The 60,948-nt window shown below is 36.7% G+C and overlaps 3 protein-coding genes and 1 pseudogene across 3 annotated transcripts; 2 read left to right on the top strand and 2 right to left on the bottom strand.

The window, feature by feature from the left end:
• Positions 1 to 695: 695 nt before the first annotated feature.
• On the bottom strand, positions 696 to 5,444 carry LOC111783812 (gibberellin 2-beta-dioxygenase 8). The gene is made up of 3 exons (XM_023664653.2): positions 4,931 to 5,444; positions 2,259 to 2,580; positions 696 to 1,092 (listed from the first exon to the last, which is right to left on the bottom strand). Exons 1-3 carry the CDS (start codon positions 5,398 to 5,400, stop codon positions 835 to 837), a joined length of 1,050 nt encoding a protein of 349 aa, XP_023520421.2. The 5' UTR covers positions 5,401 to 5,444; the 3' UTR covers positions 696 to 834.
• Positions 5,445 to 11,963: 6,519 nt separating this feature from the next.
• LOC147789424 (uncharacterized) lies at positions 11,964 to 12,753 on the top strand. Its single transcript, XM_087117590.1, has 2 exons — positions 11,964 to 12,019; positions 12,102 to 12,753. Exons 1-2 carry the CDS (start codon positions 11,964 to 11,966, stop codon positions 12,751 to 12,753), a joined length of 708 nt encoding a protein of 235 aa, XP_086973716.1.
• A 6,258-nt stretch (positions 12,754 to 19,011) lies between these two features.
• LOC111783832 (calcium-binding protein KRP1 pseudogene) lies at positions 19,012 to 19,541 on the bottom strand (annotated as a pseudogene).
• A 12,253-nt stretch (positions 19,542 to 31,794) lies between these two features.
• Positions 31,795 to 35,867, top strand: LOC111783843 (NAD(P)H dehydrogenase (quinone) FQR1). The gene is made up of 4 exons (XM_023664687.2): positions 31,795 to 31,959; positions 34,681 to 34,774; positions 35,063 to 35,325; positions 35,437 to 35,867. Exons 1-4 carry the CDS (start codon positions 31,937 to 31,939, stop codon positions 35,666 to 35,668), a joined length of 612 nt encoding a protein of 203 aa, XP_023520455.1. The 5' UTR covers positions 31,795 to 31,936; the 3' UTR covers positions 35,669 to 35,867.
• Positions 35,868 to 60,948: the final 25,081 nt, after the last annotated feature.

Genomic DNA, 60,948 nt, shown 5'->3' with positions numbered 1-60,948 from the left:
TGATTTTGAGTATATAATCATCAACAAAACTCACATCAACTTAACCTTTTTGTTTTGGTCTATCAGGTTTTTCCCTTTTCAAATCAGCCACAAGCTGTTAGAAACAGCATCAGTCGGTGAATCCTATGATATACTTGTTCCTATCATCTAAGATCACGTGTAAGCAGTTCAATTATTTGGCCATTCGTATGATTTACAAAGTATAACGACTAAATTGTGTTAGATTCTGGAACTTAATATTTACTTACGAGTTCAGTTTGTTAGAATTACTCAACAACACATACATTCGATCAAAATGAACGCAAAGAACAGACAGATAAAATTAAATGAGAAATATTGGTTAAAAGTTTGATGACTTATTCGAGTAGGAATGAAGAAAAAAAAATATCCACTCATTATATATGGTTTCAATTAAATATAGCTTTCAAAGATTTAAATCAAATATTTACCAAATATCTATTGTACTAAATATCTACGAGAGGCCTCATATCCAAACACAGTTTATTTCAGAGTTAGAGAAAATTTAATAGTTACATAATTTTTTTTTTATCTATTTTTCTACGTAATTTTTAGAATGAATAATCTTATCGGTAACTATACGAAACTATTAATATATAAATCCTTAGTTGTGGAGTTTTCCATCTTGGTATTACCACGTATATATCTGCTTACATTAATGGACAGAGATTTTCAAGTAGACAACAACATTATAATACAGGATAAGCTTGAAACGATATATTCGATACAAAACACACCCAAATATAAGCCTCCTACTTGGATTATTTTTGTATGATGGCTAGGTAGAGCCCCTAGAATAGACATTAGACACTTAAGTCATTGACCCAAATGAGGCAACATGTTGTGCAAGAAGAACCTTGGAAGCCCTACTTTGTTGCCTGTTTTCTCTACATCTTTTTCTATTTGTTGTCTGTACTCTCTGTAGCTGAATTGCCTGTAAATGCTTGGCTTTGTGCAACTCTCAATCATCACATCATCAGATGGGCTATAGAAATATGCGAATGAAAATCTTTCTACTGCTTCAGAAGCAACCACTCTGTGTTTGAGGCTCCTAAATGCATCATTGCTCACAACCTGCATCACGTTTTCAGCAAAGATGACTCTCCTAAGAAAGGTTGGTGCTGTGTTTATGTTGTTTCTTTTCCTATATTCTTGAGAGGAATCAATGTTCAAATTTGGATCTTATAACCTTACAATTTGGTTGATTGAAATCATATATGAAGCGTATAGAAGATCTTATTCTAGACTGGACAAGTACGTAGAGATTCTCAAGGGAGTTAAGAACATCTCCATTGGTATGAAACCTTTTCGGGAAACTAAAAATAAAAGCAAGGAGAGTTTTTGCTCAAAGTGGATAATATCATGCTATTGTGGATGGTCATGGTTCCTAACATGATATCAGAGTCATGCCCTTAACTTAGCAATGTTAATAGAATCCTCATATGTCGAACAAAGAATTTATAAGTCTCGAACGTGGCTAATGACTTAAGTGTCAAACAAATGGAATATTTTGTTTGAGGGCTCTAGAGAAGGAGTTGAGTCTCGATAAAGTACAGATTGTTCGAGAGCTCCAAAAATATCAGGGGAAGGGAGGATGGCTAAAAATTATTGGGAGGAGTAGTTTCATATTGACTAATTAAGAGAAAAATGGTAGATTTATAAGTAAGGAACACAAATTCTATTAGTACGAGACATTTTGAAGAAACAAAAAACAAACAAATCTATGAGAACTTTTAATCAAAGTAGATAATATGATACTATTGTGGATAATCATGATTCTTAATACAATAAACATCCCCAAACAAGACATAAGTGTAGGGCTTAAAATCATTACAAATCTATCTTTAAATGATTTTGTTACTTTATAGTCTTTTCTTTCTTAAAACCAAGTATGTTTTCCTAACAATTTGTTCTTTTGGCTTTTAAAAAGCTCAACAACTCTTTCAAAGCTATCAATCAACTCGAGTATAATTCAAATGATTTGTGATATTAACTACAAATAGATCTCTTTAATCGTACATTTTGAATTTAAATGTTTCACTTAAAAAAACCTAACCACTGAAATCATTTCGAACAATTAAACTACTACTAAACCGAAATAATGGATCCATTTAATGTTATATATATATTTTTAACACTCTAAAAACCTTCTAATTTCCTATCTATGAACAGCATCCAAACCCAAAATCTCAGAAAAGTTGAGATGAAAAAAAAGGGGGAAGAGAGAGAAAAGTGAGGACCTGAAATAAGTCACCGATGTTGACAAGCAAAGCTTTTGGGTTTGGTTTAACAGCAAACCATTTTCCATCTTTCATGAGCTGCAGCCCACTGACTTGAGCTTGGTAGAGTATTGTGAGATAATCGCTATCTGTGTGAGGAATGAGGCCATAGACTTGAGATGCAAATGGGCAAGGTGGGTATCTATTCAATCGAAAGCTGCTCCTTCCTTTCTCACACCTTTCCTTGAAATAGCTCGCTTTTATGCCCAAACTTTGCCCTAAAATCTCCGCTATGCTCTCTGCTAACCTCCCAAACTTCTTCACCACTGCTTCCATTGTGGGTCTGTCAAGTAATGTGAAGCACACAAAAAGATGAGGAAAAATGGGAACTCTTTCTTTTTGTCATGTTATTGCCAAACAAACCATATCTTCTGAGGAGCAATAATGGAAGAAAAGAAGAGGAGTAAGAGCCAAAAAAATGAATGTTTTGAGCTCCAAAATGAAGATAAGATAAGGGAGGGAGGGTGTGCCCCCACGGGGCTAACAAACGTGTTCATGTGATGCTCATGTGATGGGGTGATGTCAAACTAAGAGTATTCATGCACTCCCTGGTGCTGTGGAAGCACCCCTCGCAGGTACTTCACATGCCCTTTCAGCCCATGTGGGGTACCCTACAAACATATTATCTATGTGTGTATATGCTTCTTCACCTCCCCACACTGACCCATCTCATCCACCCAATAAACCTCTACTCGTGCGTAATTGAAGAGAGAGAAAAACAAGTACTACACAAATATTTCAAATTTCGTTCCTTTTTAGTTACTCTAATAAACCATCCAATTTGCAAATCTCTAAATCACTTAATACCAACAAATTTGGTAAGGACCCAGATCCACGGCTAGCGGGTTTTCCTTTTCGGACTTCCCCTCTAGGCTTTAAAACGCGTCTTCTAGGGGAAGGTTTTCACTTGCTTATAAAGAGTGTTTTGTTCTCCTCCCCAACCAATGTGGGACATCACAATCCACCCCTCTTCGGGCCCAGTGACCTTACTAGCACACCGCCTCGTGTCTACCCCTTTGGAGAATAGCGAGAAGGCTGGCACATCGTCCGGTGTCTGGCTCTGATACCATTTGTAACAACCCAGATCCACCGCTAGCAGATATTGTCCTCTTTAGGCTTTCCCTTTCGGGCTCCCTCTCAAGGTTTTAAAACGCGTCTCCTAAGGGAAGGTTTCCACTCGCTTATAAAGGGTGTTTTATTCTCCTCCCCCAACCAATGTGAGACATCACACATTTATAGTTATATTTTAACAAATTTAGTGAATAACTTGTCATGCTCAAATTTCGATTGAATTGAGGAACGAAAATAGTCAATTTTAAAAGTATAGGGACCTATAATTTACATTTTGAAACTACAAACAAAAACAAATCCATGTCGAAGATTTATGAACAAAAACAAAAGTTGAAAGTATAGAGACTAAAACATATTTAAACGAAAATTTATTTCAGTACAAGGTGTTTTGATTTGTTATCTTAAACAGCGTATAGGAGTTCAAACGTATTACTTTTAAAGATCAGTTCAAACTTATCGAATAAAAAGACAAGAACAATAATGAAAACTTTTCAAATCCAAAACCAAAAATAAAAAAATAAAAAAATACATTTTGTAATTAATGTTTTTGTAATTCAAAATGAGCTGTATGGAGGTACTTTTCTTGTGTTGGTACTTGCATGAAGACATTGAATTCAAAACCAGGGAAGCAAGTGAAAAAGGTGAAAAACAATGAGAACACACAGATATTTATTTACTTTTTTTGAAGTAAAAGTAGTCTCTTCTCTGATAATATACCACAAGTAAAAGCCATCCAAAGACTTTGAGGCATTCATTTTCTAATACTCACTTTTGAGATTGGACACATTCTCATCTTTTAGGGTTTACATTAACCCTGGTTTTGTAGAACATTCAAGAGTTTATAAGACATTTGGTCCCTAATCTCTTTATGGGTTAATTTCAATACAAAATCTAAAGCATTAACGCTAAACTCTTACATTTTAAAAGTTTATAAGACTAAATTATTACAAATCTAACTACAAACAAAATTTTAGAGACTAAATTTTCGATTTAACGAAGGTTTAGAGACCAAATTTTTTTTTTTTTCACCCAAACAATACTCAAAATTTACCTAGAATACTCATATTAACAAATATACAACACATTTATAGGCTTTTTCTCCCAATTGTTTGTGTGTACCCACATACTTCTTCATGATGCCAATAACTTGATATTGTATTACTACAGAATCTTGTGCTTTTAGCCACATATTTTTTCTTCTTCATAATGCCCTATTCTATATATATATATATATATATATATATATATATATATATATATATATATATATATATATTATAGAATCTTGTACTTGAACTTAGATTAAAGAGTTAAGAGCCCTTAATTGTGTAATTTAACTTAATGATTAAGCCTAATCTAACTCTTCTTCTTTGTGGCACAAGAGGAGGAGATTTCCAAGCTAACTTTCACACTTAATTAAGAAAAACCCTAATCTTAGATTGATTATGCGTTTGTTTTTAATGATATAAACAAGAAAAAATTTGAAAATTAAAAAATTTAGAAGAAGAAGAATCCATAATGAAAGTAGAAAGGTAAAATTGAAAGAATTAGGATGGTTATACCTGAGGGTGACATGCTCCTCCAAGTTTGAAACCTCCAAAACAGCCATTTGAAAAGCTTCAGACCAAGAGATTTGACTTGGAGACATGGCCACTGGGTTACCCCATCGGTAAGTTCCAGCCAAATTAAGAACATTGCTCAAACTTTTCTTTGCAAATGGTTGATTGAACACTTTTTTTTGCTCGTACATCATGCCCTTCAATACCCTCTCTGGAACCCCATGATTGAGCACTTGAAAAAAACCCCAATTCCTAGCAGCTTCAACCATCTCACTTATGCACTTCTCCCTCTCTGAATTCCCCATTTTTAGAAGCCCTAAATCAATCACTGGTAGCTCTTCTTCTTCCTCACATTCCTCCACTACTTCCCTCTCTTCTTCTTCCCCTACCCATCTCCCATTTTTACTCTCACTTTCCTCCTTCATCAGCGCATAGTACCTTACTTGTAATGGTGGTTCAATTTCCATACTCATATTTCTCACCTCCTCTTTTAACCAAGGATGGAATACAAGGCATTGGTTCCAACCAAATGATCTCTTTTATAAAGCCCATCAAGTTTGGAGCCATTATTATATTATTATGCTGTGAATCTAAATTTGTGTAAAGGGTGGAATCATAAATTTAGATTTTGTGATTGAAAATTCTATGGCTGAGTGAAGAACACGCGTTTGAGTGTGTCATCAGAGAAAAAAAAAAAAAAAAATTGTGCAAGAGAGAAGAACGTACTTCAAATGGTTAGACAAATTATGAACAGATATATGTTTGTCAAAAAAGAGCCAATCTCGCCATATCCGAACTCGGGTTTTCTTTTAATTTTGTTCACCAAAATGTACGGCCTAACCAAACTTGATACCAATTTGCAAGACATAATGCAAATTACAAGACCAAAATGACTATTGGGATACCCAAAGGCCTTTTACTCGTACACCCCTCACGATATAAAAACGATATGAGATGACAAGTTCGAGAATGTATTTGACATTTAATTTATGATTGATATTTGGTTAAATGTTTGGATGGAAAATTGAGGCATTAAGGTTGAAATGTAGAAGTCGGCAATGAATTATGCACTATTCCATCGATATTTTAGTGGAAATCTGATTGTGTGGAAGTCGGCACATTTAAGTTTGATGTGAAGTGAGAATATGCATGGATACATAGGTAGGCCTCAACCGACCCTAAAAGAAAACAAATGATAATAATAACAATGTTTGTGAAAAGGTACCCATCTTTTTCCAATGTCCATCATCTCAAAAAGTTATCGAAATTCTTCCCAACTGTGGAATGCCCATGTCGGCTTCCAAATAAAACAAAACAAAATAAATTTCCTCTTTAATTGCTAAAGATAAGACAACAGTAAACAAATCAATCATGGTAAAAAATCGAAACGAAAACAATACAAAACATATATTTTTCAAGTTATCTGCAAACAAAGAACTGGAACGAGATACAAAAGTGTATAAATTACAACCCATAAAAATATAGACTATATTGATGTCTCAGGTCGACACCCCTCTATGATAGTGTAGCTCTCAATCACCTCAAAGAGAAAGGAATGAGTATCAAATTCCTAATAGATTTTCATGAGGTTTTTTCTCTAATCTTTAGGAAGTTTGGTCTTAATCCTCGGGAACTTATGCGTAGGTGTTGAAGTTCCTAAAACAACCATCATGATGAGTCAATACCTGTGTAGTCCCATTTTTACTCACAGTAAAAGTACTCACCCTAACATCTAGGTGTATAGCAATACCAGTGTAACTAAAAAAAGAAAAAGGAAAAAAAATAAATAAATAAATAAAATAATAAGTAAATAATAATTAGAAAAAAAAAAAATGATGGATTCTCTCTCCACCTTTCCCAAATATCTCCTCAACACTTTCTACAACAGCAAATGATCTGCAAAAACAAAGAAACAAAACAGAAACAAAAAAAAATGGCGATTTTGGGAAGGAAAAATTAGGAGAAAGAAACAAAGGAAAGATAGCAGATTTTGGGAGAGAAAAATTGGAAATGACCTTCACTACAACCAGATTTAATATGAAGGGAAAAAGATAGAAAAATTATTAGTAATTTAGATCTCTCCTTCTTTTATTGCAAGAGATAGAAAAGTTATCTTACCTCTCTTTTTCAATTATTTAGATTTTTAGATATCTCATGTAAAATCAAAATTGATTGAAAATGGCTTTTGTCGCATCTAAATTGGATCATCATTTTAGGAGAGAGAAAAAATCATAATTGATTGATGGATAGACATTTTTACTAAAGAAAATTAGAATAGATTGAAAATGACTTCCCTAATTGGATAGTCATTTAGGAAAGAGAAGAAAACTGAATAGATTTAAAAGAGCTTCGATGATAGTCATTTTTAGGAAAGAGAACAAAACAGAATAAATTGAAAATTGTTATGTTAATTGGATAGTCATGTTAGGAAAGACAGAATAAATTGAAAATTGTTATGTTAATTGGATAGTCATGTTAGGAAAGAGAGGAAAACAAAATTGATTGAAAATTGTTTTATAATTGCATAGTCATTTGTAGGAAAGAAACAAAAATACAAAGAGAAGAGAAACAAAGTGGTACACAGAGAGAAAGAAAATGGAATATGTGAGAAATTATTATTATTTGTACCTAGAGAATATTATATTATAACAAACTATAGTTGGATTGAATGATTCAAGCAGCCTGAAATAATATTGACATATTTTCAATTTAAGTTTTACTATCCAACAAAAATTTAGAAACAATGAAAACGTAGAATTCAATTTTTACTAAGACCGTTTTAGAGCCGTACTTTTCATTGTTAGTTGGATTATTAATTAAAATGTGAAATACTAACGAAAGGTGACAAACGGTGCGATATGAAGCGAACTCCAACAAACTTTGGAGCAGCTCTCGAGGAACGGGAGCTTACGTTAATTAAATTAGGGAATACTTCGGCTAAGGCCAACAAGGTAAGTGACCTTACTATTGGATAGGCTAAAGATTGTTTGAATTATAATGATGTATGAGTATGACGTTGTGTTGTGATGTATGTTAAATGTACGTTATTTATGTTTGATGCATGACGTACATGTTATATTTGATGCACTTAATGGCTTCTATGATGAGTATGATGTATGCATGACGATGTTATTAACATGATGATATTTTCCATGTTGAACATGCCTTATGATGTTGTTTGCCATATTGCATCATGTCATTAGATCGACATAGGACACAAACCTAAGAGTATGAAAATGATATTAATGTAAATATCCACGAGCACGTGTTACATAGTGTAACCAAGAGATGAGGCTAGTGGGTTGTGTCAGAAGAGATGTATATTTGGACTTAGAGAGACCTCATGCATATTGTATGTTCATAAGCATGGGCTACTTCCCCTAGAGATGATGAGTGCGGACGCGCACCGTATGATGAGCTCGAATGCGCACAGGTGCGAATGCACACAGATGAGGGTGTTCATGAGGCGCATGACACTATGGGGTTCCGCTGACCTCCGGACGTCGCTACAGATTAACTTGACCAGAGGGTCCAGGGGGTGTGCGAGCGCCCTGGGGATTCACACTCGCACGTGTGAGTCGTGTGTAGGGAAGTACTACACATCCAATTTATCAGAGATTGGAGGCCACCCTTAAAGATGATTAGAGATAGGTCCCTAATTCATGATTGCATGTGTTTGCATTAGTATGGCCCCTATAGTGGGGTCACTTAATGAGGCCGTGTGCCATATTGTTTTTCAGGTAAAGACAAGGCGCATATGTACGGTTCATGGCGGCATCGTGATCAGAGACTGTGGTGCGTGCATAGAATAGTTGCATATTTAAATTCCTAGTCTTAGTTAGGATAGGATGGTCCACAATACATCTAGATCCGTCAACAAATGGTGCACAATACATCAATGCAAATAGCTCCACATTCTGCAGGTTAAATTTCTAAATCAAAGACTCCTTAAAATAAGGCCAGTCGAGATGAAGGAGTAGTGGTAGGAGCAGTGGTAGGAGATGTTGGACAGGGGTTCTTACAACCTAGCATCTCGTGGAGAGTCACTATACTCTTTATCAAGAAGAAGGATGGTTCTGTGAGATTGTGTATAGACTACTGAAAGTTGAAAGTTGAATAGGGTAACCATCAAGATTAAGTATCTACGATTTGTTTCAGCAGTTGCAAGAAGGTAGTTGAAACTAGTTAAAGATTATAACATTGGGATTCTTTACCATCTAGGTAAAGTAAATGTAACGGTCAATGTCTTGATGCTATGAAACTCTTGGGATTTGATCTAAAAACTTTGTTGGAAAACAAGACGTTTAGATTTAAATTATCTAAGAATCAAGAATGGATTACCTTGAAGATCAAAATCAAGAGTAAGGAAAATTCTTTTATGAATTTGTGATTCGAATCATTTTACGAGAGGTTTGATCAACATCACTCGAATAATTCCATATTAAAATGGTTAGATAATGATAGAATATAGTAACCTATGTGAGTACAATATATCTTTAACCCTTATTAAAATTAACAAAAATTAAAATTAAAATTAAAATAATGCAATAAAATGTAGTCGAGTCTATGGACTAAGTTCCATAAATTGAACTATCTCCTCCACCCTCTTCTAAATAACCCTAAGCATAGTAGTCATGGTTGTATTAATAACCTCAGTTTAACCATCCATTTATTGATGGCAAGTAGTTGAGTATTTAGTTCTAAAATTATCTCACAGAATACGCCAAAAAGATCGTTTAAAGATTTAACTTCCCATTCACAAACTATGTTTTTAGGAATGGAATGCAATCGTACAAACTTTTCCAATGAACAAATCAACAATATGTTTTGTATGATCAATTTTGTGACAAGGAATAAAATGAGTCATTTTACTAAATCGATCCGCTGCCACGAATATGATATCAATATATTTTCTTGTTTAAGGTAAGCCTAAAACAAAATCCATTGATATAGCAATCCAATGACAATTAGGAACCGGTGTAGAGAATATAAACCATGTAGTTGAACCCTAGACTTGCTTATTTACATGCTAAATGTCACAACCACACTCTTGTGACAGCGAGACATAGATTATCCGACACTTGTTCTAACTCGATGAAAGAGTGAATCGTGTGAAAACCAAACTTTACAGACAATCATGACGTATGATCGAGCCTCGAGTCACATTTTACAGAAAATATTTTATAAAACGTGAGCGAGGAAATGTGTTAAAAGATATTCGAGAGAAAGAAATGTTATAGGCTAAAAGAAAATATGCAACAACCACAACTTTGATAGCATATAATCAGGGTAGGAAAAATTGACGACTAGCCATATCCCCTATAATACATTTTAGGGGTATTACAGCCCACGCAGATGTTACATGATTTTGGTGAACGATCATACACCTCCATATTGACATGGCACGAATAGTAAAGACTTCACTATACATGAAACCAAGTAAAAGAGGTTTGGAAGGGTATAAATCCTGCAACAACACCCTCTAGACAAGTATGATCGGGACATTCTACACGTCGCCACATGCAACATGACTTTTACAAGCATGATGGTGACATTTTCCACTCAATTGATTAACGTCTTTGTCAACCAACTCTTCATGAACTCAATGATGTAGGATGAGGCTGACTTCAGGTTTTTCGATGTACTTCCAGCTAATCTCGAGATTGAAGAGTTTTTTCAATGTACCAGAAATTGCTGAAAATTACTTCTCGATTTGTAATCTCTTCGTGTCTTCTCTATTGAATTCTCTCATACTTTCTTTGTTGTGGAATTCTTCTTCGTGGCATGAGGTCGTACCACCTCCTTATGCCTGGTGTCTTCCTAATCTGGTGTCTTCCTAATCAGGATAGTAATGTTTCAAGTTATTCACGTGGACAATAAGGTTAGTTTGCATCCATGAGAGTAATTGAATCATATATCATGCCTTCCCAACCTTCTAAATGACTTTGACTAGTCTATAGGATTTTTGCACCAGTCAATGGTTTTTGTTGCTTTAAAATTGGAGCTGATCTGACCTCAACTTGATCAAAACTCTTTCTCCACTTTGGAACCGTCATAGCTGACACTTCCAACTGGTCCTTCTCTTCATATGTCTGAATGGTCTACTCAAGTAAACATGAGTTACTTCAAAAGTTTGTCTCCATCTCACCCCTTTAGTGGAGGTGTTGGTTTGGGTCTCTCCCTAGCATTCGAGTGATCACTAACAAGAATCTTTGTGGGTCTAATGGACTTGACTTTCAACAAGTCATTTAGATATTTGTGAAATTCAGCTAGCTTGAGTTGTATGATAAACATCTATGGTAGGTAATCTTTCCCCCGACATAGAATCAATCTTTTAATCTATCTACCTAGGTAGAGATAAATCGTTTGTCTAACCTTGTTAAAGATCACGTATTTGTTTAGATTGTTGTCAGTTAGTATCTGATTAAATCTCGTTATAGTTTCCCGTTGATTTAGTTTTGAGTTTATTTAGTTTTGATTTGATTTAGTTTTGATTTGTTTACTAGTTTGTTACCAGATTTTCTACCGATTTTTCTACAGAAATTTAGGTAGATTTTTAATATCTTTTTATATTTTCTGTATATATATAGAGCCTTCTGGCTCTTTATAATACAATCTTCTCATCAACCATTCAATCACTCACTCTTTTCACTAACAATTGGTATTATAGCCGTCTTCTTAAAGGATCTAGGAGATCAAAATGGAAGGAGAATCCAGTTTTTCAGCTGTTGCACCACTCGTCTTCGATGGAGACAATTATCAAATGTGGGCAGATCGTATGGAGACTTATCTGGAAGCTTTAGATCTTTGAGAAGTAATAGAAGAGGATTACGAGGTCCCTCCACTTCCAGCAAATTCTACTGTAGCACAAATCAAAGTACAGAAGGAAAAGAAGACAAGAAAATCAAAGGCAAAAGCTTGCCTATTTGCAGCTGTATCTCAAATGATCTTCATGCGAATAATGTCCCTCAAAACAGCAAAGGAAATCTAGGATTACCTCAGGGCTGAATATGAAGAAGATGAGAGGTTTCGTGGAATGAAGGTCCTGAATTTGATTAGGAATTTTGAGTTGCAGAACATGAAGAAGTCGGAGTCAGTGAAAAGAGTACTCTGACAGACTTCTCAGCATTGCCAACAAGGTGAGATTGCTTGGTTATGTGTTAAATGATTCTAGGATCGTTGAAAAGCTACTGGTCACTATTCCAGAGAAGTTTAAAGCCATCATTACTACTCTGGAAAACACCAAAGACCTGTCAAAGATTTCTCTTATAGAGCTCTTAAATGCTTTACAAGCACAACAGCAAAGGAGGTCTATGAGGCAAGAAGGGGTGATTGAATGTGCCTTACCTGTTAAGCATCAAGACAACAACAGTTATAAAAACAAGAAAATTTTCAAAAACCAATCAACGAATGGAGATTCATCTGCCAATTGTCAGAAGACAAAAGGAGGAGGTTCCAAAAAATTCTATCCACCTTGCCGCCATTGTGAGAAGAAAGGTCATCCACCATACAAGTGTTGGAGAAGACCTAACGCCAAATGCAATCAACTTGGACATAAAGCTGTGATCTGCAAAATCAAAGGTCAGGTGAAAGTAGATGCACAGGTAATTGATCAAGAAGAAAAAGATCAATTGTTTGTGATCACTTGTTTCTCAGACAAAAAATCAAGCGAGAGCTGGTTGATTGACAGTGGGTGCACAAATCATATGACATATGACAAGGAGTTTTTTGAGGAATTAAGAGACACTGAAGTCAAGAGAGTGAGGATTGACAATGGTGAACACTTAGAAGTCAAGGGAAAAGACACAGTAGCTCTAACAAGCTAGGAAGGTACAAAGTTTATTCCAGATGTTTTATTTGTACCTAAAATTGATCAAAATCTTGAAGTGTTGGTCAGTTACTTGATAAGGGCTATAAGGTGTTGTTTGAGAATAAGCAGTACTTGATTAGAGATGCTAGTAGCAAAGACTTGTTCAATGTCAAAATGAAAGGAAAAACTTTGCTCTAAATCAGATGGAGAAAGAGCAGATGGCCTTTATATCCAGAGTTAGTGCCACTGAGATTTGACACAAAAGACTTGGGCACTTTTATCATTGAGGTTTGCTTCAGATGCAGTCAAAGAAGCTGGTGATGACTCGCTGACATTGATGATGACATGCCTCCTTGTCGTGCTTGTAATTTTGGGAAGCAACATAGGCAACCCTTTCCTAAACAGGTATGGAGAGCCTCGAAAAAATTGCAGCTGGTTCATACTGATCTTTGTGGTCCTCAGCGAACACTATCATTAAATGGTAATCTTTATTACATTGTTTTTATTGATGAACGAGAATGTGTTGGATCTTCTTGCTGAAGCAAAAGTCAGAAGTTGCGGGTGTATTTTGGAATTCAAAGCCAGAGTTGAGAATGAAAGTGTATGCTTGATTCAGACTATAAGATTAAATAATGGCAAGGAGTACACTTCAGAAACTTTTAACAGGTTTTATGAAGAGGCTGAAATTGAACATCAATTGACAGCACCATACACTCATCAACAAAATGGCGTCAGTAAAAGGAGGAATACATTTATAATGGAGATGACGAGATACATGCTTCATGATAAGGATCTTCCACAATGTTTTTGGGAAAAAGCAGCAAACACTGTTGTGTGCTTGCAAAATCGAATTTCAACAAAAGTTGTGAAGGACCGACACCATTTGAAGTTTGCATGTTAGAAGAGTCTAAAGATGAACGACTAGAAGAGTCTGAAGATGAACGACTAGAAGAGTCTGAAGATGAACAACAAGATGCTTTGGTTCATGATGCACCTGTCAGAGGAGGAGCTTTCGGTGATCGAGAAAAACAAAATCTAGAAGTTGGTTGATCGACCTCTAAACAGAAAGATAATTGGAGTAAGATGGGTGTTAAAAAAAGGCTTGGAGTTCATAGCATCTAAACAAGGAGGAGTGTTAAAGATAACGTATTTGTTTAAATTGTTGTCAGTTAGTATCTGATTAATTCTCTTATAGTTTAGGATTTGATTTAGTTTTGAGTTGATTTAGTTTTGATTTAGTATTGATTTGTTTACTGATTTATTACCCAATTTTCTGCCGATTTTTCTACACATTTTTAGGTAGATTTTTTAATATCTTTTTATATTTTCTGTATATATAGAGCTTTCTTGCTCTTCATAATACAATTTTCTTATCAATCATTCAATCACTCACTCTTTCACTAACAAACCTTCTAGCCTTGTGTCGTGGTGTTCATGTTGCGACGACGAGGTTTCTTTTAGAGTTAGCTCACTCAAGCTCCTCTCAACCACGGCAATGTCGGCGAGCGTAGGTTCATCATGAGTAAGATCATTTTTCAATTGTAGTGCTGACATCATCTTCATTCCTTTTAGTTGAAGGGCTTTAGTCTGAATGATTGTCGGGTTAGACCCATTACTACTAAGCATTTTGCCAGGGGTGTGGAGATGACTTTGAGTTCAAGTAGGAAATCCATCCCTAACACGATGTCGAAGCCATTCATCTTGATAATCACAAAATCGATTTATCTAGTCCAAGTCTCCAGCTTGATCGGAGTTCTTTTTACAACTTCTGAGATAGGTAGGGCAATCAGATTGATAGCTTTCATCTGTCTCGTATCTCGATGCCAATAGATGTTCAAGCATTTTACTTCGGTCTCCATCATAAAATTGTGGGTGGCTTTAGAAGTAACAATAATGTTCTTGAGCGCTATGTGGTTAGCCCACACCTCATGGCTCTTTTATCTCTTGCACTCTCCTTTGAAGAGCAGATAAATACTTTAGGGCCCTTGTGTAGGAGTTTTCCATGTTTTCGATTAGCAATGAGTTGGATGAACTTGTCACAAATGGCAGAGGCTCACAGTAGTACCTTGTGAGTTGGCTGAACTTTACCATGCATGAACCTTATAACTATGATATGATGAGAGAAATAAGCAGAAATGAAATTTCGGAGACCTAAGAACTCAAAGAAAAATTTCAATGGTTGGAGATTCAGATAGAACCAAGAACTAAGAACTTGAATTAGCTTACGTTAAACCCCCCTAAGTTGAGCTTAGGTAGAATGAGTAAACCTAGGTGTAGCCTAAGAAGAGTCTATACTTAACAAACTATCAAATGAGAATATGACACCGTACTAATCAACCAAGATCAATGATACTTAATAATGAACTATGAACTATCGTCAAGCTACTCACGAAATATATTTTATATATGTTTTCATGCTACTTTAATTTTATTTCGATTGAGGCAGGATAGAGGGGTTGTGGCGAAGGTGCTAGCTCATGGAGCTTTTTTATATGTTTATGTGAACCCTTGACTTCTGTATTTCTGGATTCATGAACTATCTATGTTATGCTTTTTTTTGGGTTTGTGTCATCTTGTATATCAGTTATATTTATATCTATTGTTAACATTGTTTTAAATCTAAATTTTCTTTTAAGTGCATGAGATTTTCAAATATTCTATGTCAGCAAGTAACGGTCCATGACTCGAGCCCTCAAAAAATAAGTCGTTACCTTACAATTGGAACTTTGAGTTATGGCAATTCATGTCCATGACTCGAGCCAAAAAAAAAAATAAGTCGTTACCTTATAATTGGAACTTTGAGTTATGACAATTCATTGGCCTTGGTTCATATCACTTGAGCGGAAAGAGTTCTGATAACAAGAAAAAGATAGATTCGAACTAACCTAGAGTGAGCCAAGATAGAGGTATTAGTTAGGGGCGTAGGGCCGTGACTAGCATAGTTTAGAATTGAATTGTTCTTAACACAATGCATAATAGATACTCAGACGGAGGATCCCTACTTAGATTGATTATGGCAGGAAGAGAGGGCAAATTGGGCTTGGGGTTCTCCTTATCATCAGATAACGACCTGTTTTTCTTTCCAACAACAAACAGATCAGAAAGGAGGTGTTAAAGAAGCTGATGACTCTCCTTTCACGTTAGATGTCAGTAATACAAAGATGTATCAGAACTTGAAGGCTTACTATTGCTGGGTCCATGAAAAGAGACATAGTAGAATATATGAGTAGATGTTTGACCTATAACCAATTTAAGACACTGAGGTAGAGGCCTTCAAGACTATTGCAACCCTTAATCAACACGGGAAGAAGTGGGAAGATAGAGAGATGAATTCCATCACAGGGTTTCCAAAGACGAGAAAAGGCTACACAATGATATAGGTAGTTATGATAGGCTGACTAGATCAATGCATTTCATTCTAGGAAAGTCTATGTAACGGCTCAAACCCCTTGCTAGCTGATGTTGTCCTCTTTGGACTTTCCCTTCCGGGCCTACCCTTGAAATTTTTAAAATGTGTCTGTTAGAGAGAGGTTTCCACACCCTTATAAAGAATGCTTCGTTTTTCTCCCCAACCGATATAAGACCCCCAATCCACCCCCCTTCGGAGCCTAGTGTCCTTGTTGGCACATCGCTCGGTGTTTGGTTCTGATACCAATTGTAATGGCCTAATCCCACCGCTAACAGATATTGTCCTCTTTAGGCTTCCCTTTCGGGCTTCCCCTCTGTTGTGCGTCGAAAGCGGAACAAATGTACTCACAACACCAATGAATGGAATTACACAAAGAGACACCAAGATATTTACATGGTTCGGAGAGAAGAAGTTCTCCTACATCCACAGGTAGCAACCAATCACTAATCAAACCAAGCGTTACAAGTGAATACCTCACTATCACACTGTATAGACTCTCACCAATATGTCACTCAAGAAATACAATGTGACACACAAAACATTCCCAAATCCCGATATCAAATTCCGATATGACTAAATATGGTATGACTAAATCTAATTCAAATAACCAAATCAAATCTAATCCAAATAACCAAATCAAATCAAAACTTATAACAATTTACAACACCCTCATGGTTTTTAAAACGTGTCTACTATGGAGAGGTTTCCTGATATGGAAATCAACCCAAGGGAAAGTATGGAACAGATTACCTTGATGATCAAGATCAATAGTAAAGAAAACTCGTTTCTAAACTCGTGATTCGAATCACTCCACAAGAGGTTTGATCAATACCACTTGAATGACTCTACATGCAAGTTCTAAACATAAGAATTTGCAAAGAAAGTTTAGCTCTCAACAAAGCTAAAATAGAAATTATATTCTTAATTTCAAAATCTGATGTCTAATCAAAGAAAAGAAGGCATTATATAGCCTTTACAAACCTTTACAAACCTTAACCTATGTGATACATAACTCCAAAATTAAATGGGCGAGTAAATGAGAAATACTCATAACCTCCCTATTAAAATGGCTAGTTAATGGTGGAATATAGTGGGTTACAATACAACGTTAACTCCTATATTTAAAACTAGCTTAAATATGACAACAAATAGTTAAACTATAATTAAATAATGCAAATAATAAAATGTGCTTATTAGTCATCCTTGGACTATTTGATAAATTCAGTGGAGTTCATTAAATGCAACTTAAAGTGCATTTAATTCATCTCTGTCTTGAAGCTCAACTTTGCATAACATATAAGGGAGGTCTCCAACGTCTTCTAGAATTTCCTTTGATGAGCTCATCATAGCTTAAATATAACTGTATAAGGTTTGTTGTAGCTTCTTGGCTCTCGTCCTTGTAATTGGACCTTGAGGTATGGAAATTCCTTGGTCGTGGTTCATATCATTTCCACACCCTCATAAAGAATGTTTCGTTCACCTCCCCAATTGATGTGGGATGTCACAATCCACCCCCCTTCGGGGCCTAGCATCCTCACTGGCACTCATTCCCTTCTCCAACCGATGTGGGACCGCCCAATGCACCCTACTTCCGGGCCCAGCGTCCTTGCTGGCACACTGCCTCGTGTCCACCCCCCTTTAGCACATTGTCCGGTGTTTGGCTCTTATACCATTTGTAACGGCTTATGCCCACCGCCAACAGATTTTGTTCTCTTTGAGCTTCCCTTTTCGGGCTTCCCTTCAAGGTTTTTAAAATGCGTCTACTAGGAAGAGGTTTCCACACCCTTATAAAAAAATGTTTCATTCTCCTCTCCAACCAATTTGGAATCTCGCAGTCTACGTACAAAATGGATAAGTGGACATAGTTATATCAAGATGAGATGGTCTGACTACATGGTGTGTTACTATTTATCATCTATGATTGAGATGCCTAATTCACCTCACATTTCTAGTTGAGTTTACAGAAAGTGTTGGGAACATCGTTGAGGTTCAACTTGGACTTTTATCGCTAAATTGATAGACCGACAAATAGAGAGGTTGAATCAGATTATGGAAGATATCCTACAAGCCTATACCATAGATGCAATGGTCTACAAATTATAGAATCATTCAAGAGCTTGGAACAGATAGAGGCAATGGTCTACAAATTAGCTCTACCATCCACTCTAGCTTGCACAATGTATTTTATATATCTATATTGAGGAAGTACGTGGCTGACTTCTCAAGTATATTTTTATTATTTTATTTATATGATTTTAATATTTAAGAGCTCATTTATTTATCTAAATTTTATGATCCTAACATAAAATATCAATAAATTTTTATTTTAGTGTTGCTGAATTTCTGGCCGTTGATATAAAAAGGAGCTCCATTAATTTACTATGTCACAACAATGGCTCTGTTTCATTTCGGGTGGTTGGGAGCCAATCAAAGAATATATTTTTTTAGAGCTCTAACTCAGCTTCTTGGTTGATATGCTCCTATCATTATCTACCATTTTTTTTTCAGATACGTTTTTACTGTTCTTGAAACGTTTGAGATTAATATAACTCATTTTCTACTAATTAAATTATTTGAAATTAAGTTTTGATTAAATCTAGCATCAATTGAACTTAATGATTTTGACTTAAGTCAATCATATAAGAATCCAACCTAAAACAAAATAATAATAAGAAGAAGAAGAAGGTAATTGTAAAGATTGATTGAAAAGAGATAAATTAGATTTTTTTTTTTTTTTTTTTTTTTTTTTTTTTGAGAACTTAGATTTAATATTTATTTTTCTTATTATACATGAAAATCCAAAAAAAGCATGGCTAGATTTGCAAATTTATTTGTGTTTTCTTTTATATATATTTCACTAATAATAATAATAATAATAATAATTATTATTAATAATAAATAAATCAAGAAAAATTGGGAAAGTCTGGACGGAGACTTTGTTGGAAGCCGAAGCGGGAGGCGTCCATCAACTCCGGACTTAATCTGAACATAAGAACACAAAATTCCATCTGATTGAGAGCGCCGTCGCCGTCGAAATCCCCTTCTCTCAACATGCTTCTCAGCTCCTCGTCGGAGTGATCTCCCAGCCCTAGCGCCGCCGCATTCCTCTTCAAGCTCTCCAAATTGATGACTCCCTTCTCAGGGTCCATCAGCAGATTGAATCCGTTGCAGAGTTCTCCGATCAGCCCCTCTCCCCCGAGCTTGCACGCCATCTCCGGCAGCCAATCTTCGAATCCGGACTCCGATTGGGGGATTTGGTTGTTTCCGGCCATTGAGATCGGTTTAGAGAGAAGTGGGGTTGGATTGATTTGGGTTGAGAATGGAAAGAAAGGGATTTTTATATATAGAGAAAAGGGGAAGATGGGGTTTTCCAAGAAGGAGAGAAAGACAACTAAGGAGTACAGATAATGAAGGTTTGCGGACGGGGCATGTTCTGAGAAGGTCCTGAGGGTATAACCGTCTTTAAGAGTGGTTGATTTGGTCTCTGCGTGGAGTAGCAATAGCAGTGTGAGGTGACGAGTGCGATGATGCCAACATTCTGAAGTCGAGTCAATGAATGGGTTACCCACGGCCACACCACTTTAAGAGGAACTCGGTCATTGACTTGCTTCACTTTCCAATTTTGACCCTTTCAAAAACTACAATATTCCTATTCCCAATCAAGTGGTATGGGGTATATGCTCCACATAGGCTCTCAACCCAAAGACCCCCAACGTCATTGAACGGAGACAAGTACTCGGTCTCACAATCCTACTCGTTTACAATGTAATTGTGCAATACTTATTCTCACCTTCGACTAAGTCTACGCCTCTGTTCAACAAAAAAAATATTTTTGAAAATTGGGACAAAAAAGTTTTAGAAAGCGTTTGAGAATCAATTTTAAGAGCGTAATGTTCTAAGCTAAAAGAAAATAAGCAACAACCACACTTTGATAACGTATAACCTGGGTATGAAGAATTAACAACAAGTTATATCTCTCTGTAGTATATTATATTTTGAGGCATTTTAGTCTTGACAAATGTAGACATGATTTTGACGAAGTGTCTTAGACATGACGTAGACATGATTTTAGTCTTGACAGATGGAAACCCACCTTGGACAAGCATGATTGGAACATCTAACATGAGACTATATGCAAAATGCCTTGGACAAGCATAACTGTGATGCCCTCCTTCACTCAATTAGTTGACATCTCTATCAACTAACTCTTCGTGAACTTAACAATGTATGGGAGATTGACTTGAGGTCTCTCGACGCGTTTTCACATGATCTCATCATTAAGGAGCCTATTCGAGTATGTGAGAAACTGTTGAAAATCTCTTATCGATTCATCGACAAGCTAAGATCCCTTCTACTTCCTTTGAGTTGGCATTCTTCTTTGTGATAAGATGTCGTATCACGTCATTGTGCTTTGTATCTTCCTGATCGGGATAGTAACGTTTCAAGTTACTGACATGGACAACAAAGTTAGTCCATATCTATGAGAGCAATTAGATCCTATATGATGTCTGCTACTCTTTTGAATGACTTCGAATGACCTATAGTATTTTCACACCAACTGTTGTGGCACTGTCTTATGGGGTCTCAACCCTCTATATTAATTCATGGATGGGCATTGCCTCAAGGCAGCATGCCGCTTCGTCGATCCTGATGGTTTTCGAAACAATCTCATTCATGCGTGATTTCAAAGTTCAATTCGGTTAGGAACTTCACGTAGGTAGAATAATTTATCTTCGATCTTTTCTAGTCAGTTCGCTTCAAGACTTGCTCAATTGTTTTGTAAATGACTTATTTGTAGGATTAGATTCATGAAGCCAATTCGACTCCGACACCAACTATCACAATCGCACTCTGTCAGGATTCACAACATAATTGCGCAACACTTACTCTCAATGTCGAGTAAGTTAGCCAACTAGAATTTGAGTTGTCGTTGGCACAGGTGACACATGCTCAAGCCTCTACCCTAATTTCACATAAAATATTTTAGAAAACAGGGACAGATAAAGTTTTAGAAAGCATTTGGAAATCGCTTATAAGAAAGGAACATTACAGACTAAAAGCAAATAAAACAACATGTACAACTTTGATAGCATATAATTCAGATAGGAAGAATTAACAACTAATCACATCCCCATGTAATATATTTTGAGTCATTTTAGCATCGACAGATGTAGATATGATTTTGACGAACAATCATCACCCAGGTATTGACATAACAAGACTAGTAAAGATATAATAACATAAAAGAAAGAAAAAATAGTCTTGTTATAGACGAGTGGCCTTAGACAACATGTCTTGGACCATGATTGGAACATCCAACACACAATCACAAACATGTCTTATACTATGTAAGCCCAAATTTGTGAACAATTAACAAAATCTTTACCATTCCTTCGTGGGTTTGGCTGAATATTATTAACAACTGTAAATTGTTTTTGGCACTTTGACATCTTAATGTTTGAAAAGACATGATTTTTTTACATACATTATACAAAAACAATTGAAGTTTCCCTTGAAATCCAAGTTTGAAAATAGTGTTTTAATTGTTTAATATTCAATTTAGTTGAAGTTTCAAATTTTGGTTGCGAAGACTTTAATTTTATTCTTTATAATTATTTTAATATTCTCCATATTCTTATCTTAGTCATTGTTATATCACTAAATATCTGGCTAATACTGCATGAACATAGTTTATTAATCTTAAATTAAAATGTAAAAAAGTTGTATGAAACTAAATATGGTTCCTAGTAGCTGAATCAGTCAAACAGGGTGGAACACCTTTAATTGGCTTCTTTATTGATACAAAGAAACAGAAACAGAGTAATGAATATTCAGGTCAATAGTCTTCTTTCACATGCCGTTGAAACAGTCTTTTCTTTTTTCTTCATTAATGAAGGTCGATTTGGTTTTATTATTATTATTATTGTTACTAAAGAAAATTATTATTTATTATTTTTTTTTTTTTAGTTTTTCAAATTTATTTTCTCTAATCATATTCTTTGATATAGTTTTCACATTTTTTTTAAATAAATATTTGAATGGATAGTAGAGAAAATATGAGAAAATAAGGCAAAAATCAAAGGGTTATAAGGTTATTTGATTCAGGTGTAGTCAACTATTTGGGTCGAGTTTCATAACTATTTTGTTTCTTATTTTAATTTTAAAGGATGGTAATGAAAATATTTTTATTTTTATGAAGTAACTTTAAAGTTATGAGATTGTAGTTTTTAAAATTAGGTTTTGATTTTGAAAATACTTGTAAAAATGTTAGAAAACAAATAATTCAATTTGTTTTAGGGTCTGTTCCTTAAGAAGATATGTAATAGTTAAAAAATAGTGAGTCTCGGGTCGGGTCGGGTCTTGACTTATTCATCGACCCAATGGTTAAATTCACAATATCACTAATGAGTCGTTGGAATTCATGGAGCTTTTGGCCATTGTAGATCTACCACCGGAAGAGTCTCACCGGTGTTGTGTTCGTTGGAGAAGAAGAATTGAAACCCTCGAGTGACATGTGAGGAATAAGCAATCCAAGGGATCTGTTTGATATAGATACTCCAAGTCCAGCCACTCGGTCCAGATGCCTTGGGCCACAACCCATGCAATCTAACCCAACTCCCACAGTCAAATCTACAGAAAGGCCTAGGCCCAAATGCACACCACCATGTTGTATTCATGGATTTGAAGAATCACGTATTTAAAGCCTTTGACATGCCTGTTAGTGTAATTATAGATGGTTACGTCAACCTCAACGCGACTCTCCACAAAATGGTATGATATTGTCCACTTTGAGTATAAGCTCTCGTAGCTTTGCTTTGGACTTCTCCAAAAGACCTCATACCAATGAAAAGAGTATTCCTTGATTATAAACTTATGATCAGAACATAAAATGCACCTCACGAGAGTTTTAATAATCTCATGAGAAAATAAATTATACGTCAAATTCTTCAAATGTGAATTTTAGCTATAATAGATCTCTTTCTTAGGGCATTGGTGTCATCATTGACGAATGTTATCTTCCCATTGAGCTTGTTTTTCGACATGTATGATTTAGTTTTTGTTTTTAGTGCTTTGGGTGATTAATAGAATATCTCCTTAATAAGCTTGCACAAATGTCTAGATTATGTATACCATGCTCTAGGTGATCGATAGGATAATCTCCATAGCAAAGTATGCACAAGAGAACCAAGTAGGGTGTTACATCTAGAGCAATTTACATGTTGACCTAGGTCGGTATGCCTCCAGTAAATCCTACACCCCAAGATCATAAATAGCAATCAAAGGTCTAGACCTGTGTGCACCACGAGAATGAATTAGCTTGAAGAGTTAGCCCAAAACATCATGAAAACAAGAGATGAAATTTAAAGCGTCTAGACACCCCTAAAAATCTAATAGACCTACATGACGTCCAAGAAGGATGTACTTGCTGACAATGCAACTGACGAATAGATGGAGTCTTTGATTTAGATTGTTCATATATCACGACACCTAAGAACATTGGTTAGAAGAATAATAAAGCTTGTAATTAAAGATAGTAGGTATCCAATAGGAAAGGCCAAGTTAATGATGGAATTGGAAAGCGATTGAGGAATGTCAGGCATATGTGGGCACGCGTCATATGTATGAATGATATGCGATGCTATGTTATGCTATTATGTCATGTTATGATTTATGCTATGTTGAGTTATGTCGTATAAAATGTTATGATGTCGATAGTCTATAATGCATAAACCTCCATAGATTATGCAATGAAAACTAAGTTAAATATGAAACAGTTGAAAGGGATTATGTATGCATAATTCATAGACTCATTATGTTAAATATGAATGGAGGTTTGACTTGATGTCATGATTTTAAGCTATGAGAACCTCATACATATTTTTATGTCATGTGCATCGAAATACCTCCCTGTTATGATCAGTACGGATGCGTAAATTACAACTCACGACATTTATGTTTGTCATGATGTTTTGCAGGCTTTTCCCATCTTTGATGTTCAACACAACCCATTAACGAGTGCTAGCCTGACAAGCCAGGCCTAAGGGTATGCGAGCCTGTCTAGTAGGCCCATGTTTGCATGTGTGGGTCGTGTTTAGAGGAGTACGACACATCCAACCTTGCTCGAACTGCCTAAGACCATGCCATAAAGTTTTAAAGGATAAGTCCTACCATATTGCATGTGTTTACATTTCTCGATCTCGATAGTAAGGTAACTTACTGAGTATTTCTTAAATACTCAAGCTGATAAGGCAACCCTAATTCTCAGCCCAGCGATCCAAGCTTTTGTTGAAGCAAGAACCCTTGAATCAAAGTAATTAACACCTTCTTATACGAAATTTGGATCAACCAAGAGATAATGCTAGAATTAGATTACCTCTTACGATCGAAGATCTAGAAGCAAGATTTGGAAACTAAGAATGTTTGATTAATCCACCACACCTAAATGGTGTGAAAGAAGATTTGGAAACTAAGAATGTTTGATTAATCCACCACACCTAAATGGTGTGAAAGTTATATTATTTATAATCAAATAAATTACAAGGATAGGGAAACAGTAATAAATGGAAATAACAATAAATGGGAAGATACCTATGGTAATAAGGCAAATATTAATAATAAAATATCAAATATAATATATATGGTAAACTATAATTTATTACTGGATATCCTTAACAGAAACCTTGTTCTAAATTGAGTCACCCCACCATCTAACTTGATCAAGGCTTGATTGAATGGCTCGAGTGCAATTCTACCACAAGAATGGCTTGAAACTTAGAAATGGCAAATATGATGCTCGGATTTCTAAGGGAAACGTCTCAATTTGAGATCTGAATTACATTCATTCACGAATCTGAATTTTACATAGCATATTGTGGGTATTTATAGTCTCCCAACAAAAGACGTTTGTGGACGAGATTTATTCGAGACGTTTGTGGATGAGATTTATTCCCGATCCCCTTTAATCTCCACAAAGAATAAGTCAAATTGACCATTTGACTTTTACATAATTTATGAAATTAAACATAGTTCTTTTTAACAAATGTTAATTTGCTTGAGTGGCTAATGCGATAGGTTTGAAATTAATGGAGCTCTCTGCGCGTAGGTTCGAATTTTGTGTTGTTGACATATTAATCTTGTACTGATGACGGTGTCACGATGAGTCTCATGGGACTAGTGCTAGGATAATTGTATTTTTATCTTTTTGTAGCCTTAGGTTAAGGCAGTCATGACATGCATGTGGATATAGAAAAATAGGGTTGTTATACGTGGAATATAGTTGTTACAAGATTTGATTAGAGCCTAGAAATAAGCTACTTACTCAGTATTTTGTTGTGCAACTCTTTCTAGTTGTATTTGGATTTGAAAACCTCACATATTTATTTTATATTTCGAATGTTCTATGAATTTCACATATTACAATTTATAGTATTTTAATCTCTTTTTTGGCGTCCCTTATTTTAAACTAATTAAACCGTGTGTCAATGTGTATCGGTTCGTAATTTAAAAAAAGTGGGTTGTTATAATAAAGTATCTAATTTTATCCTTATTATTATAGACTCGTCAAATTATTTCTTAAATATCCTAAATCCTAAACCCTAAACCTTCGGTTTAACTTGTTTATAACCATTATCACATTTGTCTATATTGTTTTAAAATCCTCTCATTTTGATTCACGTATACCCAATGCGCTCGTAGCATCGTGTAAAATAGTTGACTATTTAAAGAGGTAGACCTAGTAGTTGACCCACATTAAGCCAAGAGAGGACATAATTTTCTACATGATACAGCTGCCAATTTGCATCTCCCAAAGAAAAGGATTTTCAATTATTGAAAATGTTTCTTAAAAAAAGTGAACCAATAACGACCCTTGTATTTTTACTTTTCTTTTATTAAATATTAAAGAAATCATTGCAAAATTCCATGCATGACAAATTTGACAAAAAAAAAAAAAAAAAAAAAATTGTATTTCCACGTTCATATTACGTGTGGGAAGAGGAATGAAAATTGACAATTTATATTCAAGTTAAAACCAATTGGAAAAAAACTAATTTATACCTTTCAATTTTAAATTAAATTATATTATTTAATTGTATTAATTAACTCGTTTGACACAATATCTACCATTCAAAAGTGTGAATAGATCTGAAAATATTATTACTCAAGAAACAATATAGAGCTAAGAATGAGAAATATAATTGGGATGGAACGTCATTGATATTCACAACCTTTAAATAGTATACAAGGATACTTATAAATAAGAAAATATAAACTAAGTAAATATTGAGAATAAAATAAAATATACTACTAATAAAAAAAATATTAACTCTAAGATATATTCTATAAATAATATATTCTCTAAATATTAACGTATTATGAATATCTTGATTAATTCAAACTAGAGTTACACTAAATACATACTCTCTCAGTGCAAGCTTATTTCTTAATAACTACGGGAGTCTTACAACACTTACTCTTGAACTAATCAAATCATAAAACGAAAAATATTAATTGATTACGAATATCTAAGATATATTTTATAACTAATAATTACCAATATCTTGATTAATTCAAACTAGCAATAAGTGCATTCAATTCTGACCATGTGTAGGTTTTTACGAAAATTTGTGTAATAATTTTGCTGCTTACTTTGATTTTTTTAACTATTCTAAATTGATTTTTAACAAAATCAAGTAAAAATTGTGGAGGTTCACCCACGTTTAAATTGATATAATTATTAGTTTATTCTTTTAACCGATAAAATCTAAAAGTTGAATATAAATTGATTTTTTTTAAAAAAAATTAATAATTACAACGGAAATTTTATAATTTAAAATCTAAATAGGCTATGATGAACATGTGAAAATTATAATTTATAATTTTATAATTTTATATGTAACGACCCGAAATTTTCTACTTAATTTAAGGTCGCTACTGTATACATACCATAAACATTGAATGCGGAAGACTTCATTTAAATTCCATAAAACATAACCTTTAACTTAAAAACACAGCCATGGACTTACGTGTTTCGAAAACATCTTTAAAACGACACAACAAAAGACCCGAAATAAAATAAATAAGCGTTTAAGTTTAAAACATCCTATTCTATTCTAAGTCTAAGAAAATGAATACCACTATCCTATGCATGTGCCATGATCTCAAGTTGCGATGCCGTCGTCAGCCGTACAGGAATGCCTTGCTTTAACCTGAAAAATGTAGTAGCACATGGCTTGAGTATTTAAAGAAATACTCAGTAAGTGACTCACTATTGGGGTTAAATGCAACAATCACATGCAATAAAATGATGGGACCTATCTTTCGTTTCGTTTCTTTTTCGTTTTGTTTCGTTTCATTTTTCCTACGGTGTAATCCTAACAGGTAATCGTGGACGTGTACCATATACTCTACACGCAGCCCATACGTGCGAGTATGAGCTCACCAGCTAGTTTGCACACCGCTGGGCCACTGTCCCTAGCCGGTGGGCATGCTCTGGGGGCCCACCGGGACCCGTTAAAACTAAAACCGTCACGGCAGCGCTATGCAGGGCATAATGATCGTTGTCCTGCCATTTGGATGTACGCGTCCGTACCCTCGTGATGGGATAGGGGTATCCCCCCAAATGCATGATCACACAATATGCATGAGGTCCCACTAGTCCTACAGTCATCATTTAATGAACATAACCATGTGTCACGTTTTCATGCTTACATGTCATTCTCATTCTCATTCTATTACATATCATACATATTCCTAGCGGGGTTATGTATCATGCAATTTACCGTATTTCATGTCATACAATTCATTCAGTTACATTCCAATACTCATACAACAAGCCATAATCGTACAAGGGTCACACATCGTCACATGCATTCATATCACATCAACTAAGCAACATAAATAACATACATTCACGTTCACATGATTTCGTACTTAAGCACAATAATCTAGCATACAATGTATCATATCATAACCAAGTCATAACGTAAACACTTCATAGTCATATCGTTCTCTAACTTACCATAGCCTTAACGTTCCTATACCTATCACAAACATATCATTACGTGACGTACCTTGGTCATATCGTCACAAGAACGTACCCTAACGATATCGTTCTATCAATCTATCACAAACCTATCCCTTTCTACCCATAACCTGACCGTATTCTTTCATCAATCTCTCCTATCCATAGCACTCCGGTATGTAACCTAACTCTAACATTTCATGAACGTATCTTACTCCTATCGTTACATTTCGTTTTGTGCATCCTTCTCGTACCCTATCTCAAACATCTCCTAGAGCACATCGTACCATAATTATTATCATACAATCCACATATAATAATATAACATAACATAACATATAGGAAGCATATCGATCCTCAGACAATTCACACATATCAATATATATGACACGTGCAGAACCACAGGGCACGTGTCAACATCAAATATAACCTTGCCGATAGTAAGGTCACTTACCTGGTTAGCTTAAGTCGTTGTCACGAATATATCCTTAATGAAAGTTCGATTCCGTCATTATCCTTAATGAAAGCCCATTGAACTCCAAGTCAACCTATGTGAGCCCATGACATCAGTTCCGAGTTTGAATTTCTACAAAATTGTTTCTCTAATTTATATTGATCCATGTGTTATACTTCATGTGAACGTTAGAGTCTTTGCCTGAGTTAGGTCTTGAAATATTTATATACGTTTGTTATAGTATTATTTTCATATAAACCATTTAATACCCATTAAAATTTTTCATCAGATATTCTATTTTCTCTCACCCTGTTTAATACTCTTTAACATTTTCCAGATAATTTTCAATTATATTCACAGTCTTCCCTCTCTGTTTCTTACAGTGTTTTCTTTCTTTTAATTATCTCTCTCTGTTTGAGAATGACTTTTAATATCATTAAATAAAATAAAAGAAAAACTACTGACCTCTTCAAATGCAATATCTCTATTTAGCAAAATATCTCTTTCTACCAAAACAAAAAACCCTTTTTGTGCTTGTTTTTGCGGGAGAGAAGAAATTCTAGTTAAATCTGTTTAATCCTTTCTTTTTATTTTTGTTTGTTACTTTTTCAATTAGGTTGGCAATTACTTCTGGCCAATTTAATCGATTCTATTTTGTTTCTGCTATTGCGTACCTTTCTAATTGCTATTGACGTACCTTTCTAATTAAATGGCTAAATAAAACTAAATAATTGGATAAGAAAGGAGATCTGAGATATAACTTATCGAGAAATCTCAAATCTCTCTCCCCTCTCCCAGGTAAATCTTGATCATATCTGTCAACCCATCTCCTATAAATCTGATGCAAGACGTGTCTGTTTTCTCAAATCTGAGATTTTTCAAAAATCTTGATCATATCTGTCAACCCATCTCCTATCAATTTGATGCAAGACATGTCTGTTTTCTCAAATCTGAGATTTTTCATTTTTGTTTCATTTACCAGGATTGTGAGGTGTGTTGAGGAGAGATTATTGGGGAAGTGACTTACGAGAGAGAAAAGAGGGAATAATGGTTTTTTTTATTTTTATTTTTTTACTTATTTATTAATTTTTTTTTTATACATAATAATAATTTTTATTTGTTTATTTATTTATTTTTGGGCTGTTACATTATAATTCAAACCTAAGAAAATGATGAACAAAATGAAGTATCTTAAATCTATGATGTTAAAGATTACTCAAAAAATAAAATTCATATTCATTGGATGACATAGGTTATGATGTATTGCATATGTAATCAGAAAATAATTCATATGTTTCTGTAACTATATATATATATATATATATATATATATATATATATATATATATATCTATATGGTTTGGTCTTTGTCCCTCTTGGAAAATGGATATATTATTCTATTTTTGGAAATTTTATTTCGCTATTAATTTGCTACAACTGAATAGCCGCCTGCCTTCTAGTCCACACCGTCTTTGTGCATGCACCCAATCAAAACCAGTCAATTTATTATTTAATTCTATTTTTTTAGATAAAACAATTTATTTAATTTCACACCTTAAATTGACTTAACATTTTTTTAATATGTAACCCATATATCATTTCACTCCTACCATGAATGTCTTAAATGAATTCCCTATATTATATTCAATTTAATACAGTAGCATATTTAAGCTAAGTTATAGGTCTATTATTTTTATAAAATATCCAAATCAACGTTCAAGAATATTATTATAATCAATTATTTGATATTTAATTTTAATTATGAGGATGGTCAATAATTCTATATGTTTAAGATTCTTTTGTAATTCAACAATTATGGAGTAAAATGAATTCATTGATGAGACATTTTATTTAAATATAGTCTAATAGAAAAAAAAAAAAAAAAAAAAAGCCCAATATTAATTTAAAAATTTAATTAATGGATAAAAACAAAATTTGATAGGAAGCCAAGGTTGACTAGAACAGTTGTGCACATACCAAATTTAAATATTAAAAAGCTAAAATATAAGGGAGTTATTTATTTATTTATTTATTTATTTAAAGACAAAATAATAAGGGAATATAATAAACCCTTACATGAGTTATTATTATTATTATTATTATTATTATTATTATTATTTGAAACTTTTTGGAAAAAAAGAGTTATTATTATTATTATTTTTTTTTTAAGAAATAAAAATGGGTGAAAAGTCAAAATTTGTAAATAAAATATTAGAAAAATTAATTATAGGTTGAAGAGTAATTAAAAAAAAAAAGAAAAAAAAAAGAAAAAAAAAAGGAGTTGAATCTTCTAGAGGGGAATTAGGAATTTAGAAGGAGTGATGATGATGGGCGTGACACCTCCCTCCCGTCATTACTTATTCACTCAAACTTTAACTTACCTCAACACACCCTCATATATTTTTGTTTTTCTAATTTTTTTTTAATTTACACAAATTATTCTCTACAAATAATTGAACAACGCTAATACACGTTTCACTTATTATACAAAAATTATAAAAATATTTCAAATTTGTATTTAATAGTTGGTGGGAGTGTACACGAATTAGGTTGGGTTAGAGAAATTTTTCAGGCCAACACAAAATTTCAGATTGCTTGTGTTGGTGAGGCTACCAATTGGAACCGAGTTCACAACGGAATTGTCAATTGCTTTTTTTTTTTATTATTTTAAAAAATATACTTATTTATCCTAAATGTTGTGTTAATAACAAAAAAAAATCTTATAAAATTCAAATATCAAACGTTATGATGCATCATCCGTTACGAAAATTATATATTCTTAATTTTCATGATAATCTTAAAAGTAAGGTAGGGTCCAATTAGACTAAGCTGGGTTATAATGCTATTTTTCAAGTTGGTACCATGGGCTGTCAGCTCAAATTAAATTAAAAAAAAAAAAAAAAGAAAAAAAAAAAGAATATAAAACAATTCAACCAAACTTTTATGATTTAGGTCGGGTAATTTGAGATGGTTGGATTGTTGTTGGGTAGCATTTAGTTAATTTTTTTTAAAGATAGAAACAAGATAAAATAAAACATGTTTTTTTAAAGACAAACAGCAGCTAAAAATTTTAGAGGCGCAGAAGAAGAGAAAAGAAACGCAATTTCCATGGAGAGATAAACACCGTAAAAAACTTGATGGTTGCCGGTAGGCGAAGTAATATTATTTTTTAAAGGTAAGGAGGGGAGGCGGATCCTGCACCTATAAATAATCCCCTTCATTCACCAACTTCTCCATCGTCAACCATTAATCAAAATCACAGAGTTCACAAATCTCCCACGCAAATTTCCCACAGACCTCACAACACTGCTTTAATGGCGACCAAAGTGTATATTGTGTATGTGCATCTTTCTGCTCTTTTTTTTTTTTTTTTTTTTTTTTTTTTTTTTTTTTTTTTTGTTTTTTCGTTTCTAGTTCCGATCTTTTCTGATGTCTTTTGCCTTTGTTTCGCATTTCGATCGCTTCCTCTTTTTTCGTGTTGTTCTCTGATTTAAACTTTCATTTCCGTCTTGGCGGTTGTTTCCTGATTTCTTTTGCTGTTTCTTGCTTTAATTCTTGGTTTTGGATCCTGTGTTCTTTCAATTTTGGTGGATCTCATTGCGATTTGTTCTTTCTTCTGGCTATGCTATTGAGAAATAATGGTTTCGTTGGTGTATTGATATATTGGTGCATTTATGTCATGTATGCTTGGGAACTGAATCATTGGAGGAAGGATGCTTAACAATTGATTTCTTTTTCTAATGTAATTTGATGGATTTCCTAGGATTAGTTCCGAAATGAGGTCTCCTTGAGCATTTTCTCTTCTGGAAAATTCTTGACATTCTTAATCGCGTAATTGAGTAGTTTTTTTGCTTTTTTATCTTTAGATTTTATGTTGAGGTCTCGGAACTTGCTAAGCACTTCATTACCATTGCTATTTAAAATGAAATTAGCCCAAGCGACAGGAGTAGGGAATGTTTCACAGGCCAAACATTCATGTTATTCTACAGTCTTGCCACAATATATTTATTTTCATGTTTGATGGGATTCTTGAATTGTTTTGTAAGCATCAATGACTCACTGGATAGTTCAGTCGGAATTCAGTTTTCCAACAGGCAAAAGATCTATATTTGATTTGTCAAAATTGACTACTTTTGTTTTGCGACCATGGAAAAAAATTAGATTATCGAGGGACTTATTCTCAAATTTCTAAAAGTTCGTATACATTAGTTTTAAATGTTGTCTTGCAGATATTTATTCCCTTCCCATGAACCATTTAGAGCATGTCCTCCGTGGGTTCTTAAAGAAAAAGGATTATTTAATAATTTTAGGAGTACAGATGTTTCTAACATTTGGGGCATATCTTATGTGCAGTTTTTTAACTTTGAACTACACATGCTTAGCAAACTATATAGCTCTGCTCGTTAAGAAACACGGTTCTGTATCGAGTAGCTATTAACAATGCCACCTCCTTCTCCCCAATGTAATCCTTTGTCTTCTGAGCTTTTTCCCATTCTTCTGATGCAGATAATATTCGTGCACTTTTACCTTTCAAAATTTAGTTATATGCATATAGATTGAGTAATGTTGATGAACTTATTCTTATGGGGTGAAAACCCATTGTTAGCATGTTTAAGGTTCAGTAATTGTCATATTGCAGTGTTCTGATTTTTCCTTTTTTTGAGTTCAACAACATATGTGGGAATTTGAACTTTTAATTTCTTGCCCGAGAACTTATGCCTTAACCGATTCAGCTTTATTGTCTATTGTCTATTTGTTGTCTGCTCCAAATACTCAAAATGTCAAAGTAAACATGGTAACGTTTGTATGAAACAAAGGTTTTCATCTTGGTTATCATGAGTTGTCACGTTTGTCTAGTGCTGGAGATGGAATAGCCGTATGATTCAATAAATAAACTATATGTTGAAATTGGGAATACTTGAATTGATAACAGGATGCAGTGTGCTTTAAATATATCACTTTTAGTTCTTATCAATTATGATGTTTCAGAATTCAACTTAATTTGACTGCCAAAGTGGGAGGCATTTCATATTCATTGGATTTGAAAGACTTTGCACAGTGTTGTCTTGGGATATAGCAAGTATTGAGTAAATTAAATAATTAGTTGATTTTTCAATGTTCAATTATTTATTTTTGGTATTACTTATCCATTTCCTTTATTGGTATTACTATTATTTATAAAATGTATTGGAAAGTAGAAATGTGGATTTCCTTTAAATTATTGTACTTTTGAGCTTTGACTTGCCTAATTCCTTGGATATAACCAAATCCCAGTTGGAAAAATTCAGGTCAAGTACTTCACTTTATCGATTTTCTTGCACACTGATATGTTTATCTTCCCTGCATTCATCTACGTAACTACCTGCTAGCTGGTTGCCTGTGCATTTACATGCTTAGATATTCCATATATCATTTAAGTGAGAGTTAGATGGGCTTGTTGGTAAATTCTTTGCTATTGCTATATGTGTTCCTGGGAATAGATTTTCCTTTTCCTTATTTTCTTTTGTATGGGATATAGGAATTTGAATGTGTTACAATAATTGAAAACATAGAGCATTGGTTTTCACATTGATTAGTTTGAATGCCACGTTCATTCTTGTGGCACCTTTAAGAATGATGATATTAAAGTCTGGTGAACTTGGACTCGTCATATCATAGTCTGGTGCTATCAATGTTAGGCTGCAATGTGTAGTTGCCTTGATTATTTTGTACATCAAATTAGAAACTTTTCACGAGAAGTTGTAAGCTTTCACAGATTACTATGCAATGAGAAAAAAAATGAATCTCACACTAACGACTAAAAATCTGTTTAGAATAACTTTCTAAGTTCTTAAAAATGTGCTTAAGTTGACAATATAATAGATTGCATTTGAAAGTAGTTCTTTCTGGGATCTGGATGCCAGGCAGTTTTCTTCATATGGGAAACCTTGCCTTCCACCTTGTATTTTTATTCGTAATAATAAGATTCATTGCTACTTTTTCTATTCTGAAAAGTTTCTCTATTCTAAACTAATGTTCTGCTTACATGAAATTTGAACTATTGCTGCTATTGCTACAGCTTCTATTCCATGTACGGACATGTTGAGAGACTTGCAGAAGAGATTAAGAAGGGGGCTGAATCTGTAGAAGGTGTTGAAGCCAAGTTGTGGCAGGTAACGTCTGAAAAAACTTACATTTGAATAACTTTTTCACGAGCATGATCTGCTACCGGGTATAGATTTTCAGTTTAAAGTCTCTACGTTCACCCATTTTCTAGTGCCATTGACTAGTTTCCTTTTGATGACTAATCATTTCATATAGGCTTATCCAATTTGCAAAAAGTTTTGGTCCCTTTATTTTCAACTGTTCGTATTAAAGTTTGTTGTACTGTTCCTGCTGTAGTAGTCTTTTTTATTGTTCCTGTCGTCCTGCAATTCCATGCCTGACAAACTCTAGTCTAGGTTCCCGAAACTTTACCAGAGGAAGTCCTTGGAAAGATGAGTGCGCCACCTAAGAGTGATGTACCAATAATCACCCCTAGTGAACTCTCCGACGCCGATGGGTTTGTTTTTGGCTTCCCGACTAGATTTGGGATGATGGCTGCTCAATTCAAAGCATTTCTGGATGCCACTGGAGGTCTTTGGAGAACCCAACAACTCGCAGGCAAGCCTGCTGGTATCTTTTATAGTACCGGATCCCAGGGAGGTGGTCAAGAAACTACCGCGTAAGTTCAACGTGTCATTTATTTTACTCTGATAAACTAAAGGCATCTCGAATAATATGAATTCGATCATAATTGGAATATCCTGAACTGAAATCAAATGCATCACAACAGGTTGACTGCCATCACTCAACTGGTTCACCATGGAATGATATTCGTACCGATTGGTTACACTTTTGGCGCTGGCATGTTCGAGATGGAGCACGTGAAAGGTGGAAGTCCATATGGAGCTGGAACTTTCGCAGGTGATGGCTCGAGACAACCATCCACTCTTGAGTTAGAGCAAGCCTTCCACCAAGGAAAGTACCTTGCTACCATCACAAAGAAGCTCAAGGGATCAGCCTAAACTTCTGTTAACCATATCAAAGATCCTGTTTGAAAAGCCATTTCCCATTTTTTTCACCATTTCAATTTCAATTTCAATTTACTTGCAATAAATCATTGGGTTGTTTGTTTGGTTTTGTGTATTGTATTATCGTGCATGTGCCTCACAGTATAGTCCTTTTAAATGAATACATGTGTGCTATTTAGTTTCAAATCCCTCACCATATGCTTTCTTTCCATTTTGCCTTTGCTGTTTTATTCACAACGGGAGCTCGAAAAGATTAGCAACCTTTTATCGACCTTAAGAGGAAAGGATATAAATTTCAGACATTGGAGAAGTCTCTCTCCAAGAAATAACCTGTCTTAACAAAAAACTACCCTACCATCATGGACCATTATATTCATATGCCTTTCCTGTCTCTTAGTTTCAGAAATAAAAAGCTTACGATGTTTTCCTACGCGTTACGATGTCTTCCTACGCATTAACTCGTAGAGTAGTTATGTATGATCGAAGTTTAAACATGTAAATGCCGTTTTAATTTTTCATTCTCACATTGAAAGTGAGAGCAAAAAGTAGTGACCTTCCCCAAGATAATTTACAATTTTTTAAATTTGTAACTATGTCTTTTCTTTTTCCACCTGTGTATATGACACATTCAATCAAAAGGCTTCTTCTTCTTTTTCCACCTGTGTAAATTTGTAACTATGTCTTTTCTTTTTCCACCTGTGTCTTCTTCTTCTCTCTCTCTCTTCGTGAAATAACACAAGAATTTGGATATTTATTATTAAGTACTCTACTCATAAAACTTACAAAACATGGTGCGGAGTATAAAAATTCGGGAAGTAGCCTGTTTGTAAGTTCTTAATTGTGTCTTCGATATGCTCAAAACGTAGCCCCTTAAATTTTGTTCTTGTCATGATCTAGTTCAAGGACCTTGGTTTTGGGTTTTAATCTAAAGACAAGGATCTATCGTTATGGGTTCTTAGTCCTAACAACTCGAATCTTGATCCATGTTCTAGTTCATATTCGTATTCTTGACCTTTATCTTGTTCTTGGTTCTTTCCTAAGTTCTTGTTTTGTTTTCGTTTTGTTCCCTAAGACACTTTCTTTAGGATCTATGGTACAAGTCAGGAAACTGACAACTTGTATCCAAGACTTCACACGTTCCAAGCGACGCAGTCTTAACCTACGTCCAAGACTTCATGCGTTCCAAGCGATGTAGTTTAAACATGTATCTTGACTTCATGCATTACCTGCGATACAATATGAAACCTACAGTCAAGGCTTCTTACATTTCAAGCCGTGTAGTCTGAAACTTGCGTCCAAGGCTTCTTACATTCAAAGTCCTATAGTATGCAACCTGCGTCCAAGGCTTCTTACGTTCCAAGCGATGCAGTCCGAAAACTTATGTCCAAGGCTTCTTATGCCCAAGGCTTCATACGTTCCAAGCAGCATAGTTTGAATACCTACTCTCATGGCTTCATACATTCCAAGCAACGTAGTCTAAAACCTACATCAAAAGCTTCTTTCATTCCAAGTAATGCACTCTAAAAACCTACATTCAAGGCTTCTTAAGTTCCAATCAATATAGTCGGAGTCAAAACATGTTGTACCATGGGATTTCTAGGAGTTTCTCGAATTTCGGAGTATGAGGCCCTTAATCCTTTATTCTTGAGTGGTACCTGCATTCTTCTTGTCTTAGTGGTGGTAAGGCTTGTGTTGGTCTTTCCCTTGATTCTTGATCTTAGAGAATTCTCTTAGTTTCTTGGGTTCTTAATTCTTGAGACATAAGTCATAACATACTTTTTTTTTTAGCCTTACTTAAATCTCATAAATTATAAACCTATGATAGTAACATGCATGAGTCGTATCATAAAGTCATAATATGTTCCTTAGAAAATTCTAGAAAAGTCTGGAATCTCGGGTAGAAGTCATTTGGGGAATTTCTTTTAAGCCTCAACTTAAACCCTAACTTAGTTTACGTTCTAAACTTGATCAAATAACTTGAAATCTTGAATATATCTTCGTGTCACTGGAAATAAGTCTTATGTAAAGTCTCAAGTCATTTTGAGTATGTTTAGACATTCAAATATCTTAAAGAATTTTAGAGGAATTTCGGTCCTTATACCCCTTAATTCTTGGTTTAGTCTCTAAACGTATTTCAATGACCATGAAACATCGCCCTTAGTCTTCACGAAATAAGATCTATTATAAATTTTTATGATATTTTGAGGTCAATTAGGTCTTAAATGGAAGGTAACTCTCATAAGAATATTTTTGGTCATTTTGCATCATTTCTTGGTTTAGCTATTTATCCTTGTCCGAAGATCACCAAATTTCATATACTCTTAACTTGTCATATTATGCCCCGCTTTAAAATTTCATGAGCAGCAAAGTTCATTTAACGAGTTATTTTTAACGTTACTTCAATCTCAAGCAAAACGCTCGGTTGGGCTCTTAACTCACACTCCTTTTTTTTTTTTTTTTTTTTTTTTTTTTTTTTTTTTTTCATGTTCCCTTCGTTCGTACTTAACTAAGGTTCATACTTAAATCCAAATAATTTGTACCAGTATTTCTTAAGAAAAGTCTAATATAGCTACTTACCTCATTGTTGATGTTTGGGACTTACGTTCTCGAGCTCCAATATCTAAATCACTCTAAATTTTCTTTGACAGACTCCTAGTCTGTCTAGTTTTTGGAACCATAAATATTTTCATGAGAATTGGTATGCAAGAGGGTTCAAATTAAAAAAGAAAAAAAAAAAATCAAGGGAAGGTCAAATTTTGGGTTGGTGTGGTCGGTTTAGTTGAACCAGCCACGTCATCGTCTTCTTCCTCTGAAAAAAAGAAGACGTGTGTGAACCATCATGCAGTCATTTGAAAATCTATCTCTCCAACTCTATTTTGAGTGTTTCTCCCCTCGATTTCTTCATAAAACTTCTAACTCTAATTTCTTACCTTTAGGTGCAGTGTAGCTCGAGTTTTAGCTCATCCAAGTTCGGTAAAAATAGTGTTTCTCATCGGAGTAAACCCACTACATTTTCTTATTAGTCGAAGCGATTGAGGTACTTTCAAGCTGTAACTTCTTCATAGAAGTTCTTCCTTGTACTTTCATTAAGCTTTAGAGTTTGTTTTGGAGGGACGACTCTATGTGTAGCCTTAATTTTGGATTCCTTTCCTCGGTCTGCAACTTGTCAAAAAACGGAGAGTTCTTGGATAGCTCGATCCTTACGTCCTTAGGTCATGACTCGTTCATGAAAATTATCCATCTTGGTACGCTAAAGCTTAATGAATCATCAATTTGAGAGAAGGGGGATTGTAGGAAGGAAAATGAAACTTAGCCCAATTCTTACCCGAAAATGAATTTTTTCAATTGGGCACTCTCTGGGACTTATTAGTCTTCAAGCTCTTCTATGAAAATGATCTTTAGAGGTGCAGAGACTGGATGGGATGGACGAGAACTGATGAACTCACTTGTAGCCATGTTTTGGAAATTAAAGCTTCAACCTCCTTACTTTAATGACAGACGGAATTGGAAAACTATGTCTGGGGCACTTTCAACACTTGATTTCTTCATCAATCTTGTGGGTAATCTTATTTAGAATGTGTAGGAATACGTTTCAAGGAAGATGGTGCATTATAACTCTAAAATTTAGAAGAAATCTTAGAAGGTAAACCAAAAAACTAAACATTTATATCTTGTGACTAGAAGTTCGACCTTACTCGATTCTTATTCCAAATTAAACAGACATTGAAACATTTAGAATTATCATATATTTGAAGTTGAGTTTTATGGACTTTCAACCGAAAAATCTTCTCTAATTAGAGGGCAACCGACCTCCATTTTAAATTATTGTCGTTGGATTTGATGTGTTGTGCCTCTTCTAGAACATACTCAAATTTGGCGAAGATCCAATAATGGATTTTCTACGTGACGTTCATCATAGATATGATTCTTTGGTATGTGACATTTTTTTAATTTCTTCAAAATCGAAGAGTATTTTAGTAATTTGCCACTTTTTAATATATATTATTATTATTTGTAGCTATGTGCCCTAAATGCATGTCTTTGGGATATTATAGACTCTCTTCACTTGCCAAGTGTCCTCACCCTATTCGTTTCATTTGCTTGCACAATAGAAAACCCAATTTCCATTTTCATAACTTCCCATCAACTTGATTTCTTGCCAAAATTTTAATCCAACTTTACAAAGATATTTTTTCCTTAATTATAGGACAGTTATAGAAGGAAATAAACATGTCCAAATACCATAAAAACTATAAAATTTATCATCTGAAGATTTTTAACGTTTGTTGGAACATTGACTAAGAAAAGCGGTAAGCCTTTACTTGAGATTCTCTAGTAAAGCGCACTCATTCTAACGGCATATCTTTTGCATGATGGATCAGCGAGAAAATGGGAACAGCGGCTTAAGCTATTAGGTGTATACGCTTTCCAGAGGTGGAATCTCCAAGTTCTTCCTATTTGACCCGAAACCGATCGATCTAGCCATGAGCAGGTTGAAGAGAGCTCTAACAGGCTTTAGAAGACCGAACCCACGTATGTGGCAAAATACAGGGATGACTTGTGGCTAGGGGTGAAAGGCCAACCAAAATCGGATATAGCTGGTTTTTCGCAAAATCTATTTCAGTAGAGCGTATGATGTCGATGGCTCGAGGTAGAGCACTCAATGGGCCCATTTCGCCTTACCAACTCTGGGAACACATCGAGACCCATAATTAGGCAAGGGGAAAAATGATGCCCTCAACTTTGACCGATTTTTCTTAATAATTCTCTATTTTCTTTTATATTTTTCTTGAATTATTGGATTTTTTTTTTAAGAAACTCTCTTCTGCCTTGTATTCAAATTTAAATTTAGTGTATGAAGCCTTCAATAAAATCCCTGAAGTTCGACTTTAAAAGAAAAATAAGATATTTAATATCTCATTAAAACTCGGTGTTACAATTTGTGTCAACTTTGTCATAGAAAATACTCCTCAAGTAACCTATCACCTTACTTCAAACTCATAAATGCAATCTGGTTCTTAAGTCTATGGCATTTATCTGGTTCTTAAGTCTGCTAGCCATAGGGTGGTATTTTTTAATGAAGGACTCTTTAAACTGGAACCATGTCACCACACCCCGTTGTGATTATGCTTACATTAAATGCTCCTCGTGTAACGACCCGAAATTTTCTACTTAATTTAAAGTCGCTACTGTATACATACCATAAACATTGAATGAGGAAGACTTCATTTAAATTCCATAAAACATAACCTTTAACTTAAAAACACAGCCATGGACTTACGTGTTTCGAAAACATCTTTAAAACGACAGAACAAAAGACCCGAAATAAAATAAATAAGCGTTTAAGTTTAAAACATCTTATTCTATCCTAAGTCTAAGAAAATGAATACCACTATCCTATGCATGTGCCATGATCTCAAGTTGCGATGCCGTCGTCAGCCCGTACAGGAATGCCTTGCCTTAACCTGAAAAATATAGTAGCACATGGCTTGAGTATTTAAAGAAATACTCAGTAAATGACCCCACTATTGGGGTTAAATGCAACAATCACATGCAATAAAATGATGAGACCTATCTTTCGTTTCGTTTAGTTTCGTTTCGTTTCATTTTCCCTACGGTGTAATCCTAACAGGTAATCGTGGACGTGTACCATATACTCTACACGCAGCCCATACGTGCGAGTATGAGCTCACCAGCTAGTTCGCACACCGCTGGGCCACTGTCCCTAGCCGGTGGGCATGCTCTGGGGGCCCACCGGGACCCGTTAAAACTAAAACCGTCACGGCAGCGCTATGCAGGGCATAATGATCGTTGTCCTGCCATTTGGATGTACGCGTCCGTACCCTCGTGATGGGATAGGGGTATCCCCCAAATGCATGATCACACAATATGCATGAGGTCCCACTAGTTCTACAGTCATCATTTAATGAACATAACCCCGTGTCACGTTTTCATGCTTACATGTCATTCTCATTCTCATTCTATTACATATCATACATATTCCTAGCGGGGTTATGTATCATGCAATTTACCGTATTTCATGTCATACAATTCATTCAGTTACATTCCAATACTCATACAACAAGCCATAATCGTACAAGGGTCACACATCGTCACATGCATTCATATCACATCAACTAAGCAACATAAATAACATACATTCACGTTCACATGATTTCGTACTTAAGCACAATAATCTAGCATACAATGTATCATATCATAACCAAGTCATAACGTAAACACTTCATAGTCATATCGTTCTCTAACTTACCATAGCCTTAACGTTCCTATACCTATCACAGACATATCATTACGTGACGTACCTTGGTCATATCGTCACAAGAACGTACCCTAACGATATCGTTCTATCAATCTATCACAAACCTATCCCTTTCTACCCATAAGCTAACCGTATTCCTTCATCAATCTCTCCTATTCATAGCACTCCGGTATGTAATCTAACTCTAACGTTTCATGAACGTATCTTACTCCTATCGTTACATTTCGTTTTGTGCATCCTTCTCGTACCCTATCTCAAACATCTCCTAGAGCACATCGTACCATAATTATTATCATACAATTCACATATAATAACATAACATAACATAACATATAGGAAGCATATCGATCCTCAGACAATTCACACATATCAATATATATGACACGTGCAGAACCACAGGGCACGTGTCAACATCAAATATAACCACGCCGATAGTAAGGTCACTTACCTAGCTAGCTTAAGTCGTTGTCACAAATATATCTTTAATGAAAGTTCGATTCCGTCCTTTGAAATCCAAGTCAACCTATATGAGTTCATGACATCAGTTTCAAGTTTAAACTCTGTAAAATTATTTCTCTAATTTAGATTGGTCATCGTAAAATTATGATATGTTAGACAAAATTTAAAGGAGCTCACTGCACTCTGATATTTCCTGTTTTACTGTTAAATCGTGTTCAACAAATCTTTCCTCAATCTTTCCTGTTCAACAAATCTTTCCTCAATCTTTCCTCTTCTTTTGTAATTATTTTGAAGAAGGTATTATTCAATTTCGTTAATCTATTCCTACTTTCAAATCTTCCCTTTTAGTTTTATTATTATTTTTCTTTTTAGTTAAGAGTGTTCCGTATTTCTTTCTCTATCTCATTTTTTTCTTATTTCCTTATATTCTTTTCCTATAATTCATATAAAATTACAATCTAAATCATTGCAACAATTCAGTAGATCTAAATCATTGCAACAAAGTAGATCTAAAATATAATTGGTTTTGATTTCCTAAACTCATACACAATTCTTTTCATTTAATCTCTAATATAAAACTAAATAATTGTAACAAAATTAATATTATTTAATAAAATAAAAGGAAGATTTAACATACTTACCTCTTCAAATGACATATCTCCTCCTACGAAGCTAGTCTGCTAAACCTTTTGTTTTCTTTTTCTATTTGTTTTTGTAGGAAGGAAGAATTCTAGGTAAATCTGTAGTTAGTTTTTACAGAAAAGAGATTCGTGATTTGTTGCCAGATTTATTTTTAGGGAAGGAGTGGTGAGAGATTGAAGGAAGGAGGAGGGATCCGTTACCAAATGTTTTTCTTTTTTTAATTTTTATTTATTTATTTATTATTTTATTATTTTAACTATTTTTTTTAATAATTATTTTTATTTCTTTATTTCTTTATTTATTTTTGGGCTATTACACCTCCACTAGATGTGTGCCTCTTTCCTCAGCATGAGCGTAGCACAAAATACTTTTTATTCGTCATGGCACTTAACATACTAGAAGGTTGTCTTAATCGCTTGCATTTAAGACTCAACGACGGCTAATTCTTCACTTCCTTTGTCAAAGGATGGTAGATTGTATCCTAGGAAGAGCTTTGTTGATATTTTTCTTAGAATCCACGTGGACTTGTAATGTCTGACTGGCTGTCACTCCCTGAATGAATTGGCTAAGCTGACTCTCTAGTGTAGTTCTAATGACAGTTTGTAAGAGATCTAGGGTGAGAGAGACTATGAGTTGCGTTGGTGGCACCTCTAAGGTAGGCATTGTTGCCTACGTCTCTGCCTCCTAAGGTTGGTTTGCCTCAACCCCGGGGTTACTTGCTATGTTGTCAACCACAGCCTCCTCTCTATCTCTCGTGATTTCTAGCCATTCCGTTGCTAACTTCCTTTTCGAAGCCATAATCTATCATAGATAGAAAATTAGACATGTCCTATCACGTTATTCTATTCATAAAATATAATAGTAACCATCGCAAACTTAAGCCTCTTAGGGCTCATACTTAGTTTACAATTCGGGTTTAGATAACTTACCAGGTCAACAAGAGGCGTGTCAACGAGTTGAGTCGCAGAGGCTTACGACTCTCTACCTAAAAATAAGTGTACAGAACCTAAAATCTAAACTACTTTGATATCAATGTGTCACGATCTAATTTATTAGGATTCAAATTTACACCATAGTCAAAATAAATGTTGTTCAAGTTATTTATAAGTGGTGTTAGGAATCACGACTCTCCACAATAGTATGTTATTGTCCACTTTGAACATAAGCTCTCGTGGTTTTGCTTTGGACTTGTCCAAAAGGCCTTATACCAATGAAGATAGTATTCTCACTTATAAACCCATGATCTTCCAATAAATTAACCAATGTGGGATTCACTCCCAATAATCCTCAATAATCCTCCCCTCGAACAAAGTACACTATAAGCCTCCCCTGAGGCTTATTGGAGCTCTCGAATAGCCAACCCTTAATCGAGGCTTGACTCCTTTCTCTAGAGCCCTCGAACAAAGTACACCCTTTGTTCGACACTTTAGTCACTTTTGACTACACCTTCGAGGCTCACAATTCTTTGCTCGATATTTGAGGATTTTATTGTCATGATTAAGTTCATTCAAAAAACAAAAATGTTAGTGAAAGAGTGAGTGATTGAATGGTTGAGCAGGAGATTTTATTAAGAAGAGCAAGAAGTCTCTCTCTCTATATATATAATATAAAAAGATATTAAAAAATCTACCTAAAATCGGCAAAAAATCTGGTTTGTAAATCAAAACTAAATCAACTCCTTTAAGAGTTTAATCAGATACTAACTGACAACAATTTAAACAAACACGTGGTCTTTAACACTTCACTTTGTTTAGATGCTGCAAACTCTAAGCTTTTTCCTGAACACCCATTTTACTCCAATTATCTTTCTGTTTAGAGGTTGATCAACTAACTCTCAGGTTTTATTTTTCTCGATCATCGAAAGCTCCTCCTACATTGCAGTCATCCAATATTGATTGTTTTTTTTTTTTTTGCATCATGGAACCATGTAGGCTCACAAATAACTACATTACACCTTTGATAAATATCAAACAGCAACCTTGTACCTCTAACAGGTGTATCATCAACCAAAGCATCTTGTCATTCATCTTCAGACTCTTCTTGTCTTTTATCTTCAGACTCTTCTTGTCTTTTATCTTCAGACTCTTCTAGTCGTTCATCTTCAAACTCTTCTAACATGCAGGCTTCAAATGGTGTCAGGTCCTTCATGCCTTTTTTTGAAATTCGATTTTGCAAGTACATAGCAATATTTGCTGCTTCTCCCCAAAAACGTTTTGGAAGATTCTTCTCATGAAGCATGCATCTCGTCATCTCTATTATGAATCTATTCTCCTTTCACTGACGCCATTCTGTTGAGGAGTGTATGGTGGTGTCAATTGATGTTCAATTCCAGCCTCTTCACAAAACCTGTTAAAAGTTTCTGAAGTGTACTCCTTGCCATCATCTGATCTTATAGTCTGAATCAAGCATGTACTTTCATTCTCAACTCTGGCTTTGAATTTCCAAAATATACCCGCAACTTCTGACTTTTGCTTCAGCAAGAAGATCCAACACATTCTTGTTAGATCATCAATAAAAACAATGTAATACCATTTAATAATGGTGTTCGCTGAGGACCACAATGATCAGTATGAACCAGCTGCAGCTTTTTCGAGGCCCTCCAAGCCTGTTTAGGAAATGGTTGCCTGTGTTTCTTCCTAAAATTACAAGCACGACAAAGAGGCATGTCATCAACAATGTCAGCGAGCACTTCTACCAGCTTCTTTGACTGCATCTGAAGCAAATCTCGATGATGAAAGTGCCCAGTCTTTTGTGCCAAATCTCAATGATGAAAGTGCCCAAGTCTTTTGTGTCAAATCTCAATGGCACTAGCTCTAGATAGAGAGGTCGTCGGATTTAGAGCAAAGCTTTTTCCTTTCATTTTGACATTGAACAAGTCTTTGCTACTAGCCTCTCTAATCAAGCACTGCTTATTCTCAAACAACACTTTATAGCCTTTATCAAGTAATTGACCAACGCTTAAGAGATTTTGATCAATTTTTGGTACAAATAAACCATCTGGAATAAATTTTGTACCTTCATAGCTTGTTATAGCTACTGTGTCTTTTCGACTTCCAAGTGTTCACCATTGTTAATCCTCACTCTCTTGACTTCACTGTCTCTTAATTCCTCAAAAAACTCCTGGTCATATGTCATGTGATTTGTGCACCCACTGTCAATCAACCAGCTCACTGTTAATCAACCAGCTCACTGTCAATCAACCAGCTCTCGCTTGATTCTTTGCCTGAGAAACAAGTGACCACAAACAATTGATCTTATTCTTCTTGATCAGCTACCTGTGCATCTACTTCTTTCACCTGACCTTTGACTTTTCAGATCACAACTTCATGTCCAAGTTGATTGCATTTGGAGCATTTGGCTTCTCCAACACTTGTATCGTGGATGACCTTTCTTCTCGCAATGGCGACAAGGTGGATAGGATTTTTTGGAACCTCCTTTTGTCTTCTGATAATTGGCAGATGAATCTCCCTTCGTCAATTGATTTTTGAAAATTTTCTTGTTTTTATACATGCTGTTGTCTTCATGCTTAATAGGTAAGGCGCCTTCAATCACCCCTTCTTTCCGTATAGACCTCCTTTGCTCTTGTGCTTGTAAAGCATTCAAGAGCTCTGTAATAGAAATCTTTGACAGATTTTTGGTGTTCTCTAAAGTAGTAATGGTGGCTTCAAACTTCTCTGGAACAGTGACCAGCAACTTTTCAACAATCATGGAATCATGTAACACAGAACCAAGAAATCTCACCTTGTTGGCAATGTTGAGAAGTTTGTCAGAGTACTCTTTTACCGACTCAGACTCCTTCATCTTCTGCAACTCAAAATCCCTAATCAAAATAAGGACTTTCATTCCACGAATCCTCTCATCTCCTTCATATTCAGCCTTGAGGTAATCCCAGGTTTCCTTTGCTGTTTTGAGGGACATTATTCGTATGAAGATCATTTGAGATACAGCTGCAAATAGGCAAGCTTTTGCCTTTGATTTTCTCGTCTTCTTTTACTTATGTGCTTTCATTTGTGCTACAGTAGGATTTGCTTCCCAAAGATCCAAAGCCTCCAGATAAGTCTCCATACGAACTGCCCACATTTGATAATTGTCAGCATCGAAGACTGGTCGTACAATAGTTGAAAAACTGGATTCTCCTTCCATTTTGATCTCACATATCCATTAAGAAGATAACTCTGATACCAATTTTTTAGTGAAAGAGTGAGTGATTGAATGGTTGAGCAGAAGATTGTATTATGAAGAGCAAGAAGACTCTCTATATATACAGATAATATAAAAAGATATGAAAAAATCTACCTAAAAATGTGCAGAAAGTCTGGTAACAAACTAGTAAACAAATCAAAACTAAATCAACTCCTAACTATAAGGAGATTAATCAGATACTAACTGGCAGCAATCTAAACAAACACGTGATCTTTAACTAGGAATGGAAACAAGATACACAAAATGAACCCAAATAACGACCCACAAAATAAAAATTAAAGTAATGCCTCAAGTCGACACCCTCTGTGATAGCACAGCTTCTTAGCACCTCCCCACCTCGACCGATGCCTAAAAAAGAGAAGGGGAGAGGGAGGAGTATAAAAGTATTAAGTAAACAATCTTCTTGTAGGCTCTCATCACATCTAATTTTGAATAGGTTTCTACGAGCTTTCCTCTATGCTCAAGGAAGTTCAAGCCTATTCCTATATAGTTTTCTAAGCTTCTATATTATTCTCGAAATTCTAAGAACAACCAACCTGATTCATTTACCTATGTAGTGACAAATTGGTATAAGAATTTTAGGTCTAATAGAAATTTAGAATAAGCGCTTTTATGAGAATGTATATTGTGAGCCTAAAGCCTACTCTTGAGTTCAAGCAGCACCAACCTTGGGAAGAGGCCAAAAATTTGTCTCAGAATGTTGACAGAGCTTTGCCAAAGGCACTAGTGCCTAGAAGAGGTTGGAGAAGGACAGTGGCTTGTGATGTTGCTAATGTATTTCCTCAGACACTAGCACTAGGAGAGGTTTCGCCGGCGCCAACATTGACTATTGTTTTTCGACAATCGGCAAGGATAATCGGCAAGAGAAATCCTTTTCGGTGAGAGAAAATCGTTTGACGGGAAGTTGTTGGAAGAAAATAAAAAGGCGAAAAATAAGAGAGAGAGAGTTGCTGAAGATTTTTGCTTAAAATGAGGTGATGAAATCTTTCTGAACAGATTTACCTATGTAAATATCTAACTATAGTGGCCAACTAAATCTGTGCCACTTACTACGAAATGGTCATCTAAAATTTTAGTAATCAATTAGACGTGTTTGTCAAATGGTCAAAGGAAGGTATTCAATCAACTAATGAAAACTCTGAATACTTTTGCTTAAAATGAGGTGATGAAATCTTTCTGAACAGATTTACCTATTTAAATATCTAACTATCCTAAAAATGGCCCGAGAGTGGCCAACTAAATTTGTGCCACTCCCTACGAAATGGCCATAGTAAGGTATTCAATCAACTAATGAAAACGTGTAAATCTAAATAAGAAAAATCTGAGAGAGAGAAAATAAAAATGCTAAAAATAACATAGAGAGAGTTGCTGAAGACTTTTGCTTAAAATGAGTGGCCAACTAAATCTGTGCCACTTCCTACGAAATGACCATAGGAAGGTATTCAATCAACTAAGCAGTTACTACGAAATGGGCATAGGAAGGTATTCAATCAACTAATGAAAACGTGTAAATCTAAATAAGGAAAATCTCAGGTTTTATCTAACAATCTCCTCCTAAAACCTGTCGGTGTCCCTGGCGCCATGTCCTCCAGACTCCACGTCTTGTTCGGCCACCTCTTCTTCGAGCTGACGCGCCGCCGCCAGTCCTCTCGGTGGTGGTTCACCTCTTCCTAATGGGTCTTCCATCCTCCGGTACCTGGCCGAGAGGCTGACTGGTTGCTCTATCTCCAACTCTAGGATCTAAAGGCGGTTTGCCGTGCACCGAACTTGCGTGAGCAACTGTCGTCGATCATCGCGGATCCTAAGTAGCCCGCGCTTGATGGAAATGTGGCAGCCGACCTTATCGAGTTGACCCAAGCTCACAATATTAGCCTTGAGCCTCGGGATGAAGTAGACGCCGGGTCAGCTTGTGGTGCTTGCCTCCCTTGCCAACAAACAGGATGGTGCCGGCCCTTCGATTTTGAAGACGGAGTCGTCGCCAAATTTCACCGTCCCGCGAATCTCCGAGTCAAGTTCAGAGAACGTAGACTTGTCGTCCCCGATCATATGGTTTGTTACCCCCGTGTCGAGGACCCATCGCCGGTGCTCTTGTTGCTCTGAGCGAACACTTCGCTCCTCCTTCAGCTGAATTGGCTCCCCAACCGGTGCCTTCCTTTGTTATGCACAGTTGGAGCTCTTCCTCAGGTTCGACGCTCACCAGAGCAGTTATGCCGTCGTTGATTACCTCTGTGGATTTGGGGAGCTCGACTCCTTCTCTTGATCCCCATCTTTCTCGCGCGTGCGCCCGTGAGATTTCCATGGTTTCTTGTCGTTGCGGCTAGAGGACCCGCTTAAAGCGGATCTCCGAGAGCTCTTTAGTTGGAGCTCTTCCTCGGGTTCGACGCTCACTGGAGCAGTTATGCCGTCGTTGATTACCTCCGTGGATTTAGGGAGCTCTACCTCAGGTTAGCCACATGGGCCTTCTCGGCCATCTCCTTGTTCCTGAGTTTGCTCCAGGAATTCTTGCTCAGGTGACATCTCTTCCCACAGCATCTTTCCCGCGCGTGCGCCCGTGAGATTTCCATGGTTTCTTGCCGCTACGACTGGAGGGCCCGCTTAAAGCGGATCTCCGAGATGATATTTCCATGGTTTCTTGCCGCTGCGGCTGGAGGGCCCGCTTAAAGCGGATCTCCGAGATGAGATTTCCATGGTTTCTTGCCGCTGCGGCTGGAGGGCCCGCTTAAAGCAGATCTCCGAAATGAGATTTCCATGGTTTCTTGCCGCTGCAGCTGGAGGGCTCGCTTAAAGCGGATCTCTGAGAGCTCTTTAGTTGGAGCTCTTCCTCGGGTTCGATGCTCACCGGAGCAGTTATGCCGTCGTTGATTACCTTCGTGGATTTGGGGAGCTCTTCCTTAGGTTGAGCCACATGGGCCTTCTCGGCCATCTCCTTGTTCCTGAGTTTGCTCCAGGAATTCTTGCTCAGGTGACATCTCTTCCCACAGCATCTTTTCCGCGCGTGCGCCCGTGAGATTTCCATGGTTTCTTGCCGCTACGGCTGGAGGGCCCGCTTAAAGAGGATCTCCGAGATGAGATTTCCATGGTTTCTTGCCGTTGCGGCTGGAGGGCCCGCTTAAAGCGGATCTCCGAGATGAGATTTCCATGGTTTCTTGCCGCTGCAGCTGGAGGGCCCGCTTAAAGCGGATCTCCGAGAGCTCTTTAGTTGGAGCTCTTCCTTGGGTTCGACGCTCACCGGAGCAGTTATGCCGTCGTTGATTACCTCCATGGATTTGGGGAGCTCTTCCTCAAGTTGAGCCACATGGGCCTTCTCGGCCGTCTCCTTGTTCCTGAGTTTGCTCCAGCAATTCTTGCTCAGGTGACATCTCTTCCCACAGTATCGGTCGACTCCTTCTTTTGACCCCATCTGACATCTATTCCCACAGTATCGGTCGACTCCTTCTTTTGATCCCCCCATCTTTCCCGCGCGTGCGCCCCAAGATTTCCATGGTTTCTTGCCGCCTTTGCCGCTAGAGGGCCCGCTTAAAGCGGATCTCTCTGAGAGCTCTTTCTGTAGCTGCTCGATGTTGGAGAGAGACGCCAGCATCTCTAGTACTCGATCCTCCCGATCGTAATATGGCGGCGTGGGGGCACATATCGTAATTATGGTGGCGAACGCCAGTCGATCCTCCCGGTACTCGATCGTCTCTCCTTCCTCTGGCTCGACAGCGTGCCATAACCCTGGACCTTGTCAACATCGGATATTGAACGATGGTGGTCGTTGTCTACCTGATCACTCGCTCAACGACAACTCGACACCCGTCATCACTGCGTCGGCCTCTTCGTGGAGGTGATAGAGATGCCGGCACTTGGCGGCGGCATGGAGGAGTGAGCGAGCCTGCTCGAGATGGACCCCACGATGTGTTTATTTTCGCGAACCTGAGACTTGTGTGTTGTTAGGTTGACACTCTAACCACTTGAACTATTCAACTTGACTGTTGATAAGGTTGGTTCCTCCGCAATGATATACCACAAATGGCTTCAACCGGGCTCTGATACCACTTATTGTTTTTCGACAATCGGCAAGGATAATCGACAAGAGAAATCATTTTCGGTGAGAGGAAATCGTTTGACGGGAAGTTGTTGGAAGAAAATAAAAATGCGAAAAATAACCGAGAGAGAGAGAGTTGCTGAAGACTTTTGCTTAAAATGAGTGATGAAATCTTTCTGAACAGATTTACCTATTTAAATATCTAACTATCCTAAAAATGGCCCGATAGTGGCCAACTAAATCTGTGTCACTTCCTACGAAATGGCCATCTAAAATTTTGGTAATCCATTTGACATGTTTGTCAAATGGTCAAAGTAAGGTATTCAATTAACTAATGAAAACGTGTGAATCTAAATAAGGAAAACCTCAGGTTTTATCTAACACTAACCCCAGGATGTGCCGCTAGCACAATCGTCCGCGACACTCACTCTAGAGGTGTTGTAGGCTTTCGTGAGGTATACTCCAGATACCCAAGCATACAGGCACCAGTAGCATATACATTAGTACTGTAGAGCCCCAAGGAGTCAAGGGGGTATGACAATAAAATCACATTCTCCGAGGGAATTTTAGGAGAACAAGTATACCCCTCTTTTAACACTTTAGTTCCATTGCAAAGTTTCTTGAAGATAGTTGAAGGGTTTTACATAATTCTTCTTCAAAAGCTTTTCTTTTAACATAAACCTATGAATTTTTTATGGGAATAATCAATATGCAAGATTCTCGGGAGGGGCTTGAATATAGGTTAACAAGAGCAAAATTCACTCTAAAGTTTCAGCAACTTCACTAATCCAACTCTCGTAGTCTAACCTCATTGTTATTAAATTTCTCATTCGCCCACTGTTATAGCATAATTATATTCTTAAATTCTTGATATCTTACCTATATTATACACATTTGTAATGGTACTTGCACTGACCTAATTTTATGGAAAAAAAAAATCCTTCAAGATTCGATATTCTACTTATTATTGTGATAGTGTATACTTGTGATTTTTTTTTTCTATGATTTTGTTATACACCTGCAAAAGCTGTGAATGCCAAGATCTTGAAGTGCGAGTTTTGACTGCAAGAAGTGACATTCCTAGGCCAAAAAGTATCTATGTAAGGGAATCATTATGAACCCAGCTAAAACCGAGGAAGTTATGAGATGACCTAGGCCAACCATAGTCACTAAAATGAGGAGTTTTCTAGAGTTCACAAGCTTTCATAGAATGGTTTGTTTAGGAATTCTCTAAGATCTCAATAGCATTGACCCATATAACCAAGAAGGGTAAGTATTTTGTATCGATGCCGGTGTGTGAAAAAGAGCTTCCAAGAGTTTAAGGAAAGTTGGGTGACAACATCAGTGAGCTTAAGGAAGTTTGGTGACAATATGAGTTCTCATAGTACCAAATGAGATAGACAATCTTATTTAGTGTAGTGATACCTCGGGAAAAGGATTAGGTTGTGTGCTAATGCAGATAAAGTAACAGCTTATGCCTCAAGACAGTTGAAGGAGTATGAACGCAATTATCTTACCCACGACCTAGAGTTGGCAAAAAAACATGATGACACTACCTATATAGAGAGGAAGTACAAATGTACACAAACCATAAGAGGCTCAAGTATCTGTTCACGCAGACGAAATTGAACATGAGACAGAGGATGTGGCTGGAGTTGGTGAAGAACTATGACATCCAAATCCTCTGCCACATAGGAAAAGCTATCATAGTGGCTGATTCATTAAGAAGAAAAATGGCCAGAACTACAAGATGAGATGTAGAGGACTGAGATTGAGGTTATGGTCAGAGGTAAAACATAGTTATCTATCCAACCCTCTCGAAAGTGTATCATAGACATCTAGAAAACAAATATGCATCTCATTAAGGTCTGGAACATCAAGAGACGATAGATCATAGGTATTTTTGGTTGCATGAGATGGGATATTGATGTGCCAAAGATCTTCTGTGAAATGGTAGGTAAGCAGCAACTTTTGAGGTTGAAGTTATTTTGGTTATTAATGAAGTAGTGAAGAAGATTAAGACAAGGATACTAACTACGCAAAGCCGACAAAAGAACTACGCTCTCATAAGAAAGATCTCAAGTTTGGTATGGTGATCATGTCTTCTTAAAGGTACCTATGAAAGGGGTGTTAAAGGTTTGGGAAGAAGGCCAAGTTGTGCCTTAAGGTTCATATGTTTCTTTAAGTTTCTAGTGACGATAGGGCATGTGGCGTAATGACCAGCATTGCCACCCACCCTTGTTGCAATGCATAATGTGTTCCATGTCTATTGTTGAAGAAGTACACTTCGAACCCTCCGAACCCTACTGGCTCATGATGTGAAGCAATTGCACATTGAGGGTACTTCCTTGGTCAAACTCCGAGAGGAAAACCATCAAAATGATGGGGTGACTTGGGAACATGAAAAGGATGTGAAAAAGTTCTAACTCGAGTTCTTCTAAGAATAATTAACTTTTAGGGATGAAAGTTCATAAGGAAGAGGGAATTTGTAATACCCAAGCTCAATAAGTATGTAAAATTTTCTCCGCTTTTCCCTTTTTATTCCAAAGTTTACAGATTTTATTTGAAGTCTCTAGAGGTTGAATTTAGGGTTAAGCTAGAAGAAAAAAAAAATGCTTAAAAAGCCCCAAAAACCTTGAAATAAATAGACTATTAGGAAGAAGAAAAAGAAATAAAAGAAGAAATAAATAAAAGAAAAGAGAAAGAGTTAGGACTTGGGGAAGAATTGAGCGGGAAGGTGGAGTACATTTCCAAGAATGGTAAGAACATATTTTTCTCCGTACTTCGAATGTGTTTGGTTCTTCCTATGGTAAATTATTAATTACAAGAAAAGTACACATTTATAAAGATAGATTAAGACTCCACAACTGTAGCGAAGGAACCAAGTCCAATTAAGATTTGTAGAAAGAGTTATGAAAATCGAAAAAACTTAGAAAAGATTAGGAAGATAACAATTTTTTTATAATATATTGTTGAGATATGATTTAAAGTAGTTGAGATATGATTCGAAGTAACGAAAGAATATTGGAAGAGATAGGAAATCAAAACAATAATAAAGTTCTTGTACTATCTCTTTTATCTATTTTATCTTTTTCTATCTCTTTCAATATCCCTTACCCTAACAAATTTGGTACCAAGTTCTTGTCAACACGAGAGTGAATGGTTATATTTTTTATCCCTTACCCCAACAAATTTGGTACCAAGTTCTTGTCAACACGAGAGTGAATGGTTATATTTTTTCACAAAACAAAAATGGCAATAGTTGGTTTTTCTTCCTTTGCACCGCCGTTACCAATTTTTAATGGTGAGAAATATGAGTGGTGGAGCATCAAGATGAAGACCTTGCTCAGATCGCAGGAGATATGGGACTTGGTGGAGCACGAGTTCGTTGATGTATTAGAACCCACAATAGAAGAAAAGGAGAGACTAAGAGAAACTAAGAAAAATCATGCCAACGCTCTGTTCATTATTTTAGCAAGCAATTCATGAGACTATTTTTTCATGAATTGCAACAGCAACCACATCAAAGCAAGCATGATCAATTCTACCAAAGAAGTTTCAGGGAGATTCAAAGGTCATAACTGTGAAATTGCAATCTCTAAGACGTGATTTTGAAACTCTGCTCATGACGAATGACGAATCAATTGCTGACTTTTTGTCGAGAGCGATGACAATAGTCAGTCAGATGCTCTTGGAAAATAAACTTAAATGAATTTTATTTTTTAATTCAGTTAAAAGGGCATAATTATCTCAGGAAGTGAGAGCTAATGCGTGAGAAAATTACTGGAAGGAGAGCAAATGGGGGAGAAAATTATGGATAGTTAAGGCCAATTTTGGCGAAAGCTTATAAAAGGGCTTCACTTATCAATGCAATAGAAAAGAGAGAAAAGAGGGGAGAGAGGAAACAGAGAGGGTAAGAGAGAGCAGCAGAGAGCAAATTCATTTTGTACAGTGTAATAGAAAAAGGCATTTGAGAATTCTTTGTCTTCTTGTCTCTCCCCTCTCAACACCCACCCCCTTTAAAGTATCGTGAGAGTTATCTAAACGAGTTAGATTTAGAGCGAGCGTTTTTTCTCTCAAGTTGGTATCGGAGCGGCTTTATTTTTCTACAAATTGGTATGAGAGCAATTTACTTTCTACAAATTGGTATCAGAGCCGATGGCGAACATGATGAGATAAATGCCGCTACCACGATTGACGAAGATGAACTACGAGAATTGGAGAATCCAAATAAAAGCTCTTCTTGGCTCGCAAGACGCATGGTAGGTGGTCGAAGACGGTTTCGAAGAACCGATTGATACCACGAGTTATATGGTGGCGCAAAACAAGGCGCTAAAGGAATTACGGTCAAAGGATAAAGCAGCATTATACATGTTGTATCAGGCTGTTGACGAGTCGGACTTTGAGAAGATTGCAAGGGCAACTACTTCAAAAGAAGTGTGGGACACTCCAAAAAAGGTGTTCAAAGGAACCGCGAGTCAAGCAGGTGCGTCTCCAGACTCTGCGTGGCGAGTTGGAGAGCATGAAGATGAAGGATTCAGAAAATGTATCTGACTACATTACACGTGTACAGACTGTGGCGAATCAGCTAAATTAGAACGGAGAAATGTTACCCGAGATGCGGGTTGTGGAGAAAATCTTGAGGTCGTTAACAGACAACTTCGAGAATGTCGTATGTGCCATAGAAGAGTCGAAGGACCTAGCGAAGTTCACAGTCGATGAGCTTGTCGGTTCTCTCGAGGCACATGAACAACATAAGAAAAAGAAGGAGGAGCCACTCGATCAAGCGCTTCAGACGAAGGCAACAATAAAGGATGGAAAAGTACTCTACTCTCAAAATTTTCAAGGTAGAGATCGTGGAAGCCGCGAGAATGGCAAGGTGGTCAAGGAAACAGTTACAAAGAAAACTACAAGGAGAAGAGACTGTCGAGCCAAGCAAATTGGCGTGGAAGAGGACGCAATCAAGGACGCGGTCAAGGATACAATTCCAACATCCAGTGTTACAAATGTCATAAATATGGCCACTATGCAAACAATTGTAACTCCGACAAATGTTACAATTGTGGCAGAGGTCATTATGCAAGAGATTTTCGAGCCAAGGAGAAGGTGGAAGAAACCATCAACCTAGCCTTGGATGACACAACAAATGGAGGCATCCTCTTGACGGCTCAAAACGAAGAGCCGAACACAAACGGAGACGGGGGCGCGAAAGATGACGACAAGTAGTCTTGAGGTGGTAGAAACAATCAGAAATGATCTGATTCGCAGCGGATTTGGAAAAATTGTGGTATCAGAGACGAGAAAGAAGAAAGAGGATGAAAATGGAAGAAGAAAAGAAAGTGCTGGAAACAAAAGTTCAACGGTTAGAGAAGGAAGTGACTGAGCTGAGTAAGAGTTCCTTCTGTCTAAAACAGGAGAAGGAAAATAATGAGAAGACAATCTCCGATCTTACAAAGAAAGTTGAAGAAGGTGCGGAGAAAGAGAAAGGCCTATTCATGGAGATTGAGGGTTTAGTGGACGAGCTAGTAAGGGAGAAAAAAGATATAGAGATACTGACTCAACAGAGAAACTCACTCGATGTGAACCTCAATCAAGTCTACAAGAGGCAGTGAATTTACGACACACGATTGAGACACTCACTCGTGATAAAACCTAGATGGAGGAAATAAGAATCCTAGTTGTAAAGGTCGCTGTGGACTTACGAAGGGAATTGAATAAACTGAACGAAGCCATGAAGTGTGAGTGAAGCGTAGCTAAGAACTGGAAAAATGAAGAGGTGGTTTCACAGATGGGATGTTCTCGAGGAGATCCAAATGAAGAATCATTAGAGAAGGACAATCCCATTTTTTCGCTGGAGGAAGAGAAGAGAAAATTGAAGAAACCACGACTGAGATCGAGAAAATGAAAACGGCGCAGGGGGAATCATTGAGTAGGAGCATTTAATTTTATGGGAGAATTTTGTTGAAAAATAAACGTAAATGAATTTTGTTTTTTAATTAAGTCAAGAGGGCATAATTATCTTATGAAAGGAGAGCTAATGCGTGAGAAAATTAATTAAAGGAGAGCAAATGAGTGAGAAAATTATGGGTAGTTAAGGCCAATTTTGGCGAAAGCTTATAAAGGGCTTCACTTATTGATGTAATAGCAGAGAAAAAAGAGAAGAAAAAGACGAAAAAGAGAGACAAAAAAAAGGAAAGAGAGGAAATAGGGAGAGCAAGAGAAAGCAGCAGAGAGAAGAGAGCAAATTCATTTTGTACAGTGTGTAATAGAGAAAGGCATTTGAGAATTCTTTGTCTTCATGTCTCTCCCCTCTCAACACCCCCTTTAAAGTTTCGTAAGAGTGATCTAAACGAGTTAGATTCAGAGCGAGCGTCTTTTCTCTCAAGTTGGTATCGGAGCGTCTTTATTTTTCTACAAATGGGTATCAGAGCAATTTACTTTCTACAGATGCGTACCTATGGAGAGAAAATTTCAAATGAAACAATTGTTGCAAAGGTGTTGAGAAGCTTAACTCCAAAGTTTGACCATGTGGTGGCTGTTATAGAAGAAGCTAAGAATCTATCAATAATCTCCGTTGATGAACTGATGGGCTCGCTTTAGGCTCATGAGTCAAGAATCAATAGATCACTAGAAAGGAATGAAAAAAAGGCATTACAAGTGAAGGAGACAGCAAACAACGAAGGCAACGAGAGAGCAAATATTCATTTAGCAGGTAGAAGTCGTGGAAGAGAAGGATTTCGCAGCTTCCATGGTGGTCATGATATTAGGGGTAGATGGAGAAATGATGGATAAAAGCAGTTCAATAAACAAAGTAATATAAGGAAATTTTACAATGTTACCATTGCAGAAGGTATTGGCACACAAAAGCTGATTGTTGGTATAAGATCAACAAATGAATTTTGCAGCAGAAAATGACCACACAAAAGCTGATTGTTGGTATAAGATCAACAAATGAATTTTGCAGCAGAAAATATAGAAGAAGAAGAAAAGCTTTTTATGGCATGTACTGGTATTAATCCAAAGAAAGGTGACTTATGGTTTGTTGATAGCGGATGCTCGAACCATATGACAGGTACCAAATCTTTATTCCAAGAGCTTAATGAAACGCAAAGAATTAAGGTGCAACTTGAAAATACAAAAGAGATGCAAGTTGAGGAAAAAGACAGTGAAAGTCGAAACCAGTCATGGTAAGATAAAACTATTAGATAATGATACAAAAGAGATTACAGTTGAAGTTTCTACAAATGAAGTGATAAGGGTCAACTCTAGTCCATCTCCTAGTGCCTCCACTACAACACAAAATCTGTCAAATTCATCATTTTCAGCATCACTAAATAGGAACTCTTCTCTTAAAGAATGTCCGGATTAGACACCTCCAAAGAAGTATAAATCTTTAGCTGACATATTTGCATCGTGTCAATTTTCTCTTACTGTTTTAGACCCTATGAGTTATAAAGAAGCAGCTAAAAAAGAAGAGTGGAAGAAAGCCATGGTAAAAAAGATGCAGTCCATTGAGAAAGCCATGATAGAAGAGATGCAGTCCATTGAGAAAAATTGAACATGGGATATGATTGACTTACCAAACGAAAAGTTCTATGGAGATTAACAAGAGGTCTATGTAACACAACCAGAGGGATTCATAAAGGAAGACAAAGAAACAAAGGTATACAAGTTGAGACAGACATTATACGGGTTAAAGTACTCTATTGCACTTCAATGCCGAGGTAGTAGCTGAGTACGTCAAGATCGCTCATCTTAAAGTTATTTGACATCTCCCTCTTGAACCTTCCGAGGACTTCCATGTCGCCTCCAGTGATTATGAGGTCGTCGACGTACACTCCCAGAATCAGCCGCTGCTTACCATAGCCGTGCATGTACATGTCATGCTCAGAGGCAGGCGCTTGAACTTCAGTGACAGTAGGGTACTGTCGAGCTTCGCGTTCCGGCTCATGGTGCTTGCCGAAGTCCGTAGAGTGCCTTGTGCCAGCGCAGTACCTTACCCGGGTTGTCGTTGTCCAAGAAGCCAGGTGGTTATCGGACGTAGATGGTCTCTTTCAGCTCTCCATTAAGGAAAGTGGACTTCACGTCCATGTGGTGGACCTCCCAAGAGTAATGTGCTGCAATTACCAGCAAAAGGCGGACGGATTCTAACCTTGCCACCGGCGCAAATACCTCTTCGAAGTTCACTCCTTGCTTCTGGATGTAGCCCTTCGCCACCAGACGGGCCTTGTGCTTTACAAGTTCTCCCTTTTCGTTGTGCTTCAGTTTGAAGACACATTTGAGCCCTATGGCTCGTTGTCCCGACGGCATATCCTCCAGACTTCACGTCTGGTTCTCGGTGATGAATGTCATCTCCTCCTGCATTGCCTTCAGCCAGCATGGGTTCCTTTCTGCTTCGGTGAAGGTGTTCGGTTCATCTGCACTGGTGGCATGCAGTTCGGCCACTTCTTCGAGCTCGCACGCCGCCAGTGTAGGTGGTTCACCTCCTCCCACTAGGTCGTCCATCCTTCGGTACCTGGCCACCAGATCATCATCGTGATCGGCATCCAGCATCGAATCTGCAGTCCGTGGTGTTGCGAACTCCACTGGTTCAGGGGGTGCACCTGCTGGCGGCGGTGACGATTCCTGATGCTGGGCTCCTCCTTATTCTGGCTCAGTGATGATGTACTCCACCGTGAATTGATTTGGGTCTGCCTCGATCACGTCTTCCACTGCCAGAAGGTGCTTTCGTCAAAGATGACGTCGCGAGACATGTGAGTTCGCCCCCTACATGATCATAGAGTCTGTACATCTTGCTCCCGGGTTCATAGCCGATGAAGACGACCTTCAGCCCCCTAGGATCGAGCTTGGCGAGGTGGGGACGCGCTACCTTCATGTATGCGATGCAGCCGAACACTCGAAAGTGATGTACCGCTGGCTTTTTGTTGTGCCAGGCCTTATATGGCGTCTTCCCGTCAAGGATTTGGGTTGGCAACCGATTGAGGAGATAGACGGTCGTCATTACCGCCTCTCCCCAGAAACTCTCAGGCATCCCGGCCGTCGTCAGCAAAGACCTTGCTGTCCCGACGATGGTCTGATTTTGGCGTTCCACCACTCCATTCTGCTGGGGGGAGTAGGGCGCCGTTGGTTGCCGTTGTATACCGAACTCGTCGCAGTACTTACCGAAACTTGTTGAGGTGAATTCTCTGCCTTGGTCTGTGCGTAGCACTCACATCTTCTTCCTGCATTCGGCCTCCGCTCGCGCTTGAATGCGCTTAACCGCCTCTGCCGCCTCACTTTTCGCTTGCAGTAGGATCAGCCACATGAAGCGGCTTTTGTCATCGACCAACAGGAGGAAAAGAGTCTTACCGCCTAGGGTAGCCGGCTTGATGGGCCCACAGATATTGCCGTGTACAAGCTCCAACGGCTCATCGGTGCGGTAGGATGTCCGAGATGGAAAGGGGGTGCGCCTCTGTTTGCCAATGAGGCACCCGTCACACAGCTTGTTCACGCCTTTGATTGCCGGTAAACCGTACACCATCTCCTCCTTCTGTAGTTTTTCTAGAGCAAGAAAGTTTAAGTGCCTGTACCTTGTGTGCCACCTCCAAGATACCTCTTCGGTCTTGGCCGAGAGGCTAACGGGTTGCTCTATCTCTAACTCTAGGATGCAAAGACAGTTTTTCGTGC

This window comes from Cucurbita pepo, chromosome 14, assembly GCF_057944985.1.
Source record: "Cucurbita pepo subsp. pepo isolate OVF chromosome 14, ASM5794498v1, whole genome shotgun sequence".
Classification (NCBI taxonomy): Eukaryota; Viridiplantae; Streptophyta; class Magnoliopsida; order Cucurbitales; family Cucurbitaceae; genus Cucurbita; species Cucurbita pepo.
Note: the sequence above shows the minus strand (reverse complement) of the source record. Positions and strands in the feature narration are given on the sequence as shown.

Excerpts from the sequence above, each read along its gene's own strand:
- LOC111783812 (XM_023664653.2), bottom strand. The coding sequence starts at position 5,400 with ATGAGTATGGAAATTGAACCACCATTACAAGTAAGGTACTATGCGCTG. Across the intron at positions 2,581-4,930 it reads GAGGAGCATGTCACCCTCAG|ACCCACAATGGAAGCAGTGG; the intron begins GTATAACCATCC and ends ATTACTTGACAG. Across the intron at positions 1,093-2,258 it reads ACATCGGTGACTTATTTCAG|GTTGTGAGCAATGATGCATT; the intron begins GTCCTCACTTTT and ends AACGTGATGCAG.
- LOC147789424 (XM_087117590.1), top strand. The coding sequence starts at position 11,964 with ATGAAGGTCCTGAATTTGATTAGGAATTTTGAGTTGCAGAACATGAAG. Across the intron at positions 12,020-12,101 it reads CAGAACATGAAGAAGTCGGA|GATCGTTGAAAAGCTACTGG; the intron begins GTCAGTGAAAAG and ends AAATGATTCTAG.
- LOC111783843 (XM_023664687.2), top strand. The coding sequence starts at position 31,937 with ATGGCGACCAAAGTGTATATTGT. Across the intron at positions 34,775-35,062 it reads TTGAAGCCAAGTTGTGGCAG|GTTCCCGAAACTTTACCAGA; the intron begins GTAACGTCTGAA and ends ACTCTAGTCTAG. Across the intron at positions 35,326-35,436 it reads GGTGGTCAAGAAACTACCGC|GTTGACTGCCATCACTCAAC; the intron begins GTAAGTTCAACG and ends GCATCACAACAG.